This window comes from Mesocricetus auratus, unplaced genomic scaffold (genome assembly GCF_017639785.1).
Source record: "Mesocricetus auratus isolate SY011 unplaced genomic scaffold, BCM_Maur_2.0 contig_2175_pilon_obj, whole genome shotgun sequence".
Classification (NCBI taxonomy): domain Eukaryota; kingdom Metazoa; phylum Chordata; class Mammalia; order Rodentia; family Cricetidae; genus Mesocricetus; species Mesocricetus auratus.
In genome coordinates this window covers 6,148-78,236 of record NW_024429650.1, presented here as the reverse complement: position 1 = coordinate 78,236, position 72,089 = coordinate 6,148, and the positions used below count along the sequence as shown (strand labels likewise).

The 72,089-nt window shown below is 36.6% G+C and overlaps 1 pseudogene; it reads right to left on the bottom strand.

Moving 5' to 3' along the window:
• Window positions 1-45,438: 45,438 nt before the first annotated feature.
• On the bottom strand, window positions 45,439-46,135 carry LOC121137995 (annotated as a pseudogene).
• Window positions 46,136-72,089: the final 25,954 nt, after the last annotated feature.

Here is a 72,089-nt window from a genome sequence, read left to right as displayed (position 1 = left end):
AAGATCCGGAATCTGGGGTGCTTGGCTCCCGCCGGGATTGGGAGCTCTGTGCAGGTCCCAGGGGATCTGCAGGCACTGGAGCACAGGCCGGGAAGCCGGACTGTTTACCTGATGCTGCGAGAAACTCTTCACTCCTTCAAGCAATTTCTCATCTTCTCACCCGTTAAAACCTTTTTATCTTTCTTCTACTTCAGAGTCTGAGGAAACCAGAGTTAACCACAAATTATTTTTATTCAATTAAATACTCGTCTACTATTAATTTGGAAGATATTATCCTATAATATAGTGTAAGGTACAAGAGCAAAGCTATTGAAATTATTTCATATACTTGAAAATCAGAAATATGGAAAGTATAATAGAATGTGAGAACTGTGATGGTGGTGATGGACGTGAGAAAAGAGAGGTAAATATTAGAGCACCATATTTGTGCAGGGGTAAAGAGCATGGGCAAGCGACTGACTTAAAGACAAGACAATAAAAGAAATGATAAAGGTTACTGCAGGAAAGTTTTTCCAAATTGAAACATTCCATCATGAAGTGGATGCTCCTTGAGTAGGCGTTAATGAACTGAAGATAGCTTCAGGAAGTCTTAATCAAGATTCTCCCTGTCAGAATAAAAATACACTCCCGCATAACCATATGTACACATTGCTGTCAATGTTCTTGTGAGTCCCCATGTTAGACTTAATGGCAACATGAAGGATTCTCACTGAATGAAGCACACCCAGACTAGAAAAGGATATTGCCCCACCCATTGAAACCTTCTTGTTTCACCTTCAATTGGTACTTGTCTTTGCACAACTTTGATGGCGCAGCTTCTTCCAATTCAAGGTCATACAATGTGACATCTCGAGGGTAGATCTGCGCCATACCACAAAATCCGAAACCTAGCAATAAAAATTTTGATAAATATTAAATTATAAAGTAAAATATACAGAAAAGTAAATTACTAAAGTCATTACTATGATGGTACTTCGACACCCAACTTGCTCTTTGCCCTTCAATAGCCATTTCACATTTACCATTCGTAAACCGACTGTGTGTGTGTGCTTCTGTGATGTATAAGTTATGTAAATAAAAACAAGAAAGAAAGGAGAAAATTCATAAAATGGCATATTATTTAAATAAGATAAATGATATTACAATAGCTATCAAAAGACAGAAAAATTCCTACATGAAGAAAAAACAACCAGTATTTTTAGGTATCAGGAATTTATTTTGGATATTTTTACTGATAGCCCCTTTTTTGTCCCAGCAAGGTAAAGAGCAAACAACAAATTTTTAATGATCTCAGAGTTTGATACCAAAATGATAGAAAGAGAAAAATCTAGAATTGAGAGTGACACACCTGGATCACAGCACTGAGGAAGAGGGCAGATCAGGTAGAATTTCAGACTCAGAATACAGAGTACAAGGACAGTGAGGGCTACAAAGAGAAAAAGATTACTGGATAGATAGATAGACAGACAGATAGAATATAGATAAATGGATAGATAGATAGGTAGAGCAAAACAGACAGAACAAAATGACCGAGTGTAATGACTGACATTAAACTTAAACTGATAATTATTAAGGTTGTATGATGATAACCTTGGAGTTGCTGCTCCATCTCAATTTTATACATGTATAAATTATCCATAATAAAAGATATTTCTAAATTAAGACAAGGTACTAACAATTGCATATATTAAGCACTATACTTAATCCATAGTACCAAATGGAGAAAGAGCGGCAGGGAGCTAAACAGTGTTTCTGTTCTAGAATGGAAGTAATTTCACTTCAAAAGTAATAGGTCTATGCTGGGCAGTGGGAGACTATGGACACCCCCATGGAGGGCCTCACCCTTCCTGGTGAAAATGAGGGGATAATGGGGGGAGTTGGGAGGGCATGGGAGGAGGGAGGAAGGGAGAGGGGCCTGGGAAATGACTTGTGAAGTAACCTTGTTTCTAATCTAAATTTAAACTTAAAAATAAAAAGAATAATAAATAAAAAAGAACAACAAAGCACAAAAGGGATACCAAATACCTCACACAAGAGCAGCTGCTAACCACAGCAACCCTTCTAGTAATCCCAGCAATCCAGAGGAAAACATGCGGGGAAACCAGGCCAAGCCGAGCAAGCTACGCCCAATTCAGAAATCCCACAATCTCCAGTTCAGAAACAGACTCTAAAGTAGCGTACAAGTTATACCTAAGAAGCAAACCAACCATGCCTAGACACACAAACAAAAAAGACCAGCTAAGCTATAGAGCAGTTGGAGTGCATGAAGCTAATGCTCATCACTTAGGAGGCAGAGACGGCTAACGACGCGGCGCCTTATTTCATATGATGCAAATAAATCATGTAAGGCAGGGTATGAAATATATAAAAATAGTTCAAAGTTCTTACCCAGAGCAAAGCAGAGTTATATGCCATTCATGGTACTTTACACTTTGCAGAAAGTTCTTATCACGATTCTCAGTATGCGGAGTTATTGGTCCTGTGCATATTGAGACTGCAGAATTTGTTCCTGATATACAGAATTAACCCCACATTCCTTTACAAATTACAGGAAACCATCAAAAGAGACTCATCCTATATATAAACATAATTACATGTGTCTAGTTAATAAGGCAATGATGTTCATCGTTTGTTAGTAGGTCATGTATTGGAAGTTTCAGAATTTCATCACATGTCGTCAAGCAAAGTTTGAAGAAGCGATTTTTCGAGTCAATTCGGCAAATAAAGCCAAAGAAATAGTAAATCTTCTGTTGCTCTTCACCGCCATTATAAAGCTGGAGGAGTTTCTTAGAATTTGGCAGTTCAAAGTATGTACACTATACATAGCATTATAAAATTAGATTTAAATACACTAAAAAAGTGTTGACTTTTTCGTTATTACTAATACTCCTCCCTTAGAGATGGTTATAAGGTTATTTAAAATTTATTAAAAACCGTATATGTCTCAAATTGAATAATTCTTCAAATATTATAATATAAAACAGGACTGGTATACCTTATATCCACAAGCAGTGATTTGAAAGATCAACCGGACCTTGCAAGAGATGCTGCAACAATAAAGACTTCTTAAACATATTACATAATGCTTACTAATACTGAATTCTTTCTTAATGCCGATGATGACGAGTTATTTCACTGACTACAGAGAGACTTCGAACTGAACTTGCTTTTAAGGATGCTTTATCTTCGTCTGGAAAATCAGATATGCTGTGAAGGGGTTGCGCTTTTTGTTTCACGTAGAATGTGCTTTGGTCCCACTAAGATTCGATCAGAACAGAAAAATGTCCAGGAGGAGTACGACAGCTCACATCCATTAGCCCGCTATATGAGACTCATAAAGTGATAGAGAAGCATTCTGTCAGGATTATGAAAAGGAAATCCTAAAGTACGCGGATACCTGTTGTTAAGGATAGTTACTCATACCACCAGCCAATACGTGATGTTATCAATGTCTGTGCCCCCTGTTGCAAGTTATTATACTTTCTATTTCGACTTCTTATATGTTGTATTCCGAATATACTAATTGTTGCTGGTTTTTGGAGTTGGATTGCTCTCCTGCTTTGTAAACCTAGCATATTGTTAAAATGTTCAGACTTCTGCAATATATCAAAGAGCCATTGATATAAGATAGAAATAAATAATCCAAAAATGATGTTAATTGAAATAAAGAATAAAATTGCAAATTACTATTAGTTAGAAAGCTTAAGCTTGGATTAGTCTGATTTTTCTCTCAAGTGAATAGAAATGCCATGATAAAATGTTTTCAGTACTGATAAAATGTTACTAATATTGGTGATTTAGTAACAATATATTTGTATCAGGAAGGCTACCATTAAATTTTATATGATTAAAACTGAAGTGCAAGAAATGTGAAAACCAAATGATTGTGTTTATGAAATTTTGAGTATATACTTGGATAAAAGATCAAGGTGTTACTGTAGAAATGTGTCAATAGCTTCATGGAGGAATTAATGAATAGATAATGCCAGAGAGATGAACCATATTCTCAGTTTGACTAGTTTGCAAACTCAAATTGTGAAACCATGATTATAATGTAGTTTCTAAATCCTATTACTTTTTCTATCTAGACAGCTTTTTTGGTTATTCAATATTACATAAAAACATGATTTCTATGAAAAACCAATTCCTATCATGTTTCTCATAAATGACTCAAAGTGTGTGTGTGTGTATGTGTGTGTGTGCATGCATGCGAACCTACATTTATACTGATTTTATCATGCAAAATGAGAGAGGATTAAAGCTGTAGCAATGAGGTAGTAGCAACTAATTGTGTCTCAGGTGTTAAGGCTCATCCTGAATCATCATGACAATGTCTTCTAGAAAATTCAAATCATAATTAAACAAACAAATAACTATCTCTATGTCTATTTTATGACTATTATTTTATCTTAATAGTATTATATTATATTTAAAGCATGATATCATCAGATGCCATCTGGACTGACTTAAAAAATTATTTTATACCTAACTACATGTCCTTGAAATGATACTATATGCTCCTGGCTCAGACATCTGATAGGCAGCTTCAACCCTCCTTCACAACAATTTGTAATAACTGCAAATACTCAATTCTCAGTACTTAACCCAAAAACATACAGATAATTCAGAGTGATCTATCAGCATTGTGACATATCGTCCTGTCACTAATACCTTTCCCAAGGCCAAAAATTGGACTTATCTAGAACTCCAAATACAAGTACTATAAAGTCATTGAGTTAATCTTTAATATACTTTAAAAAGAAACAGAAAAACTCTTCTGAAAAGATCCTTGCTTCTTTAGACCATCGTCCCACCTTGATCACATAACTCTGTAATGTGTGTGTATGGAGTGACTCGTTACATAGGAAGCTGCCCTATGCCCACTCTGTAAATGCTTCTTTTCACCCAAATGACTCTCCTCCAAAACCAAGCTCAGAAGACTCTAGTCTACAGTAACTGTCTCCTCTTCTCGAGATAACTGTTGATACATCAAATCTTTTCTTCTCTGTAACTTGGAGACATCCTGGTTCCACCATACCTTCCATCAGGAATCCAGGCTGACTTTCTTCTGTCAAGCACACCTCTAGTCTCATACATACATAGAGTAAAACGAAAGGATCAGTAGGGTATAATTGGTGACGACTGACAGTGCAGGACAGTCAGGAGAGGCAAGAAAAATTGACCTTAACAGCATAGGCCGGCTACACATCACGGATTACCAATCCATTAACTGCCATGTTACTCTCTGATTGGCATGGCACTGTCTTCTTCAGCATCTTTCTCGCTCCCCTGCTCCCCAGCTTCTTTCCTGATTTGCTAGTAAAACCCCTTGCTTTCGTCACGCCTATACTCAATTAATCAGTGAAAGAGATTTTTCTGACAGCAAAAAGAAAAAGAGCAGGACATATACGAATAATATCTACTACCATCTCCTCTGACTATATTCTTTCAGTCTCTAAAATATATTTTATTTGAATTAGAAACAATCTTGTTCTACATAGAGCAATCACATCTCATTTCCTAGCTTACAATTAGCTACCTCACCAAAAACTCATTGATAGGCCCCCATCCACTCCTTCAGTGCAGTGCTGGAGGCCTTCCATGGGGATGACGATCATGACTGCAGCCTCGTCACATACTTGATTCGTTTGAAATTTATATCTGTAATGTGAGAATTCTCCACAGGGAATGGATCTCTAAAAATTATCATAACAGACAAATAGTGGTTCCATCGCCAGATTCTCCACAGATCGCTCAGATCTCAAAGTGAGACTGCACCAGAGGGGTTGCTCAGTCTTGTAAGCGATCCAGTATTAGTTAACACGGTCTGCGAATCTCTTGTCTGTGTCGCTGTGTTTCAGTGGGAAATTTCTATCTATTTTGACTCGTTTGTGTATCACCTCTCCTCTCCTAAACCATGATTCCAGAGTTTGGCCAGTGTTTACTCAAATGTTTCTTCGTCAAAGATTTATTTAAAGCTTGATAATATAAGGTGACTTAATCACAATCAAGTATTTATCCTAATAACTCATACATAAGTAGATTTCTAGTTAATCATTTTGTGATCCTGCATGATTTCCATTGCCAGATTTTCAACCTTAATGGCTCTCTCATGATGTGTCTCTTTTCTTCCTCTCTTCATTCCTCTTCCCACTAGTCTTCCTGATTCCTACATGTTTTACCTCCCACTACTTTCTCACTGATTTTCTGTCTACCTCCTTCCTACTCCTCCCCATACTCACCTGTTCAGTGGTTCTGTACATTTTGCCTTCTTGGGGGTCCAGCTTTCCCATGGTTCTATTGTCTCCCAGACTCTCTGGAGCTGTGGATTGTAGGCTGTTAATCCTTTATTCTCTGCCCTTTAATATACATATAACTGATAATCATATATATTCTCTTCTATTACTGAGTTGTGTCACTGGGATGGTTTCTTTACTCTCATCCATTTGCCTATCAAGATTCCCTTGAGTGTATCACTTGGAAAATGCAAATAGGATTTTCCTATTTGAATTCCTTTGGTTGAAGGACTCAGTAGTTTTCATTTCCAGTTTCTGGCTATGAAACAAATAATGCTACTATGAACATAGATGAGCATATGTTCTTGTTGTATGAATGTGCATTCTCTTTGGTATATCTTTAAGAGTGTAATTCCTGAATCATGGTAGACTGATCTCATTATCTGAAGAAATCATTGTCAATTTGAAATATTGTACTAGCTTGTACTCCCACTAAAGTATGGAAGAAGTTTCCCTCCACACCTTTCAAGAATAAACTGTCATTTCTGTTTTTAATTTTACTTCATTCTGACAGCAAGATGTAGGCCTCAGTGGTGTATTTATCAAAATTTCTTGATGGCTATATAAAAATAACTTGGGTATTGCAAACCAAATAAGTGAAGGACCTGAATAAGAACTTTTAATTTCTTTAAAGGAAGCAGAAATACAGAAACGGAGATCTTCCACGCCTGGACTGGGTATTATCATCCTAGTAAAAATGGCAAGTAATCTTAACAAAAGGCATAGATCTCAATAACTCCTATCAACATCTCAGATAAGACAGAGATTTAATGAATGATACCACACGATATGAAACTCATGACCCAGTATAATAAACATATCAAAAATTAAAGTAATTTTCAAAAGAATCAAATACCATGCTTAGACTTTACGCACTATTATAGAAAATGCTCGCCCTTTCCTCCTGTCCTCCTAAATAGTGTCCAGAGTGTGCTATTACAATTCTTAGTACTTTTTCATTTAACTGTACCTCCAAGTCTTCCACACCCACTCTGAACTGCCTCACCATCTCCCACGCAAGGTTCAAGGCCTTTCCATGAAGGGCGCCTTCAGTCTGGCCGAATCATCCTGTGGCAGGTTCTCTGTCCTCCCTCCACAGTGTCCAGGCGGAGAGAGTCCATCCATATGGAATGCACTTAGAGACCATTGGGATGCCAGTAATGAAAACTGATCTGTCTGCAAGTGTCCTACAGGTCCATAGCACGTGGAGTCATCTCACTCTGACAACTCCAGCAACTCTTAATGTCTTTCTTATTTCTCTGACCAATGTGTGATGCACTGAACATTTCAACTTACATCCTGTAGTTTGGATTTCAAAATAGACTCCCTGTTTTTACAATGGATGTCTCAGTCTAGTTACAAAGGTGCGAGCTTCAGAGTTAACATGTTCAGAAGCAGATATTACTATGTAGAGGTGTAATACTTTTAAAAACTGCGAGTCATGTGTCTATGTATCAATGATTTTTGTGGCTTATTTATGAAATTTAAATTTTGAAAATGGAATTATTTTTAATTTTGTAGTTAACCCTTGTTTGTAAATACCTGAAATATTTTGTTAGCAAGTTGGCCATCTCGAATTTCACATCTAGAAATACTTAAATTCTGAAAACTTTTTGACCATTACGTGATACACACAGTATATTTTAGGAAGAGGAAGTATTTCACTACAAATTCATAAAATGTCAAGGCATAAATCATACTGCATTTCCAGAGAGAGCCAGTTTAAGATTATGTATATCATAAAAGTGTGATTCTAGTATGTAGCATATAAAGGATGACATGAATAATATTAGACCTGTCTAAAAATCAAGAAGGAACATCGAAAGATGGAGAAGACAAAGCTATTGAAGTTAGCATAGGCAATCAGAAAGATTTTGTATACATATTCCATATAATTATTTTGTATATTTATTTCATAATTATCTATTTCAACATTTTTTCATTTAATTTACATATTATTAACAGTTTGTTTGTCCTCCTCCTCTTCATTCCATCTACTAAACATAACATTCCTCTCTTATCCACTTCTTCTTTCGAAAAGTTTAGACCTTCTTTTGGAGCCAACAATGCTGACAATCTGTCGGGTTGAATTTAGGGAACCAAGTTAGCAGATTTGGGTGAATTACACAAATAGGTCCCAAAATATTCCTTATGTCAGTGACAGGTCCTGACAGAAAGCCCTCGAGCATAGAGCCACACACCTTAACCAGCCCAGGGCATACGTTGATCGGGGTTATAAGACCTACTGTTAAGTCATAACTGCTGCCTGGGAACTCACAAGAAGGGCGGGCCAAAGAGTGAGGCAGCTGAGTATAATATTAACTTTGTATATTTGTATCCTGAGGCATGTGTCTATCAATGACAAAGCAAGATGCACTATCACTCAATCATAGGCCAAAACTTGGATACTACGCCAAGAAACTGAACAATATCCAAGATATGAGTACTTAATATCACTGAACATAAGTGTATGCAGAACGTTATATATTAGTTTCTTGGCTGATGCCCTCCTCCCATAAGAAGCAAATCTCTTGACTCAAGAAACTTACACAACACGTCTGTTCTGGTGTAAGATTCCTTCTTACATGGGTTCAGAAATATTTTATGACAGTTATTAGTTTAGAGTGAGTTGATAAAATATATACTCTCTTAATTTGATAGCTGCTGATGTTAGTCTATCTGAAGGCATTTTAAGAAGCAGTGTCAGCACACATTGAAATTTGAGTTTTACTTTAGTGTCATACATTGAGCCTCTTTTAATCTTGGTCTCTATCTCAGAGTTGAGAACACATTGTTACACTTCAGAAAAATTGCATTTTGCATGTCTTTGTGTTTATTATGTAATTCTGCAAAATGCTAATAATTTTCCTTTTATATATAAAATGATAAAATGAAATATTTTCCCCACATCCTTCTTTAGTAATATTCTTTAATAATGTGCTAAATTTTTATGACAAATACCTTGGGAGAGTTTATAAATTCCTCTTTAGCTGCATTGTATCCCACCCTTTAAACAAATGTTGCATCTATTTCGTTAGTCAATCAGCTTTCAGAAAGACGACCCACAGCAATTTATTCACAAGTGTATTTGCTATCCAGTTAAGGAAAATATTTGAAATTAGTAAGTAATGCGCAAAAAAATAGAGTTGTAAAAAAAGAAGACTCTCCCCATACATGTCAAAATTCCAATACTTTCTTTTTACTAATATACTGTTTAGTTCTTACAATATCCTTAAGGAAAGAATGTCTGAGAATAACATTATTGCAATTATTAAATCTAGTTGAAGAGTTGAACTCAGACTGGTTTGTGTCCTGTAGAAATAATAAGTTTCGAAACTACAGTCATGTATCGCTTTCCTAGAGGCTTTTTATTCAATTTTGCTGCTTGCACACATCCCTCTGTTTTCTAAACCATGCCATGAATATCGGATATGAGCTTAAACCTTTCTACACTGTTACTATTTATCCAAATTAATGTGTCTAGACAATTGAGGAAACCTTGCTAGCACACTGTACTTCTCAATACAAATTATAGTAGATTTTAAAAGATAAGGAAAAACAAACCAGGCCCATGAGTGGTCCAGCCAAATCCCTCGTGGAATAGAGGGAATAATTTCCGGCATGGTTAGGAATGTCTCTTATTGATCCAGCTAAGCGATTTGGGAGGAGGATTCAGACTAGCCAGCTTGGTAGGAGACTGCACATAAGCAACTTGCCTCTGAAGCAGAGCATATCTGTGCAAGCCTAGGAAGTGAGAGAAGTGGTTTATGCTGCTGTTTTACCACAGCAGATCGCAGAATGTACTGGTGAATGGTTTATTCCAGACAACAAGATGGTGCTAGGGGAATGGATCCTGCTGCAGCACTGCCTGAGAGAACTGACAGTGATCTGCCAGGAAGAAGAAGAAATAATCAGAGACCTCCAGACACAGGACCAGAAGATTGGGGAAAGTAATTGGATCAGGTTTTGGTCAAGCACCATTCCCTCATGTAACATTATACTTTGCACCATCAAACCCAAACGTTCTTTCACATATCTCATTCCTAGCCCTCCCACTGATATTTTTCCACTTCACTCTCATGAAATCGAACTGTTCATTCCTGTATCCATGCATCATTATTTCTGGGAAGTGATTCTCTTGTAAGAAACAATTGAAAAACAGACCTTGCTGCTCTTCTCGAAGCAGTAACTCAAGCAGGAAATGGGTCAATGTCATATCACACACTTACATGTCATTTTGATGGGAGGAGGTTTATGTTCTGACCGAAGGGAAGGAGTTACACATCTCATGGTTCTTTTTCTTTTCATGAATCATAAGACATCCCAGTGGGAGTAGGGGAAGCAGCTTACAAGGAGGAAATCCTACTAAAAATTCTCTGTCTCTGTGTTTGATGGCATTTGGCTTTTCTTCCTCCTATTCTCTACAACCCAATTTGATATCTTCACCAAGATAAAGTTTTGATTCACATTGAAAGAAACCTCAGTGGGATTTTGGCATAAGTGCATTCTTTGGTTTCCTAGCAAGTTATCCTATTATGACAACATGGTGATGATTGGTCGTCCAGACATGTAGAATAGGCTTATGACAGGCTCAATGTTTTTGTGGGGAGATCATAGACTTCTGGACAAAAAGTTCTCCACCAAGCTTATCAGAGTTTTGCAAAGCAGATCATGTTCTCCTATGCAATTTTAGCCCCAATGAATTGAGAGCAGCATCATCGCATTCTTCTGAAAGAGTCGCTGTGCTTAGTCCAAACGTGTGATCATCTAGTATGTTTTCTCCTCATCTAGTCTTGTGTTTTAATTCCATCTGAGTGTCTGTATGTCTGTTTTGCTCTGTTTCTCTCCTCTCTCTCTCTCTCTCTTCTCTCTCTCTCTCTCTCCTCACTCTGTTTGTCTTTGGGGGGATTGGAGCTCTGTGAGGGGTGTAGTACACCATGCATGTGCATCAATGCTTGAAAAGACCAGTAGGTTTAATGGACTCTACACTGAAACAGGCATGTTTCCTTCCCAAAAACATTTTGTTTTGGTTAGACTGAAAGACCATCAAGCTCATGGAATTCTCCCTGTGTGCTTGCATTCATGTGTGAGCTCAAACCTCTCCTAAGAATGCAGCCTTCTAATGAAAAGGAGCAGAAGTGACTGGAGAAAAATCTGCAGGCCCAGTAGAAGTATAGGGAGTTGGTCATCCTGAAAAAGATATTAGCAGGAAAGCTATAGTATTACTGGACTGTTTCCCATATGAACATTGAGCAAGACTGGGAGTTGGCAGTTGGAGCCAACTGAATGTCTTCTAACTTGCATATCTGCCTTTTGTGGAATCTGCATATGGACAAGTCTCCCAGCCAATATCAAGAAAATAATCTTTCAGATTTCTGATGATCCAGTTAATTAAACTACTCTCCAGGAAAAATATGCTTGATACTCAGGGAGATTTAGAAGTGTGTCTGCCTTGCTTCCTCCAGAGTTCTCTGGTATGTTCTGAGAGGGCATTCCTTCAAATCACAGAGCTTTTACTTCTTATGCCTTCTATGTGAGGGGCTTAATTAAAGGTGTGTCTTAACTTGCCTGAAGAAAACTATATTTTTATTGATGGATATAAGTTGTAGGGATGAGAATCCCACCCTTGGTCACTCTTTGATATAACATTGATTCATCTATTTGTTTGACCACTTCCCATGTATTGTGTTCTTCAGATATAGTAAGTTTAGCCACTGACAGGTGAACATAGAAAGATATTTCTGCTGCAAGATTGTTCAGAACTTTTACAGGATGTTGTGTAATAGACTTTTGTAAAAAACATTATTTTAATATCAAACTTCCATCCTAAGGATAACAATGCTGGTTTTCTTTAATGAAACATCTCCCTGAAGAACCTATGATATCTGGCACACATCTGAGGAAATGTTGCTACACCATGACAGTCTCCATCTTGCTTATTGCCAGGTGGCAAGTTTCCTTTCCATCAAGAGACATTAGCATGCTCCCTGACCTTGTCCAGTTGTTTAAGCTGCAATATTGTATTATGTCTACCTATAAAATGAGATGGTCCAAGTGTAATTCACCATGAACTTTCTGTTTAACTATCCTATCCTGTTAACCATAGATTTAATAATTGTAATAATGTTGTTCTCAGACTGTTGGAGAATGTTATGTTCTTTCCCATAGAATGTGTAAGAACTAAGCAATTAATATGGTAGTAAAAGAATGTATTGGGTTTTTTTGACATATGTGGGGAGAATATTTCTTTTTTTTTACAACTTCCTATTTTTTTGCACATTGCTTACTAACTGTTCCAAATGTTTTTCCTTAACTGGATAGCAAATACCTTGTGGATAGGGTGCTGGATGTATTTTAGGTCTTTCTGAAAGCTGATTGATTAACAAGTAAAGATGCAACATTTGTTAAAAGGAGTGGAATGCAATGCAGCTAAAGAGGAATTTATAGCTCTCCCAAAAGGTACATTGTTGTCATAAAAATTTACAGCACATTATTAAAGAATATTGCACTAAGAAGGATGTGGGGAGAATATTTCATTTTATCATTTTATATAAAAAGGAAGAAGTATTAGCATTTTTGCAGAATTACACATAATAAACACAAAAACATACAAATGCAATTTTCTGAATATAACAATGTGTTCTCAACTCTGAGGATAGAGACCAAAATAAAGAAGGCTCAATGTGACACTAAGTAAACTCAAATTTCCCATGTGGTGCTGACACCCTTTAACAATGCTCTTAAATGCCTTCAGATAGACTAACATCAGCAGCTATCAAATTAGAGAAAATTGCCTGTTCTACATCAACTTCACTCTAAACTAATAACTGTCATAAAATATTTCTGAACCCATGTAAGAAGGAATCTTACCTGGGGCTGGACATGTTGTAGTCCTTAAGTTTCTTAGTCAAGAGATTTGCTTCTTATGGGAGAGGGCATCAGCCAAGAAAACCAATATATAACGTTCTGCATACACTATGTTCAGTGATATTAAGTACTCATATCTTGGATAATTGTTCCAGTTTCTTGGCATGTATCCAAGTTTTTGGCCATAGATGATTGGGTGACATACCTCTAGTGCATGCTGGCATTCATTGATGTACCAAGGCACATGCCTCAGGATACAAAAATATACAAAGTTAATATTGCCTCTCAGCTGCTACCTCCTTCTTTGGCCCATGATAAAGTGCCAGCTTCTTGAGTCTCCCCTGCGCCTGTGGTTCCCAGGCAGCAATTATGACTTAACAGTGGGTCTTACTTAACTGATCAACGTATGCCCTCTGAAGGCTGGTTAAAGTTGTGTGGCTTCCTATGCTTCGAGGCTTCTGGCAGTGTGATCAGGACCTGTCACTGACATAGGGAATATTTTGGAACCTATTCCCCATGCTTCAATTCACCCAAGTCTTAACGCTTAACCCAAGTTCCTAAATTCAACTTGACAGATTGTCAGCATTGTTGACTCCAAAGAAAGGTCTAAACTTTTCCGAAAAGAAGAAAGTGGATAAGAAGAGGAATGTTATGTTTAGTAGATGGAATGAGAAGAAAGGAGGGAGGACAAACAAACTGTTAATGATATGTAAATTAAATGAAAAAATGTTAAAGAATAGATAATTGTAAAGAATAAATATACAAAATAATTATATAGAATATGTATACAAAATCTTTTCTGATTGCCTATGCTAGCTTCAATAGCTTTTGTCTTCATTTGGGGAGATGCTTCCATCATAAATCTGTATTTGTTCCTTCTTGATTTTTAGACAGGTCTAATATTATTCATGTCATCCTTTATGTACTACATACTAGAATCACACTTTTATGTTCTCATAATCTTAAACTTTGGCTTCCTCTCTAGAGTACAGAGTATGATTTATGCCTTGACATTTTATGAGGTTTGTGAATGAAAATACTTCCTCTTCCTCACATTATAAGTAGTAAATATACTATTGTGTATCCACGCTGTGGTCAAAAAAGTTTTTCAAATTTAAGTATTTCTAGATGTGGAAATTCAGAGATGGTAGCCTTGTAAATATTTCAGGTGATTTTAAGCAAGTAGGGTTGAAAGCTACAAAATTAAAAATAATTCCATTTTTTTTCAAAATTTAAATTTCATAAATAAACCACAAAATCATTGATACATAGACACATGACTCTCTCCCTAATCCACCGGTTTTAAAAAGTATTACACCTCTACATAGTAATATCTGCTTCTAGTTATGTTAACTCTGAAAGCTCGCACAGCTTTTTGTAACTAGATGCTAGACATCCACTAACAAAAACAGAAGTCTATTTTGAAATCCAAACTACAGGATGTAAGTTGAAAAATGTTCAATTGCATCACACATTGGTCAAGGAAGAAATAAGAAAGACATTAAGAGTTCCTGGGTGTCAGAGTGGATAACTCTGCAATCTATGGGACCTTGCAGAATAGATCAGTTTTTATTACTGGCATACAAATGGTCTCTAAGAGCCCATTCCATATGGATGGACTCTCTCTCAGCCTGGATACATGGGGGAGGACAGAGAACCTGCCCAGGATGTTAGGACAGACTGAAAATCCCTTATGGAAGGCCTTAACCTTCCTTGGGAATGGAGGGGGCATTAAGTGGGTTGGAGTGTTGGGGGGACTTAGAGGCCAGTTAAATAAAAAATTACTACAAAAATTATAATAACACACTATGGACACTAAAACACAGGAGGAAAGGGTGAGTATGCTAAAGCAACTTATGTAAGACCGTGACTGCACTACATGCTTCAGGCCCCCGATGTGGGAGCATTTCCATTCCAAAGCCCCCACCTGCAATCATTGACAGTAAGAACACAGAAACTGTCCACAGTAACTGATTCTGTGAATAATGATCATCATGGAACTTTAACTACTAGACTTTACATTTTTTATCATCTCAATGGTGTATGACTTATACTTTTGCACGCATGTGTGTCCAGTATCCATTGATATACATCATTCATATATTTTAAATATATATATATTTATTTAGCTATAATTTCAGAAGATGTTTGCCACCTGTACTTTTGCTTAAACTTAATAAACATTTATTACAGGCCATGAAGTTGCAGCAGGTAAAACATTGTTGCAGTTCATTTTCGATTAAAGGTCACCTCAATTTTCAGTTTAGAATACCCCTGAGCCTTTCATGCCAGAAGGAAAGGCCTTTCGAAGCTTGTGGTGGTTTATTTTGGCTTTGTTTTCCAAAATAATCTTTAGTAAAAACTTTCTTAGAAAAAAACCCAAATTCTTATAATTCATTGAAAATGAATGGACAACATACCAAAACTTATGGGACACTTTGAAAGCAGTTCTAAGAGGCAATCACTTAGCATCATGTGCCTACATAATGAAAATAGAGAACACCCACAATAGTGATATGACAGCATACCTGAAATATCTACAATAAAAAACAAAATTACCCTGGAATATTAGATGACAGCAATAATAAAATTTGAGGTTGGACATTAAAATAGAAACAAAGGAAGAAATATATAGAATCAATGAAATAAAGAGTGGTGTTCTTGCCGGGTGGTGGCGGTGCATGCTTTAATTCCAGCACTCAGGAGGCAGAGGCAGGTGGATCCCTGTGAGTTCGAGGCTGTGCTGGACCGACAGCCTCCCAAACAATACAGAGAAACCCTGTCTCATAAAAACAAAAAAAGAGTTGTGTTCTTGAAACAACAAGATAGAAAAACCTTCATCCTATATACCCAAAAGCAGACAGAGACTATGAAAAGTAACATAATCAGAAATAAAAGGTGAGACATAACAATGAACACTGAAGTAATCCAGAAAATAATCAGTTCATGATTTGAAAAACCTGAACTCCACAAAATTGGAAAACTTAAAGGAAGTGAGCAATTTTCTGGATAGGTATCACACACCAAAGTTAAATTAAGTACAAATGAAAAATTTACATAGATCTATAACCCATAATAAAATATAAGTAGTCATCAAAAGACTTCCATGCAAAAAGAACATAGGGCCAGCTGATTTCAGTGTAGAATTCTATCAGAAATTCAAAGGTAAATTAATATCAATGCTACTCAATTTGTTCTATGCAATAGCAACTGAAGTTTCAGTGCCAAGTTCTTTTGACATGGATATAATCACCTTGGCTCCAATCTCCTGCACAAATTCTTTCAAGGGTACCTCCTACTTTTCTAAAAGGTGCAGCATAACTGCATTTATGGTAAGGTCTTTGATATATTTGGACTTAAGTTTTGTTCATGGCCATTGATATGCGTCTATCTGCTGTCTTCTACATGTCCATTTACAGTTATGCCAGCATCATTTACTTTCTTTTTTATATTGTATAGTTTTAGCTTCTTTGTGAAAAATCAGTTGTTCTTATGTGTGTGAGTTAATATCAGTGTTTCCAATTCGATATCTTTGGTCTACCTCTCTATTTTTGTGCAAATACCAAGCTGTTTTCAGGACCATATTTCTATAATAGCGCTTAAAGTCAAGGAGGGTGATTCCTTTCGAAGGTATTTAATTTACAGTGTTGTTTTGGCTATACTGAGTCATTTGATTTTCCATATAACATTGAGTATCATTCTTTAAATGTCTGTGAAGAGTTACTCTGAGATTTTGATAGGGATTTTATTGAATCTGTATATTGCTTTTGTTAAGATTTCCATTTTTACTAGGTTGAGCATACCGATCCAAGAGCATGGAAGATCTTTCCGTTTTCTGGTACTTTTTTCAACTTCATCCTTTAAAGAGTCAAAGTTCTTGTTATTCAGGTCTTTCACTTGTTTGGTTAGCAATACCCCAAGTTATTTTCTTAGCCATCAGGGAATTGCAAATCAAAACACCTCTGAGATACCATCTTGCTGCTGTCAGAATGGATAAAATCAAAAACACAAATGACAGTTTATTCTCGAAAAGATGTGGAGAGAGGGGAAAACTCTTCCACTGCTGATGGGAGTACAAACTAGTACAGCCACTTTCAAATTCATTACTGTGGTTCTTCAAGATAATGGGAATCAATCTACCACAAGATTCAGGAATTACACTCTTTGGAATATACCCAAAGAATGCACATTCATACAAGAAGAACATATGCTCATCTATGTTCATAGTAGCATTATTTGTGATACCCAGAAACTGGAAGTAAACTACTTGTCCTTCAACCAAAGAATTCATGGAGAAAATGTGTTACATTTTCCCAGTGGAGTACTACTAAAAGGAATCTTGATATTTGTAGGCAAATGGATAGAAGTAAAAGAAACCATCCTAAGTGACACAACCCAGTAATAGAAAGGCAAACATGGTATGTTCCACCTCATATATGTATATTAGACAGAGAATAAAGGATTAACAGCCTACAGTCCATACCTCCAGGGAGTCTAGGAAACAATGAAGACCATAGGAGAGACATACATGGACACCCCAAGGAAGGCAAAATGTACAAGAACCACTGAACAAATTGTGAGTATGGGGGGAGGTAGGACAAAGAAAAGGTGAGAAGAGTAAGTGGGAGTAAAACATGCAGAATCAGGAAGATTGAGTGGGAAGAGGAATAGAGGAGAGGAAGAAAATAGACACATCAATAGAGGGAGCCATTATAGGGTTAAAGAGAAATCTGGCAATAGGGAAATGTACAGGGATCCACAAAGATGACCCCAACTAAGAATCTAAGCAATAATGTAGAGGTTAATTAAAATGTCCTTCCCCTATAAAGTGATTGAAGACTACCTTATGTAATGTTATAGAAGCTTCATCAAGTAGCTGATGGAAGAAGAAGCAGACACCCACAGCTAAACACTGACCCAAACCCCTGGAATCCAGTTTAGGAGATGGAGGAGTGATACACAAATGGGTCAAAATGAGACTCGGAATTCCCACTGAAACAACTGACCTGAACAAGAGGGAGTTCATGGACCACATTCTGACAGCTGTGCAACAAGCACAGGACTGAACCAGCCCCTCTGAATGTGGGTCTCCCATTGATATCTGGGCAGTCTATGGGAAATCTCGCAGTGGTACCACTATTTATCCCTAGTGCATGAATAGAGTTTTGGCATCCCATTCCCTGTGGAGGGTTACACTCTCATCCTAGATACTCAGGAAAGTGCTTAGGCCTTGAACCAAATGATGTGACAGACTTTGATGATCTCCCATGGAAGGCCTCAACATTACTGGGGAGTGGATGGGGGCTATAATGGGTTTTTGGGGGGAATGTAATTGTGGAAGCTAGAATGAATGTGATAGCTATGTAAAATAAGATTGTTTCTAATTCAAATAAAATATATTTTAAAATTGAAAAAATATAGTCAGAGGAGATGGTGGTGGATGTCCTTCTGTATATATGTATATTTTTGATGAAAAATATCACTGATGATTGAGTATACAGGCAGAAATAAAGTGGGTTTTACTAAATCAGGAAAAGGCTGGGGAGAAGGGAGAGAGAGATGCTGAGAAGAGATGCCATGCTGCCAACGGAGTCACATGCCAGGTAATGGATTGGTAATCCATAGATGTGTGGCCATATGTGTTTAAGATTCATTTTTTTCTACCTATCTGTCTTCTTGCCCACTTATCATTTGTCACCTATTATTCCCTAATGATCACTTTCTTTTTGACTCTATATACATGGAAGTAAATTGTCAGCAACAGAAAGTTAGCCTCGATTCTGTTGGAAGGATGGTAGAATAGGATGTCTTCAAGTTACAGAGAATATTTTGATATATCAACAGTTATCTCAAGAGAGAGGAGACAGTTACTGTAGACTAGGTCTTCTGAGTTGTTTTTGGAGGGGGAATCATTTGAGTTAAAAAAGCGTTTCCAGAGTGAATAGGGCAGCTTCCTATGTAACAAGTCACTCCTAACACACACATTACAAAGTTATATGTGTCAAGTTAAGGACAATTATCTAAAAATGCAAGGATCTTTTTCAAGAGTTTTTCAGTTTCTTTTTAAATTATTTAAAGAAATTCAATAGGCTTTATAGTGTGTATTAGGAGTTCTAAATAAATCTAAATTTGGCCTTGGGAAAGGCAAGTGTAGGACAAATGTCACAATGCTGATAGTCACTCTGAATTATAAATGTTTTTGGGTTAATTATGAAATTGGTATTACAGTATTACATTTGTGTGAAGGGGGTTGAGGCCTGTATCCAAAATGTCTGAATAGGGAGCATAAATATGTCAAGGACATGGTGAGGTATAAAATAATTTCTAGGTCAGCCAGCTGTATCTGATATCATGCTTTAAAATATAAAACCATAATATCTTAAAGTTAAAAATAATAGTCATAAAAATAGACATAAGTTATTTGTTTGTTTAATAATGATTTGAATTTTCCTGAGAGACATTGTCATGTGATTCAGGATGGCCTTTAACACCTGAACACAATTAATTGCTCCACTACCTCATTGCTACCAGCACAATCCTCTCTCATTTTGCATGATAAAATCAGTATAAATGTAGGTTCACATACATGCACACACACACACATACACACACACACACACATACTTTAGTCATTTTATGAGAGCCAAACACGAAAGGAATTAGTTTTTTCCTTAGAAATCATGTTTTTATGTAATATTGAATAACAAAAAAGCTGTCTAATGAGATAAAAAGTAATAGGATTTAGAGGCCACATTATAATCACATGGATTTCACTAGTTGAAGTTTATGAAACTAGTCAAGCTGAGAATGTGGTTCATCTCTCTGGCATTATCTATTCATTAATTCCTCTATGGACTATTGACACATTTCACAAAGTAAACCTTGATCTTTCTATCCTGAAGTATATACTCAAAATTTCATAAACACAATCATTTGGTTTTTCACATTTTCTTGCACTTCAGTTTTAATCATATAAAATTTAATGGTAGCCTTCCTGATATAAAATATATTGTTTACTAAATCACCAATATTAGTAACATTTTATCATGTACTGAAAACATTTTATCATGGCATTTCTATTCACCTTGAGGAAGAAAAAAAATCAAGACTAATCCAAGCTTAAGCTTTCTAACTAATGGTAATTTGCAGGAATTTTATTCTTTTTATTTCAATTAACTGCTTCCCCAAGTATATTTTTTCACATCCTCTGACATGTAATCATCACTAAATTGGTATTAATTATTCTTACTAATATTAAAATCCTGACTAAAAATAAGCATATTTATCAGCATTCTGAAAACCATCTGCAGATGGCTTTTATCCTGCCACTGTGCCCAACCTGGGGATTTTCCCCTTACAAATGAGACTCCTTCATGGACTGCATGGGTGGACTCTTGAGAACAGGCCACAACCTGTAGGGAGAGTGATGCACTGAAGCCCCATGACTACTGAGGGCCTTTAGGATTCTACAAAAAAGCAAAGAACTCTTCTGTTTGTAACAACCTAGCTCATGTCACCCGATTTGTTTAGGAGCAGTACTACAAGAAGCCACCAGAAAGACTAAGAATATACTTATGCTAATTCACAAATCAAAGATAACAGACTGAGGTGCCTATTTAGTATTCCAAAGGGGATAGTGGCCAACTTTTTTTGAAACATTTCTAATAACTGTTCCCTTGTTACAGACTACCCGCTCCTCAGCACTTCCCAACCTGTGCCCACACTGTTAACCACTCCAACCCCTGAGTTCCAATTCCCTTCCTCAATCCTGTGATTATCACATAGCCTTAGCCACTTTGGATTTTGGGGTCTCTCAGGTTCCTGGCCTCTTGATTCTTCGTCCTTGTCTTTTCAAGTATCTACCTCCACCTCCTCTCATTTGTTGCTTCATTCTGGACATTTTAGAGGCTTCTGGCAATTTCACCCTCATATCTAACAGTTCCCCTTATCCTCTCCACTATATAAACACATCCCAGTATCATTTCATTATTTTGTTTCCATTCAGCAGGATTTATTTCACAAATATGTGGAGGAAACTGATCAGAGCATTTCAAGAACAATTAAGGGAACTCCCTTTCATAATCGTATGGGTTGCTATATAAAATTATGAAATATTTATTTGGGTACTCTAAATTTGTCAGAAAAAATTTTTTAACATATTTTACAATTTAGTGTTTAATGTTTCCCCAAATGACTGTCTGTATAGCACACAATTTCCTGGTGTTAGTGTAGACCAGAGGCAGAAATAGAATCGTCTGCAAATGGACTCACAATCTAAGTGCAAGAAAGTCATCCCAATTCTACAGGAGGAGAAGCCAATGCTCAAAATTTGAGTCATCATTACAGACACTCAACTTCAAATAGACTGGCTTATCCTGGAGTAAATATTGGGTGAAGCAAATGTAAATTTAAAGAAAGTCATATTTAAAAGAAATAAAAAAGCTTACAAGGTTGAACATTTCACGAAATATTATTGGTAATTGGTTGGTTTTTGTGAAAAGCATGGGTCTTTTTAGTCATCTTTCTACCCCTGCAAGTTACTTTGTATCATTTCATTTCAGCTTTTGTTTTCTGTTTGGCAAATGATTTAAATTGTTTAAACTACAAACAACCACGATTTACTGTGAATCCTCTTCTAAGGTTGGTTAATTCAAGTTACACATATTCTCTAGAATGATACAAACATCACTCACCCAAAAGTGAAGGTTGTGTCCTGCTTCAGTTACTAATTATCCAAAACTGCTTTCTGAAGGACACATAGCCACACACCATCAGAATCTGTGAGGTGAACTTCAAAAGGTAATCAGATATTAAGGTTATATTGTTCCCAAGTAAAGCCAGCATCTGAGCTGGATTGTGATCCCCTGCTGTGTTTGGATACAGATATTGTGCATTTAATTAATGTCATAGTTGGATTGACACAATAAAGCTTGTTTCTATAACTGTACTTACTTGACATGGACAAATTAAGAGTAACTGCACACAAATGTCCTGTGTGCATCATGTGACAACTATTTATATCAGGCATGGGTATAACGATACTCGATACTATATAGGGAAAACAATATATTTATTTACCAGAGAGAGAGAGAGAGAGTGTCGCACTGACCAGGAGTCAGAAGCGTGGCTAGTTTCCAGGAGAAAAAAAGGGAAGCCCCTTTTCCTTTCACTTCCTTTTATCTCTACCTTGACCCCGCCCTATCGGGCAGATAGCTTTGTGGGGTTCACTCCTACAATTCCCTTTTAGTCTAAATAGAAGATTTAAATTTGATACAAACTCAAACATATACAACATATATATGTAGAGGGTGATAATTAAGTTATAATCTACTTATCCTAAACTAAACATATCCATTCCACCTAAATTCTAAACTTATCTGAAAGGGATGCCTAAGTCTGAACACCTCCTTCCAATCCCAACCCTAAAATAATTCTAAATTAACACTAACAGGTGTAAACTATCCTCTTATGTCAATAGTAGGGAGAGGGGACGTGGAATTCTCAAAGTTACTTCCTGCTGAAGTGGGACAATGACAATCATGGGGACCTGTGGGAAAAATTGCTAGTATAACAAGAGTCTTAAATAGGTCAGTTAGTCTCTGTTTTGCAGGAGAGGCTTGACTGAAGTTCCGGATTAGATTTCTGATTTTGATTGAAGCTCTTGTCTGAAGCTCTGATCAGATTGTAGAAGATGCACTGTATCAGTTCCTTGGCCTGACGATGTGTCGAGTGATGTAGTTCCAAGCTGGTTTCAGGATGGTGCCTGTCAGGTGGGGTCGATGATGTGGGGCAGATTAGATGTATCCAGTGGAATCAGGCGGAGTCGGGGAAGTGAATCCACATTCTCTTTCTGAAGCAGTTAAAGATGGCTGTCAAGAAATCCCTTTGTCTCTAGAAAACTGAAATATTAATGTTAGCACAGAAATTCTTAACTTCTATGTGTATGAATACTGGGAAAGGCAACCCTAAAGAAGATAATACGCATGAAGGAGATTAGAGTTTTAGAAAAATCAAATATACACAGATGACAGTCCCCATATATGTATATCTTTTTTGATGTTGTTTCTGTCTTATATCAATGGCTCTTTGATATAATACAGAAAGTCTGAAATGCAATTTAACAACATGCTTGGGTTTAAAGCAGGAGAGCCAATCCAACTCCAAAGCCAGCGATAATTAAATGAATTGGGACTCAGGCATATTAAGAAGTGGAAGAAAAAGAAATTATAATAACACAATACAGAGATGTAGACATTGATAACACATCGCATTATTGCATGTTTGGTGGTCCTCTGAGTAGCTATCCTTTCTTCTTTAGGTATCTATATACCTAGGATTTTTTCACTGTTCATAACTAATTGTCCTGTAAAGACACAAACAGAATACTTCTCTTCCCTTTTATGAGGTCTCCTTATACTTAGCAGACCTTATAGATGAGGTGTCATCCTTCCTTCTCCTGAGACGTTTTCTGTTCTGATCGAATCTTAATTAATTTAGATGGGATCCAAAGCTTTTCTTCTCCTGTGGAAACAAAAGCATAACCCCTTCCCCAATGTAACACATATCCTGGTTTCCAGACTGAGGTCATAACATCCTTAAAATACACCGGTTGGTTCAGTTCAGAAGTCTTCTCTGTAGTCCAGTGTCTTTCCGCTGCAGTTTGTCCTTTTTCATCAGCATTAAGAAAATTCAATGTTAGTAAAGCATTATGTAACCTGTGTTTAGGGGTCTTTGTTCTCCCCCGCTATTTATGAAACATCTCTTTTAAGGTTCGGTTAGATCTTTCAATCACTGCTTGTCCTGTGGGATTGTAAGGTATACCTGTTACATGTTTTATATTATAATATTTGAAGAATTGTTCCAATTTACTGGAGACATATGCTGGAGCATTGTCAGTTTTTATCGTTTTAGGTATACCCATAACAGCCATCACCTCTAAGAGGTGTGTAATAACAGAGTCAGCCTTCTCAGATCTGAGGGAAGTAGCCCATTGGAATCCTGAGAACGTGTCTATGGTATGGTGTACATATTTTAAACTGCCAAATTCTGGGAAGTGAAATACATCCATTTGCCAAAGTTCATTTCTATGAATACCTTTAGGATTACAACCTGCTGGTAATGGAGTTTGATTGTAGAAGGAGCAACTGGGGTAATTTTTTACTATTTCTTTGGCTTGTTGCCAGGTGATAGAAAAATCCTTCTTTAAGCCTTTGCTGTTGACATGGTGTTTCTTATGAAATTCTGAAGCTTCCAACACATTACCTACTAACAAACGATCAATTTCATCATTGCCTTGTGCCAGAGGACCTGGAAAACCTATATGGGACCTGATGTGTGTTATATATATAGGATGAGTCCTGTTTCTGATGGTTTCCTGTAATTGTAAAAATAATGAGGATAATTCTGTACTATTAGGAACAAATTCTGCAGTCTCAATATGTAAGACAACTCTTTCCGCATACTGAGAATCCGTGACTATATTGAGAGGCTCTGTAAAGTCTTTAAGTACCATGAGAATGGCATATAACTCTGCCTTTTGTACGGAGTTGTAAGGGCTTTGAACTTCTTTACTTATATTTCCTGATTATACCCTGCCTTACCTGACTTGTTTGCATCCGTGTAGAAGGTAAGAACTCCAGAAATAGGTGTTTGTCTCACGATACGTGGAAGAATCCAAATTGTTTTCTTTATGAATTTGATTCTCTCTGTTTTGGGATAGTTATTACTAATAGTTCCCAAAAAGTCACTGCAAGCTATTTGCCAATACTCATTATCTTTCCATAAGGAGGAAATTTCATCATTTGTTAAAGGTACAATAATTTCAGCTGGATCTTTGCCAGTCAGTTGACGAAGCCTTAACTTACCTTTTAATATTAAATCAGAGATCTTTTCTATATATGTTTTCAATTTTTTATTTGTTTATGTGGCAGAAATACCCATTCTAGTATGATGTCTTCCCTCTGCATTAATATTCCTGAGGGGTATTCTCTAGATGGTAAAATAACTAGAATACAATCCAGATTTGCATCCACACGGTCCACATGTGCTTCTAATATTCTCTTTTTTACCCATTCTAATTTTTTTTCAGCCTTAGCTGATAGTACTCGTGGGCTGTTTAGATCTTTATCTCCTTTTAAAGCCATTTTTACGTGTTTCAAATCATGCCCTTCTACATCGATAATTGTCTGTAATTGAGAGATTTCTCCTAATAGTTTTGGAAGATCATTAAGAGTCCGGTAACGATCTCTTCTAATCTGTACTTTCTGTGGTCTGATTTTCTGAGCATCTATTTTATAACCTAAATAGTTAATAGAATCTCCTCTTTGTATTTTTTCTGGGGAAATTTGTAATCCCCAGCGAGGCAAAGTTTATTTTACTGCTTCAAACATCTTTTCCAATGTATCCTTATTTGAATCAGACAATAATATGTCTTCCATATAATGATATATTAACGAATGTGGAAATTTTTACGAATTATTTCTAGAGGTTTATTCACAAAATATTGACACAAAGTTGGACTGTTTAACATACCTTGAGGTAGTACCTTCCACTGGAATCTCTGTACCGGACGGGATGCCTCTCGTCTATGCTGACGAACTTCCCATACCAGCAGAGAATACTGATGGTGAGAGCAACTCTAGAATGTTAGCAGAGAACAATGATTGTGAGCACACCTCTGTAATTCCAGCAAAGAACGCTGGATGATGAGCAAACCTCTGGAATGCCAGCAGAGAATACTGATCGCAAGCATAACTCTGGAACCCTGACCACTTCCTGAAGTCAACTGCCATTCCAGATATGCGCATGGAATGCCAGACGTGTGCACAGGTCTTGGGAAGAAAAGCCTCTTACAGACATTATCGGTAAACCTCTTCCTCAAGACAGTTTCCATTGGAGATCAGGCTCTACAGGAGAAATTCCCTTGCCAACAGAGAACACTGATTGGGAACCCATCTCTGGAACTGTGATCACTTCTTGAAGTCAACTGTCACTCCGGTTCTTTGCGTGGCCTGCTTGAATTGTGCACATATATTTGGAAGTAAAGATTCCTACAATTATAATCGCTTATACTATTCCTGTTGCCAGTTGTCATGGGGAACATCCTTCAAGGCTCTTTTTTCTGAGGTAAATAACATAAGACAATTTTCTCTGCTCAACTTTCTTAGAAATTACCTGCCTAGACCAGTGGAGAGAGGCCTACAGGCCTCATCTTGGCTTTGGCCTTCTGATCGTGGTTTCTCAGAAAATGGACCACTATCAGCAACCAAGACCCAAAAGAGGAGGTTTACACCCCAGAGAAAAGCCTTGAACATTTGACAACCAATATAGCTCAGAGGGATTTAACACATCAACAACAACTGCCACAGTCTATGCCCAGACTGAGGTTCAGAGACTCAGTCAAATGTGGACCAGGAGGCAGGCAATAAATGCAGGTGGGTCAAATTCCATGACTCTGCATATGTGTAAAGCCCATACTATTATGCAGGTCATGAAGTATCTACAGACTGTATAGTGTGCAACTTGATTTTCATTGTTTCTTATTTCATACTTACTTCTTTCTTTCTCTCTTTGTTTCTTCCTTAATTTCTGTCTTCATTTGTTATTTTCTTTCATTAGTATGACTGAAGTTTGAGTTCATGGATGAGGTACATGTCAGACATTGATTCTGCAAACAAAAAACATGGCTATCCATTATCAACACAATATGTTGGGAAACTTTCAAACTAGTTTCTCGTTTGAACTTCTGGCTTTGTTAGTGAATGTGTAGCATCTAGTTGCAAAATGCTGTGCCAGGTCTCAGTGTGAAAACAAGTAGAAGCAGATGATTCCATGCTGAGTTGCAATGCCTTTTAAAACCTGCGGATTAGGAAGAGTTTTAATTGTCCATGTATCAATGACTTTTGTTTTATATAACAAAGTTAAATTAAAAAGCTTGATTTATTTTTATTTTTGAACCTTTATACCCTACTTGCTCAATAATCCTCTGAATTATTTTATAATAATTTTGTTTAACTTTTTACATATTTCTTCCATTTCCATCTCCCTCCCCTCCTTCCTGGGCCCCCACCTTCCCAAAACCCCCACTCCACTTGATTCCCCTCTGCTCCTCAGGGAGGGTAAGGCTTTCCATGAGGGAATTTTGGAGTCTGTCATATTATCCCAAGATTGCTGAGAATTTAAGCTTGGGAAATAGGTCCAAAAATGTTAGCTCATAAATCAATTGAATGTCTTGATCACACTTTCAGGTGCCTCAAAGCACAAGAAGTCTCAGAATTTTCACCAACCAGCAGAGGGCATAGGCTCATAAGTTATGTATACTTTTGAGAGAACAAGTAAAACCCACTGTTAAGTCATGATTTTCTGACATGCAAATTCCTATATTTGGGCTAGACCCTCTTGGCAGATACACTAATATCATAAGACTGCTTCTGCACACTGTTCAAAAGAACAATAAGTCTCCAGTGAGATGAGTCCTGGGGAACTCCCTCAAGGAAGTATTCAAATTGTTTATGAATGATTGCATTCAACATAGAAGATCATCTCTGACTTAAACCTAAGGCTTTTATATTCTGAGGCCAATAATTGTCTCCAGGGCCCTGGCATACTAGGTGGTAAGAGAGGATAATTCCCATTCCAGGAAATAAAGTTTTGTCTCTCAAACAACAAGACTTCCAGATTGCTAGCTGCCAACTCTGGGAGACCAGATATGAAAAATCACATGGTCACGTCATCCAATATTTCAACAGATTTCTTCATCAACCATCCCTTCTTCATTTCTATTTATATTATGTTTTCAGAAAGCCTTTTTTGGGTGGTACTCAACATTTTTGAGAATGGAACCAATGACATATTTATAAACTACCCGAGGGGATACATTCATGTCACTAAGTTGTGCACATTAGCAGAACAGTAATGCTCAAAGTGGGGAACCCAATGCTCATAACAAGAAACACCTGAAACTCTCAGACCGGAAACTCCTCATGCCCAACCAAACATCACTGATTGCAATGTCTAGCAGGGAACAGTTACTCAAATGCAAAAACTTATAGAAAAATACTTAGCATATCTTTGTGCTTCTGTATGTGTGTGTACTTGTGTGTGTGAGAGAGATAAAGATATAATTCGAGGATGCTACCAAGGATGTTAAATATTGCATGTGGGCTTGTCATCTCATAGAGGATCAAAATATGCAGCAATAAGATCCAGGTCTTGTATCTTTACACATACCGGTGTGGCCACATGATACATACGTAACATACATAAATCTTTTAGTCATCTTTTTTCCCAAGTCATGATTCGGTTTTGAAATAAAACTTCCTTAATTAAAATTTCTTGTGACAGTACAGCTCTAGCCAATCTTGGAATAAAACAAAAGGTTGAAAAAACCCTCATGGTTTTCCCCATCTTTCCATTTCTAATCATCAGTACTCTGTTTTAACTAGGCAATTTGAGAGGAGTTGAAAGCGGCAAAATTAACAGCAGGTCCTTTTACAAAGATTCCTACTGGAGTGGGCATTCTTGGTTTAGCAGCATCCATGACCATCAGAGTTTCATTTACCTCTCGCAAATGCTGTAACAGGTATCATTTTCTATATTTATTCTTTATAACAAAAATAGGTTCATTCAAATTGGAGGTGGAAAGTTCAATATGTTCAGGCTCCAATTGCTCTTGAACCAGCTGATGAGCAGCATCCAATTTTATTTTACATAAGGCCATTGTTCTACCCACATGAGTAACTCTGACTTCCAAGTGTTTGGATTAGGTCATATGGGTGGAGGATTAGTCAAAATAGCCCCAGCTAAAAATGACACAGTCCTGTACAGTTTTCTGACATGTGGGTAACAGAATTTTTTGAGTGGTAATAGCTTTTTGAGTGGTAAATAGTTCTGTGCGTCCCTCATTATCTCTGCTTTTGAGAGAGATAAACTGAACAAATATGTTAGTTTCTTCTTACAACAAGATTTTATAACTGCCTGAAAGTTTGTGTATAAAATTCTGCATGTGAGTGCAGGGCCCACCAATGCTGGAAAAGATCCCTTGGAGAAGGTGTTATAGCTGCTTTCCAGGTGCCTGACAAGGGTCCTGGGAATCTGTCTTCTGTTACAAGTGTGTTGTGTTCTTAAATGCTGTGCTGTCTCTAATTCTGCCCCTAGTTCTTGCAAGATTAAGGTCCTTTTAGTACGAAAGGAAGGCTGTCTCGTCCAGTTTGATTATTTAGAGCTCAGGAACAGAAGAAAATAGCATATGACTTATCATTTATTTATTGAGATTTATGTATTTATTAGGTTGTTTTTGTTTTTGAGGCAGGGTTTCACTGTATACTTTTGGAGCCTGTCCTGGAATTCACTCTATAGACCAGGATGGCCTTGAACTCAGAAGAGATCCACTTGTCTCTGCCTCCTGAGTGATGGGATCAAAGGTGTAGGTCAACACTGTCCATCAAGATCATTTATTTTTGCTTTGTGTATGTGAATATGTGCCTATATGTATGCACCTCCTGTTTTCAGTTTTGCAGACACCAGGAGAGAGTGTCAGATTCACTGAACCTGCTGTTCTAGATGATTAGGAGCTGCTAATGGGTGTGGTGGGAATTGAACTGGGTCCCCTACAATGACAAGCATCTCTTTTGATACAGGGTTTATCTGTGTGTAGTCCTAGCTATACTGGATTTCATTTTGTAGATCAGGCTGGCCTAGAATTCATAGAGATATGCCTGCCTCTGCCTCCCAAGTGATGACATTAAAGCCATGCACTCCCACTGCCTAGTTTAGCTGCTCTTTTTTGTTGTGTATATCTAGGCATGGTTGATTTGTTTCTTAGGTATTAACTTTGTTCTACTTTAGAGTCTGTTTCTGAACTTGGAATTTGTAGATTCTAGTTAGTATAGCTAGCCAGCTTGGCCTGGGTTTCCCCATATTTTCCTCTGGGGTTGCTGGGATTACTAGAGGTTGCTGTGTTACATCTGCTCTTGTGTGAGTACTTGGTATCCATTTTATGCTTTTTGTTTTCTTTTTTATTTTATTATTCTTTTTATTTTTAAGTTTAAATTTAGATTAGAAACAAGGTTACTTCACAAGTCATTTCCAGGTCCCTCTCCCTTTCCCTCCCCTCCTCCCATGCCCTCCCGCCAACTCCCCCCATTACCCCCTCATTTCCCCAGGAAGGGTGAGGCCCTCCATGGGGGTGTCCATAGTCTCCCACTGCCCAGCATAGACCTATTACTTTTGAAGTAAATTAACTTCCATTCTAGACAGAAACACTGTTTAGCTCCCTGCCGCTCTTTCTCCATTTGGTACTATGGATTAAGTATAGTGCTTAATATATGCAATTGTTAGTACCTTGTCTTAATTTAGAAATATCTTTATTATGGATAATTTATACATGTATAAAATTGAGATGGAGCAGCAACTCCAAGGTTATCAGCATACAACCTTAATAATTGTCAGTTTAAGTTTAATGTCAGTCATTACACTGGTCATTTTTTTCTGTCTGTTTGTCTACCTATCTATCTATCCATTTATCTATATATCTATCTGTTTATCTATCTATGTAATCTTTTTCTCTTTGTAGCCCTCACTGACCTTGTACTCTGTATTCTAGTCTGAAATTCTACCTGATCTGCCTCTTCCTCCAAATGCTGTGATCCAAGGTGTGCACCACAATTCCTAGATTTTTCTCTTTCTATATTTTGGTATAAACTCTGAATCATAAAAATTTTGTTTTTCTCTTTACCTTGTTGGGACAAAAAGGGGCTATAGTAAAAATATCCAAAATAAATTCATAATACCTAAAATACTGGTTGTTTTTTTCTATTATTGGGAATTTTTCTGTCTTTTGATAGCTATTGTAGTCCTCATTTGCTCTTATTTAAATAATGTACTTAATTTCAATTTTTCTCCTTTCTTCTTGTTTTTTATTTACATAACACACACACACTCACACAAACACACACACACAGTCGGTTTACAGATGGTAAATGTGAAATGGCTATTAGAGGGCAAAAGAGCAGGATTGGAGTAATGACATCAGTACCATCATAAGTAATGACTTTAGTAATTTTACTTTTCTGTATATTTTACTTTTTATAATTTAATATTTATCAAAATTTTTTATTGCTAGGTTTTGGATTTTGTGAGTATAAAGCGCCTGAATCTACCCTCCGAGATCTCACATTATTGCATGACCTTCAGATTGGAGAGAAGAAGCTACTTGTCAAAGTTAATGCAAAGACAAAGTACCAATTGAAAGAGTGGAAAACAAAGAAGAAGGTTTCCAATGGGGTGGGCAATATCCTTTCTAGTCTGGGTGTGCTTGTTCAGTGAGAATCCTTCATATTGCCATAAGTCTAACATGGGGACTCACAAGAACATTATTGTAATATGTGCTTATGGATTATGCAGGAGTGTATTTTTTATTCTGACAGGAGAATCTTGAGATTCAGGAACTTCCTGAAGCTATCTTCAGTTGTTAACTTTCCTACTCAAGGAGCATCCCTTCATGATGGAATGTTTCAATTTGGAAAAAAACTTTCACACAGTAACCTTTATCATTTCTTTATTGTCTTGTCTTTAAATCCAGTCTTTCCATACTCTTTACCCCTGCACAAATATATATGGTCTCTAATATTTACCCTCTCTTTTCTCACATCCCATCACACCCTGTCTGATTCTCACATTCTGTACTCTTTCCATATTTCTGATTTTCAGTATAAGGGGAAATAATTTCAATAGCTTTGCTCTTGTACCCACACTATAACCTAGGATAATATCTTCCAAATTAATAATGGAACGAGTATTTAATTGAATAAAAGTAATTTTGTGGTTAACTCTTGGTTTCCTCAGACTCTGAGGTAGAAGAAAGATAAAAAGGTTTTAACGAGTCAAAGAGGAAGATGAAATTGTATGAAAGGAGTGAAGAGTTTCTCCTAACTAACTTGGGTGAAAATATTAAGGCCAGTTGTTTAGACTTTTTCCTGATTCATTCATTCATTCATCCATCTATCTACCTATTTATTTTCAAGATATGCTTTCATCGTGTAACAGTTCTGGCTGTCCTGGGATTCTTTTTGTATGCCAGACTGGCCTCAAACTGACAGAGCTCCACTTGCCTCTGCCTTCTGAGTTCTGTGACTAAATTTAAGCACCATCACCACCTGGCTCTTTCTTTCAATTTTTTTAAAGCTTGTGTTTATTAAAATTGTATTTAATGACAGGCAATGGTGGCACATCAACCGTGTGTGAGATTTATTTGTAATAGCCAGTACTTGGAAGCAACCTAGATGTCCCTCACCCGAAGAATGGATAGAGAAAATGTGGTACATCTACACAATAGAGTACTATTCAGCAGAAAAAAATAATGGAATCATGAGATTCGCAGGCAAATGGATGACACTAGAAGAAACCATCCTGAGTGAGGTAACCCAGTCACAAAAAGAGAAACATGGCATGTACTCTCTCATATATGGATTTTAGACATAGATCTGGGGAGTGCCAGCCTACAATCCTATTGCCAGAGAGTCTGGGAAACAGAAACTTCATTTACTGGCTGGTTAAGTACTGAGCTGAACTCAAGAAAGCCAGTATCAGAGAGGGAGGACTGATGATCAAAGGGATTAAGACTGGGCTGGTTGAACCCCCAGAAACAGCTGACCAGACAAAGGTTAACTCTTGAATCACAGGCATCAGCCTGGGAATCCAGCATGGGACTGATCAAGACCCCCTGAATCTGGGTGTCAGTGAGGAGGCCTAAGGAATCTATTGAGCCTTGGACAGCAGATCAGTACCCATCCCAAGTATACACATGGTCTCTGGACTCCCATAGAACAATGTGAGGTGCACTCTCACCCTGAACTCTTGGGGAAGGGTCTAGGCCCTGCCCTATATGAAATGACAGACTATGGACACCCCCATGGAGGGCCTCACCCTCCCTGGGGTAATGAGGGAATAACGGGGGGGATGTGGGGAGGGCACGGGAGGAGGGGAGGGAAAGGGAGAGGGACCTCGTACTGACTTGTGAAGCAACCTTGTTTCTTATCTAAATTTAAAATGGAAAATAAGGGTTCTTCCAGCAGCATCAGGTAAACAGGCCGGCTTCCCGGCCTGTGCTCCAGTGCCTGCAGATCCCCTGGGACCTGCACAGAGCTCCCAATCCCGGCAGGAGCCAAGCACCCCAGATTCCGGATCTTCGCGCACACCAACGAGACCAGGAAAGGAGAGGAGGCTGGGAGTCCAGCGAAGCGGCGGTTCTTCCAGCAGCATCAGGACCAGCATTCGGACAAGGAATAGAAGAACCACCAGATTATTGGACTTGCTAGCACCCACCAAAGGGAACGCTGGTCCCCAGACCAGTAAGGGGCTCTTTCTGTACCCACTAGAAGAAGAGATGGGAAAGAGACAATACAAAAACACAGTCAGCAACAGAAAAACAAATATGACACCGCCAGATTCTAGAGACTCCACACCAGCAAGACCCCAACACTCCAATGCGGACGAAACAGAAGAGAACGACCTTAAAAGCACTCTCATGAAAATGATAGAGGCCCTAAAAGAGGATATTGGAAAATCCCTCAAAGAAATGGAAGAAAAAACAAACCAAAAAATGCAAGAATTGGAAGAAAAAACAAACCAAAAAAGGCAGAAAATGGAAGAAGAAATGAAGCAAAAAATGCAAGAAATGGAAGAAAAAACAAAGCAAAAAATGCAAGAATTGGAAGAAGAATCATACCAAAAAAGGCAGGAAATGGAAGAAGAATCAAAGCAAAAAATGCAAGAAATGGTAGAAAAAACAAAGCAAAAAATGAAAAAAATGGAAGAAGAAACAAACCAAAAAAGGCAGGAAATGGAAGAAGAAACAAAGCACAAAATGCGAGAAATGGAACAAAAAACAAACCAAAAAATGCAAGAAATGGAAGAAAGAACAAACCAAAAAATTCATAAAAGGCAACAAACGGACGAACAGATAAACAGAAAATTGCAAGAAGCAATGCAAACACTGCAAGGGTTGAAAACTGAAATAGAGTCATTAAAAAAACACAATCTGAAGAAAGGCAGAAAATAGAAAAGCTGGACAAACAGACAGGCACTAACAATACAAGCATTACCAACAGAATAGAAGAGATGGAAGAGAGAATCTCAAGTGTTGAAGATACGCTAGGAGAAATGGATTTATCAACCAAAGAAAACCTTAAATCCAACAAATCCTTAACACAAAACATCCAGGAAATATGGGACACCATGAAAAGACCAAACCTAAGAATAATAGGTATAGAAGAAGGAGAAGAAATCCAGCTCAAAGGGGCAGAAGGCATATTCAACAAAATCATAGAAGAAAACTTTCCCAACCTTAAGAAAGACATGCCAATGAAGGTACAAGAAGCCTACAGAACACCAAATAGAGTGGACCACAAAAAAAAATCCCCTCGCCACATAATAATCAAGACCCCAAACATACAGAATAAAGAAAGAATATTAAGAGCAGCTAAGGAAAAAGGTCAAGTAACATATAAAGGCAGACCTATCAGAATTACACCTGATTTCTCCATGGAAACGCTGAAAGCCAGAAGGTCCTGGATAGATATTCTACCTACACTAAGAGACCACGGATGCCAGCCCAGACTACTATACCCGGCAAAGCTCTCAATCACTATAGACGGAGAAAACAAGATATTCCATGACAAAACTAGATTCAAGCAATATGTGTCCACTAACCCAGCCCTACAGAAAATTTTGGAAGGAAAACTCCAGCCCAAGGAAGCTAACTACAACCAGAAAAACATAAGCATTAGAGAATCTCTCTCTACCAACAGCCAAAAGAACAAAGGGGTGAAATTCCACACATAATTCCACCAACAACAACCATCGCAAATCGAAGAAGGATGAGCAATCATTGGTCATTAATATCCCTCAATATTAATGGCCTTAACTCACCCATAAAAAGACACAGACTAGCAGATTGGATTCGAAGACAGAACCCTTCCTTCTGCTGCATACAGGAAACACACCTCACCCTTAAAGACAGACATTACCTGAGAATTAAAGGTTGGGAAAAAATTTTTCAATCGAATGGACCCAAGAAACAAGCCGGGGTAGCAATCCTAATATCTAACAAACTAGACTTTAAAATAAAATCAATCAAAAGAGATGAAGGAGGTCATTACATACTCATCACAGGTGAAACCCACCAAGAGGAAGTGTCTATTCTGAACATCTATGCCCCAAATACAAAGGCATCCACATTTGTTAAAAAAACATTATTAGAACTTAAATCTCATCTAAAGCCCCACACAGTTATAGTGGGAGATTTCAACACACCACTCTCACCACTAGACAGGAATACCAAACAGAAACTCAACAAAGAAGCAAAAGGGCTAATAGAAGTAATGACCCAACTGGGATTAACAGATATCTATAGAACATTTCATCCACATAAAAAAGAATATACCTTCTTCTCACCACCACATGGAACCTTCTCAAAAATCGACCACATACTTGGCAACATATCAAACCTCAGCAGCTACAAAAAAATTGGAATAACTCCATGCATCTTATCAGACCACCATGCTTTAAAATTAGAATTCAACAACAACACAAATTGCAGAAAACCTACAAACTCATGGAAATTCAATAATGCTCAACTGCACCATCCCTGGGTCAAAGAGGAAATAAAAAAGAAATTAAAGACTTCCTCGAATTCAATGAGAATGAAGACACAACATACCCAAACCTATGGGACACTTTGAAAGCAGTGCTACGGGGAAGTTCATAGCGCTAAATGCTCACATGAAGAAACAGGAGAACAGTTATACCAGAGAATTAACATCACAGCTGAAAGCTCTAGAACACAAAGAAGCACACTCCCCCAGGAGGAGTATACGCCAGGAAATAATCAAATTGAGGGCTGAAATCAATAAAGTAGAAACCAGGAAAACAATACAAAGAATCAACGCAACGAAGAGTTGGTTCTTTGAGAAAATCAACAAGATAGACAAACCTTTGTCCAAACTTACCAAACAGCAGAGAGTGAACACGCAAATTAACAAAATTAGAACTGAAAAGGGGGACATAACAACAGACTCTGAGGAAATCCATAGAATCATTAGGTCATACTTTGAAAACCTGTACTCCAGAAAAATTCGAAAATTTAAAGGAAATGGATGACTTCCTGGACAGCTATCAATTGCCAAAACTAAATCAAGAACAGATAAGCAATTTAAATAGACCTATAACCCCTATGGAAATAGAAGCTGTCATCAAAAGTCTCCCAACCAAAAAAAGCCCAGGTCCAGATGGCCTCAGTGCAGAATTCTACCAGAAATTCAAAGAACAGCTTATACCAATTCTTCTCAAAGTGTTCCACACAATAGAAGCAGAAGGGTCTTTGCCAAACTCTTTCTATGAGGCTTCAATAACCTTGATCCCCAAGCCACACAAAGATACAACTAAGAAAGAGAACTTCAGACCAATATCCCTCATGAACATTGATGCAAAAATACTCAATAAAATACTGGCAAATCGGATCCAAGAACACATCAAAACAATCATTCACCACGATCAAGTAGGTTTCATCCCAGGAATGCAGGGATGGTTCAACATACGAAAATCCATCAACGTAATCCACCATATAAACAAGCTGAAAAACAAAAATCACATGATCATCTCACTAGATGCTGAAAAAGCCTTTGACAAAATCCAACACCCCTTCATGATAAAGGTCTTGGAGAGATCTGGGATAACAGGGACATACTTAAACATAATAAAAGCTATATACAGTAAACCAACAGCCAACATCAAACTAAATGGACAGAAACTCAATGCAATTCCTCTAAAATCAGGAACAAAACAAGGCTGTCCACTCTCTCCATACCTTTTCAACATGGTACTTGAAGTTCTAGCTATAGCCATATGACAACAAAGGGGGATCAAGGGGATACAAATTGGGAAGGAAGAAGTCAAACTTTCACTGTTTGCAGACGATATGATAGTTTACATCAATGACCCAAAGAACTCTACCAGGGAACTCTTACAGCTGATTAACAACTTCAGCAAAGTGGCAGGTTACAAGATCAACTCAAGAAAGTCAGTAGCCCTACTATATACAGATGATTAAAGGGCTGAAAGAGAAACCAGAGAAACATCACCCTTTACAATTGCCACAAACAACATAAAATACCTTGGGGTAACGCTAACCAAACAAGTGAAAGACCTGTATCGTAAGAACTTTGAATCTTTAAAGAAAGAAATTAAAGAAGCCCTCAGAAAATGGAAAGATCTCCCATGCTCTTGGATAGGTAGGATCAATGTAGTAAAAATGGCAATCCTGCCAAAAGCAATCTACAGATTCAATGCTATCCCCATTAAAATCCCAGCACAATTCTTCACAGACCTTGAAAGAACAATAATCAATTTTGTATGGAAAAACAAAAGACCCAGGATAGCCAAAACAACCCTGTTCAACAAGGCAACGTCCGGAGGCATCACCATCCCTGACCTCAAGCTCTATTATAGAGCTATAGTCCTGAAAACAGCTTGGTATTGGCACAAAAATAGACAGGTAGACCAATGGAATCGAATTGAAAACCCGGGTATTAACCCACACACGTATGAACATCTGATCTTTGACAAAGAAGCTAAAAATATACAATGGAATAAAGAAAGCATCTTCAACAAATGGTGCTGGCATAATTGGAGACTGGCATGTAGAAGAATGCAGATCGATCCATGTCTATCGCCATGCACAAAACTTAAATCCAAATGGATCCAAGACCTCAACATAAATCCAGCCACACTGAACCTCTTAGAAGAGAAAGTGGGTGGTACCCTTGAACGAATTGGTACAGGAGACAGCTTCCTGAACATAACACCAGTAGCACAGGCAGTAAGATCAACAATTAATAAATGGGACCTACTGAAACTGAGAAGCTTCTGTAAGGCAAAGGACACAGTCAGCAAGACAAAAAGGCAGCCCACAGAATGGGAAAAAATATTCACTAATCCCACATCTGACAGAGGGTTGATCTCCAAAATTTACAAAGAACTCAAGAAGCAAGTCTCCAAAACACCAAAGGACCCTATTAAAAAGTGGGCTGCAGAACTAAATAGAGAGTTTTCAATAGAGGAGTCTAAAATGGCTGAGAGGCACTTGAGAAAGTGCTCAACATCCTTAGCCATCCGGGAAATGCAAATCAAAACAACTCTCAGATACCATCTCACCCCTGTCAGAATGGCTAAAATCAAAAACACCAATGACAATTTATGCTGGAGAGGATGTGGTGAAAGGGGGACACTCCTCCATTGCTGGTGGGAGTGCCAACTGGTTCAGCCACTTTGGAAATCAGTGTGGAGATTCCTCAGAAAAATGGGAATAAACCTACCACAAGACCCAGCAACTCCACTCTTAGGCATATATCCAAAAGATGCCCATTCATACAACAAAGAGGTCTGTTCCACTATGTTCATAGCAGGTTTATTTGTAATTGCCAGAACGTGGAAGCAACCTAGATGTCCCTCACCCGAAGAGTGGATAGAGAAAATGTGGTACATCTACACAATGGAGTACTATTCAGCAGAAAAAAATAATGGAATCATGAGATTCGCAGGCAAATGGATGACACTAGAAGAAACCATCCTGAGTGAGGTAACCCAGTCACTAAAAGAGAAACATGGCATGTACTCTCTCATATATGGATTTTAGACATAGATCTGGGGAGTGCCAGCCTACAATCCTATGGCCAGAGAGTCTGGGAAACAGAAACTTTATTTAGTGGCTGATCGAAGAAGAGGCAGACTCCCTTGGTTAAGTACTGAGCTGAACTCAAGAAAGCCAGTAACAGAGAGGGAGGACTGATGATCAAAGGAATTAAGACTGGGCTGGTTTAACCCCCAGAAACAGCTGACCAGACAAAGGTTAACTCTTGAATCCCAGGCATTAGCCTGGGAAGCCAGCATGGGACTGATCAAGACCCCCTGAATCTGGGTGTCAGTGAAGAGGCCTAGGGAATCTATTGAGCCTTGGGCAGCAGATCAGTACCCATCCCAAGTTTACACACGGACTTTGGACTCCAATAGAACAATGTGAGGAGCACTCTCACCCAGAACTCTTGGGAAAGGGTCTAGGCCCTGCCCTATATGAAATGACACACTATGGACACCCCCATGGAGGGCCTCACCCTCCCTGGAGAAATGAGAGGATAACGGGGGGGGGAGGGGAGGGCACGGGAGGAAGGGAGGGAATGGGAGAGGGACCTGGAACTGACTTGTGAAGCAACCTTGATTCTTATCTAAATTTAAACTGGAAAATAAAATTAAAAAAAAATAAAATGGAAAATAAAAAAATATTAATAAAAAAAACGAAAGCTAAAGATACAATGCTGTGTGAGAATCTACACTTGTACCTTATTGAAAACTAAAAATGCAATAATTTGTGAGAATCTACAGGTGTAATTTATTGAAAACTAACGATCCAAAACTGTGGGAGAATCTTCACGTGTAAATTATTGAAAATTAATGACACAACACAGTGTGAGATTCTACATTTGTAACTAATTGAAAAGTAACGCTACAAATCTGTGTGAGAATCTACAAGTGTAACTTATTGAAAACTAAAGATATAACACAGTTTAAGTATCTACCCATGTAACTTCTTGGAAACTATCGACACAACACTCTGTGAGATACTACATTCGTAATTTCTTGAAAACTAACGATACAACACAGTGTGAGAATGTACACGTTTACCTCATTGAAAACTAACAATACAACACTGTGTGAGATTTTACAAGTGTAACTTTTTGAAAACTATGACACAACGCTGTGTGAGGATCTACAGGTGTAACTTATTGAAAACTTGCTGGGGGAAGTCCTGTGCATTTGTCAATAAAGCACTGCTGTCCAATAGGAATCTAGATAGGTGGGACTAGGAGTCCAGGATGACTCTGGGTGAGAAACACAAGAGTCGAGATGTAACGCCATGGGGTAGGAAGCCCAGAAACTTCTCCTGTATGAGATATACTTAGATTAACAATTATAGGGTAATTACTTAAGTCAGAGATAGCCAGTCAGAAACAAGCAAGGCCAAAAGCTTCATAATTAGTATAGCCTTCTGTGTGTTCATTTGGGACTGATGTGGCTCTGGAACCAGGCAGGAAGGAAAGCTTCTCTCAAGGAATATATTTCCCTTTACAAAATGGTGATCAGGAGTGGGATGATGAATTTCCACGCAGAATGACAAAAGCTTTAAAGGAATTTTAGAAACAGAAGAACAGAGAGAAGCACAGATTTTTGGTAGCAGCATTTTTCTCAGGTGGGCTCTGTTTTCCTAGCGACTAGCCAAGATTCACACGGCTCTCTTACAGGAGTCTTCCTGACTCTGCATAAAAAGAAAAAACACCACCAAGGTTCTTTTAAGAGAACACTTGAAAAGTCATATGCACAGCTGGAAGTCACAGTGACCACATCTCTGAGCCAGCAGGTTTTGCTGGATGTCAGACTGAGACAGTAAGCTGGAATCACGCTTACACCCACCATCTTGGAAAAACTGCAGTTTAAACTGCCGCGGTTTTAACAGATAAGACACGTGTCCAGAAAAACATAAAGATTCACAGTAAAGTCAGACGTGGATGAAGAAAAACCTCGAAAGTTTTACAGTGTGTTTAAAAAAATATGTAAGATTGAGAGAGAAAAAAACAACAAAGTGGTAAATAAGTAGAGAAGCCGGCTGTGTTGGCACACGCCGGTAGAAATTGCTCCAGAGGCAGAGGCAGGCAGATTTCCAAAGAGAAACCCTGTCTCAGAGAAAAATAAATAAAAGCAAAGAAATAAAATAATACTAATAAATAAATAAATAAGCCACGTGTAACTTATTAAAATTAACAACACCTCACTGTTTGAGAAAATATATCATTAACATCTTGAAATCTAGCGATACAACACTGTGAGGGAGTCTGCATCTGTAACATCTTAAAAACAAATGATACAACACTGTGTGTGTATCTATTTGTGTAACTTCTTTCAATCTTATGAAACAACTCTGAGGTCTAAACTGAATGCATAACTTCTTGAAAACTAACGAAATAACTCTGGGTGAGAAGCTACATTAGTAACTTTTGGAAAACTAGTGATACAAAACTGTCTGAGAATCTACACGTGTAACTTATTGAATATTAAAGATACGACACTGTGAGAGAATCTACACGTGTAACGTATTTTTAACAAATGATACAAAACTGTGTGAGAATCCGTAAGCATAATTCCTTGAAGACTAATGATACATCACTGTCTTGAGAATCTACACATGTAACCTATTAAAAACTAACGATACAAAGCATTCTGAGAATCTACACTTGTAAACTATTGAAAATTAATGATACAACACTGTGTGAGAAAATATACGTGTATATTATTGAAGAGTAACAATACAAGCCTATGTTTGAATCTAAATGCAAAAATTCTTGAAAATAAAGGTCACAAAACTGTCTGAGAATCTATAAGTGCAACTTATTGAAAATTGAAGATACAACACTTTGTGAGAATCTACACGAGTATCTTACTAAAAACTAACGATACAACACTGTCTGAGAATATACACATGTAAATTATTGAAAATTAATGAGACAGCACAGTCTGAGAATCTCCAAGTGTAACTTTTTGAAAAATAACGATACAACACTTTGTGAGAAACTACACGTGTATCTTATTGAAAAGTAACGATACAAGCCTGTGTTTGAATCTATATGCATAACTTCTTGAAAATAAAGCATAAAATACTCTCTGAGAACCTACACGTGTAACTTCTTGATATCTAATGATACAACACAGGGTGAGAAACTGCATGTTTAACTTCTTGAAAACTAATGATACAACACAGTGTGAGAAACTTCATGAGTAACGTCTTGAAATCAAATGGTACAAATCTGCCTGTACATCTATATGCTTATCTTATTGATAACAAAGCAAAAATCACTTTGTAGGAAACTATGCGAGTAACACCTTGAAAACAAACCATACAACATGCTGTGAGAATCGTTCTTCGTAACTTATTGAAAAATTACAATACAACATAGTGAGAGAATCTATATGTGCAACTCCTTAAAAGCAAACGATACAACACTGTCTGAGAATCTACACATGTATCTTATTGAAAATAAACGATACAACATTGTGTGAGAATCAATACATATAACTTATTGAATATTAAGGAACCAACACTGTTTGAGAATCCACACAAATAACTTATTGAAAACTAACTATACAACACTGAGTGAGAATCTATATATGTAAGTACTTGAAAACTAATGATACAACACGCTTTGAGACTCTCCACGTGTAACTTATAAAAACTAATATCACAAAACTCCATGAGAAACTACATGTGTAACTTCTTGAAAACTAACAATACAACACTGTGAGAGAATCTACATGTGCAACTTCTTACAAACAAACGATACAACACTGTGTGAGTGTCTATGTGCTTATCTTCTTGAAAACTAACGATACAGCACTGTGTGAGAATCTATCTATGTAACGTTTTGAAATCTAACGATACAGCTCTGAGTTCTAAACTGAATGCATAACTTCTTAAAACAAACGGATAATTTTGTGTGAGAAACCACATTAGTAACTTCTGGAAAACTAACGATACAACATTGTCTGAGAATCTACACGATTAAATTTTGAAAATTAAAGATACAAAAATGCCTGAGAATCTACACGTGTAACATATTGAAAACTAATGACATAACTCTGTGTGAGAATCTATAAGCGTAACTTCTTGAAAACTAACGATACAACACTGAGTGAGAATCGAAATACGTAAGTTCTTTAAAACTAACGATACAACACAGTGTGAGAATCTCCACATGTAACCTATAAAAATTAACGACACAAAATTCTGTGAGAAACTACATGTGTAACTTCTTGAAAACTAACAATACAACACTGTGAGAGAATCCACATGTGTAACTTCTTACAAACAAATGATAAAACACTGTGTGAGTATATGTGCGTAACTTCTTGAAAACTAATGATACAGTACTGTATGAGAATCTATCTATGTAACGTTTTGAAATCTAACGATACAGCTCTGAGTTTAAAACTGAATGCATAACTTCTATAAAACTCACGAATAACTCTGTGTGAGAAAAAACATTAATAACTTCTGGAAAACTAATGATACAACACTGTCTGAGAATCTACACGTGTAACTTTTTGAATATTAAAGATACAACACTGTCTGAGAAGCTACACGTGTAACGTATTGAAAACTAATGACACAACACTGTGTGAAAATCTATAAGCATAACTTCTTGCAAACTAACGATACAAAACTGAGTGAGAATCGAAATACATAAGTTCTTGAAAACTAACGATACAACTCAGTGTTATCATCTCCACGTGTAACTTATAAAAAGTAATGACACAACAGTTTGAGAAACTATATGTGTAACATCTTGAAAACTAAAGATACAAAACTGAGAAAATCTACATCTTCAACTTCTTAAAAACAATCTTTACAACAATGTGTGGGTATCTATGTGCATAACGTCTTTAAAAATAAAGATACAGCACTGTGTGAGAATCTATATACATAAATTCTTGAAATCTAATGATACAACTCTGAGCTCTAAACTGAATGCATTACATCTTGAAAATTAACGATATAACACTGTGTGAGAATATACAGATTATAACGTATTGAAAATTAACGATACACCGTCTGAGAATCTACACGTGTAACTTATTTAAAACTAATGATACATCACTGTGTGAGAAACTATATGTGTAACTACTTGAAAACTAACGATATAACACGGTGTGAGAAACTACATGTGTATCTACTTGAAATCTAATGATAAAACACTGTGTGAGAATCCACATGTGTAACTTATCGAAAACAATCTATACAACCCTTAGTGAGAGTCTATATAGGTAAGTTCTTGAAAACTAACGATACAACACACTGTGAAAATCACGTGTAAATGCTAGTATGATGTTAAATACAGTAGTTGTCATATTGGTGATTATGAGATATGTCATAATCTAATGAGTCGAAATCATTAATTTTAGTTAAACTAATGACCAGTTATTCAGTCCATTCGAGGCCTTTTTGTTTTCGTTCATAGGCCAAACCCAGTGCTAGAATAGATAGAAATATTATTGAGATAATTAAGGTTATTTTGAGGTTTATAGATTGTATAGCTCAAGGTAGGGGAAGGAGAAGAGCAATTTCTAGAACAAACAGAAGAAATGTAATAGCTACAAGAAAAAATTTTATAGAGAAGGGTAATCGAGCTGATCTTATAGGGTCAAAGCCGCATTCATAGGGGCTTGCTTTTTCTGTGTAAACATTAAGTTGGGGAAGTCAGAAGGTGACTAAAATTAAAACTAATGAGAGTGTAATGTTGATTGAGATTGCTAGAATTAAGTTGATTACTCTCTTCCAAATTATAATTGGACCTAGTTGATTGGAAGTCAACTGTACTGGATATACTAAGAAAGTATGATCCTCATCAATAAATAGAAACATAGAGGAATAGTCATACTACATCTACAAAGTGTCAATATCAAGCTGCTGCTTCAAAACCGAAGTGGTGTTTTGATGTAAAATGGTATTTTAGTTGGCGTAAGAGGCATACTATAAGGAATGTAGATCCAATAATTACATGGAGGCCATGAAAGCCTGTTGCTATAAAGAATGTTGACCCATAGATGCCGTCTGAGATAGAAAAAGAAGTCTCTAGATATTCTGACGCTTGAAGGGCTGTAAAGTACACCCCTAAGCTGATAGTAATTAGTAAAGCTTGATTTATATTATTTCGTTTACCTTCTATAAGACTATGATGGGCTCATGTAATTGAGACCCCGGATGCTAGAAGTACAGATGTGTTAAGTAAGGGTACTTCAAGTGGGTTAAGTGGAATAATTCCTGTAGGTGGTCAGCAGCCTCCTAGGTCGTGAGTAGGAACTAAGCTAGAGTGATAAAAGGCTCAAAAGTAACCCGCGAAGAAGAAGACTTCTGAGACAATGAAAAGAATTATGCCATATCGAAGGCCTTTTTGTACAATAGGTGTATAGTGGTCTTGATAGGTACCTTCGTGAACAATATCTCATCATCATTGGTATATAGTTAATGTATTAGTTAAGAGACCTAGATAAAGAAGTGTTAGAGACCTGTAATGAAATCATATCGCTAATCCTGAAGTAAGAAGAAGAGCGGAGAGTGCTCCTGTGAGAGGTCATGGGCTAGGGTTAACTATATGATAGGCATGGGTTTGGTGGGTCATTAAGTATTATCGTGTAAATATAAGCTTACTAATAGGGTAAACACATATGCTTGAATTAGGGCTACAGCAAATTCTAGAATAGTCAGGAGAATAAGAATAATAAATGTAATTATAGCTGTCGGGGGACTAATAGAGGTTAAAACTAAGGTTGCTCCTCCGATAAGATGCATAAGCAAATGTCCTGCAGTAATGTTGGCTGTTAGTCAGACTGCAAGAGCTATAGGTTGAATAAATAGACTGATTGTCTCAATAATAATGAGTATAGGAATTAAGGGAATAGGTGTTCCTTGCGGTAGAAAGTGGGCTAATGTGCTTTTTATTTTGTGGCGGAACCCTAGGAAAACTGTTCCTGCTCATAGTGGGATTGCTATTCCTAGGTTTATTGATAGTTGAGTTGTTGGGGTAAAGGTATAGGGTAGTAAGCCCAAGAGGTTTGTTGAGCCAATAAAGATAATTAGGGAGACTAATATTAGGCATCAAGTCTGACCTTTTGGTGAATGAATTGATATTATTTGTTTAATCATTGTTGAAATGTGTGGAAACGATTGCTTAAGAGGCGATTAGAGGATGTTAATATTATAGATGGGAGTATGATAATAACAATTACGATAGGCAGGCCTATTATTGTAGGGGTAATGAAAGAGGCGAAAAGATTTTCGTTCATTTTAGTTCTCAAGGGTTATTTAGTTTAGGGGTTTTAAGGTGCTTGTTTGATGGTTTATGGGGAAAATTCTGTAGAGAGATTTTTAATTGAATTAGAATAAATAATGTGATTGTGGAGGCTAGAACAGTGGTAAATCATGTAGATGTATCTAGTTGTGGCATTCCACCATGGAGACTAGAAGTCTCTAATTTTAACTTAAAAGGTTAACGCTCTGAGCTTCATAGTGATTTAGATTATTGATGTGGATCAATTTTCAAAGTGTTTGAGAGGGACTAATTCTAAAACTACAGGTATGAAGCTGTGATTAGACCCACAGATTTCTGAACACTGACCGTAGAATAACCCTGGGCGATTTGATGAGATAGTAGCTTGATTTAGTCGTCCAGGAATTGCATCTGTTTTTAACCCAAGAGATGGAACAGCTCATGAATGAAGAACGTCTTCAGATGAGATTAGTATGCGAATCGGTAGTTCTATGGGGAGAACAACTCGATTGTCAACTTCTAATAGTCGAAGTTCTCCTGGTTTCAGGTCCGTTGTGGGGATTATATATGAGTCGAAGCATAAGTCTTCATAGTCTGTGTACTCATAACTTCAGTACCATTGATGTCCTATAGTTTTCACTGTCAGCACTGGATTGTTAATTTCGTCTATTATATATAAAATTCGCAGAGATGGTAGAGCAATAAGGATGAGAATTACTGCAGGTAGAATAGTTCAGATTGTTTCTACTTCTTGTGCATCTATTGTACTTGTATGAGTTAATTTAGTAGTTAGTATAATTGTGATGATATATAGGACAACAGAGCTGATAATTATTAATGTGTGATCATGAAAGTTTATTAACTCTTCTATAATAGGTGATGTGGCATCTTGTAGGCCTAATTGAGAAGGGTAAGCCATATAAGATATATAGAGATTAGTCTATAATTTAACTTTGACAAAGTTATGTAATGATTTTACTAATATTTCATTGAGAGAGACATAGAGGTTATGGAGTTGGCTTGAATCCAATTTTAGGGGGTTCGAGTCCTTCCTTTCTCATTTATTTTACTTTAACGAAAGTAGGCTCTTCAAATGTGTGGTAAGGGGGAGGACAACCGTGAAGCCACTCTAAGTTAGTTGAAGAGTAGTCTACTGTGAGAACTTCTCGCTTAGAAGCAAAAGCTTCTCAGATCATAAAGATTATTACAAGCACGGCTGTTAATGAAATAAAAGATCCTATTGATGATACAGTGTTTCATGTAGTATAAGCATCTGGATAATCAGAATAGCGTCGTGGTATTCCTGCCAGTCCTAAGAAATGTTGAGGGAAGAATGTTATGTTTACCCCAACAAATATGATAATAAAATGGGCTTTTGCTCATGTGTCGTCAAGAGTGTAGCCTGAGAATAAAGGAAATCAGTGAACAAAACCCGCTATAATAGCAAAGACAGCTCCTATTGATAGAACATAATGGAAGTGGGCAACTACATAATAAGTATCATGTAATACAATATCTAAGGATGAGTTTGATAAGACAATGCCTGTTAGACCCCCCACTGTGAATAAGAAGATAAAACCTAAAGCTCATAATATAGCTGGTGATCATTTAATGTTACCTCTGTGGAGCGTTGCTAGTCAGCTAAATACTTTTACTCCAGTTGGGATTGCAATAATTATAGTAGCTGATGTAAAATAGGCTCGTGTGTCTAGATCAAGTCCTACTGTAAATATATGGTGAGCTCAAACAATAAAGCCTAAGAACCCAATTGATATTATTGCTCATACTATACCTATATAGCCGAAAGGTTCCTTTTTTCCAGAGTAGTAGGTGACAATGTGTGAGATAATCCCGAAACCCCGTAGGATTAGAATGTATACTTCAGGGTGACCAAAGAATCAAAATAGGTGTTGGTATAGAATTGGATCTCCTCCTCCGGCAGGATCGAAGAAAGTTGTATTTAAATTACGATCTGTAAGTAGCATTGTAATTCCAGCAGCTAGGACAGGTAGAGATAATAATAGTAAAACAGCTGTGATTAATACTGATCAGACAAATAGGGGGGTTTGATACTGTGTTATGGCTGGGGGTTTTATGTTAATAATTGTAGTAATAAAATTGATAGCCCCTAAAATTGAAGATACTCCAGCCAAATGGAGTGAAAAGATAGTAAGATCTACGGATGCTCCAGCATGTGCTAAGTTTCCTGCTAGTGGGGGGTAGACTGTTCAACCAGTTCCAGCTCCCGCTTCGACTATAGATGATGCTAATAAAAGAAGGAATGAGGGGGGTAGAAGTCAGAAACTTATGTTATTTATTCGAGGGAATGCCATATCAGGGGCTCCAATTATTAGTGGTACAAGTCAGTTTCCAAATCCCCCAATTATTATTGGTATAACCATAAAGAAGATTATGACAAATGCATGGGCTGTTACAACTACATTATAGATCTGATCATCACCTAGTAAAGCCCCAGGTTGACCAAGCTCTGCTCGGATAAAAATGCTAAGAGCAGTGCCTACTATACCTGCTAATATACCTGCTCAGGCCCCAAACATTAAGTACAGTGTTCCAATATCTTTATGGTTAGTTGAAAATAATCAGCGATTAATGAACATAGGTAAAATGGCTGAGTAGAGCATTAGACTGTAAATCTAAATACAGAGGTTATAACCCTCTTGTTACCAGGCCTTAAGGTGATAATCATATCGAATTGCAAATTCTGATAGGCGGGAGAAGTAGATTGAAGCCAGTAGTTGGGTATTTAGATGTTAACTAAAATTTTGTAGGTTTGAATCCTGCCAATCTAGGGGGATTTAGCTTAATAAAAGCAATTGATTTGCATTCATTAGATGTAAGGTATAGTCATACAATCTCTATGCAGAAGTTAAACTAAGAGTTTACTAAGGGCTTTGAAGGCCATTGGACTTGTTTATCCTAAACTTCTATAGTATTAGGGGTAAGAGGGGAGTGTAAGAGTGCTTGTGATTGCAGTTAGTGGTAAGGCTAGATATTTTTTTATACTTGTTTGGTGACTGAATATTTTGGAGTTATTAGTGGAAGGGAATGTAGTAAGTGAAGTTGAGTAAATTAAGCGAGTATAAAAGAATAGATTGACTAGGGCTAGAATTGCTATGATTGAAGCTAGTAGTTGATTATTATTTTTTAGGAGTTCTGTAATGATAAGTCATTTAGGCAGAAAGCCAGTAAGAGGGGGTAATCCTCCCATGGATAAGAGGATAGAGGATATTAGGGGAAGTATAATGGGTGATGTATTTCATAGGAGTGATACTGATTTAATAGAGAAGAATGAGTGGGGGTGAAGAATTGAGAATATAGCTAGTGTTAGTAGAATATAAATGATAAGGTTAATAATGGTAAGGGATGGATTATAGGGTAGAATCGAGATTATTCAGCCTATGTGGGCGATGGAGGAATAAGCTATGATTTTTCGAGTTTGAGTTTGATTGAGGCCTCCTCATGCTCCAATTATTACTGAGGCGCAAGCTGACATGATTAGTACATGTGGGTTAATTAGTTCATAGATTTGAAATAAGATGGATAGAGGGGCTAGTTTTTGTCAAGTTAGCAGTAGAAGTCCTGTGCTTAGAGGAATGCCTTGAGTTACTTCTGGTAGTCAAGCGTGGAAGGGTGATAGACCTAATTTGATTGCTAAGGAGATAAAGATTAGTGTAGATGTGAGGCTACTAGTTTGAGGTTGAATTGTTCATGTTCCTAATTGTTTATAGTTTATGATAATTGAGAGAAGAAAGATTATGGAAGCTGTAGCCTGGGTGATAAAATATTTTGTAGCTGCTTCTGTAGTTCGTGGGTTTGATTTGTCAGTTATAATTGGAATAATGGCTAGTAGGTTTATTTCTAGGCCAATTCATATAAGAAAGAAGTTGTTACTGAGTATTGTGACTATTGGACCTGAAAGAATAGTAAAATAAATAATTAAGAGGGTAATAGATTTAATTAGTACGGGAAGGGTTTAAACCAACATTTTCGGGGTATGGGCCCGATAGCTTAATTAGCTGACCTTACTTTTTAGGATGTAGTATATTGGTATTACATAGAATTTTGAATTCTAAGAGGTAGGTTCAATTCCTACTGTCCTAGAAATAAGAGGATTTGAACCTCTATGGTTTACTCTATCAAAGTAACTCTTTTGTCAGACATATTTCTAAGTATAAGGAGGGATACTTGCTATGAAAATAGGAATTGAAATGTGTCATGTGCATAGAGCTAGTGTTAGGGGTAAGAAGTTTTTTCAGAGAAGGTGTATAAGTTGATCATAGCGAAATCGTGGGTAAGATGCTCGAATTCACAAAAATAGGGAAGTTAGTATTAATGTTTTGATTATAAAATCAATTGTATATGTTTGTGGTTGATATAAGTTGTGGATTGGTCCTAAAAACACAATTGTTGATAGGGCATTTATTAGGATAATATTAGTGTATTCGGCTATAAAGAATAGAGCGAATGGTCCTGCGGCATATTCTACATTAAACCCTGAAACTAGTTCAGATTCCCCTTCAGTTAAATCAAAAGGTGCTCGATTAGTTTCTGCTAGGGTTGAGATAAATCATATTACGGCTAGGGGTCAGGATATGAGTAAGAGTCATGTATGTTCTTGTGTAGTAATAAGGAATTGTAAGGAAAATGAGCCATTTATTAGAAGGACTGATAGTAAGATGATTGCTATAGTTACTTCGTAGGAGATTGTTTGTGCAACTGCACGCAAGGCTCCGAATATAGAATATTTTGAGTTGTAAGCTCAGCCTGATCATAAGATAGAGTATATGGATAGGCTGGAGATAGCTAAAATAAATAGTATACCTATATTTATATTAATTAAAGGGTGAGGTATGGGTAGAGGAATTCATAGGCTAAATGCAAGTATAAGTGATAGTGTGGGGGCAATAATAAATAGGGATGTTGAGGTGGCTAAAGGACGTAAAGGTTCTTTAATAAATAGTTTTATAGCGTCGGCAAATGGTTGGAGGATGCCATATGGGCCAACGATGTTAGGGCCTTTTCGTAGTTGTATATATCCTAAGATTTTTCGTTCTACTAGGGTAAGAAAGGCTATTGCGATTAGAATTGGGATAAGTAGTATTAGAATGTTAATTAGATGCACTATTAGGGAGAGGATTTGAACCTCTGAAAACAAGGTTTTAAGTCTTACGCAATTTCCGGGCTCTGCCACCCTAATAAACCCTTGTCTAGGGTGGGTATAGTACGTGTTTACTATATTGAGATGGTTTCATTAATTAATCAGGGGCACTTGTATTAAGGAGGTCCCATTTCTCTTGTCCTTTCGTACTGGGAGAAATCGTAAATAGATAGAAACCGACCTGGATTACTCCGGTCTGAACTCAGATCACGTAGGACTTTAATCGTTGAACAAACGAACCTTTAATAGCTGCTACACCATTGGGATGTCCTGATCCAACATCGAGGTCGTAAACCCTAATTGTCGATATGGACTCTTGAATAGGATTGCGCTGTTATCCCTAGGGTAACTTGGTCCGTTGATCAAATTAGTTTGGGTCAATAAGATTATATTTTGTACTTTGGCTTGTAAGCCTAGGTTATAATCATTCGGAGGTTTTTTTATTCTCCGAGGTCACCCCAACCGAAATCTACAACTTATATTTAGTTTTTTAAAGTCAGTAGACTGTTTGTTATTAAAATTAAGTTGTGAGATTAAAGCTCCATAGGGTCTTCTCGTCTTATTATTATATCCCCGCCTCTTCACGGGAAGGTCAATTTCACTGATTGGAAATAAGAGACAGTTGAACCCTCGTTTAGCCTTTCATACTAGTCCCTAATTAAGGAACAAGTGATTATGCTACCTTTGCACGGTCAGGATACCGCGGCCGTTTAACTTAGTCACTGGGCAGGCATTGCCTCTAATACTTATAATGCTAGAGGTTATGTTTTTGGTAAACAGGCGGGATTCATGTTTGCCGAGTTCCTTTTATTTCTTTTAATCTTTCCTTTTAGCACACCTGTGTTGAACTAACATTGGATGATAAGTACTTTTTACAAATAGTTAATGTACTTATAGTTTGTTAACTAACAATGGTTATCCGGGTTGTTATAGGCTTGTGCGTGGAGAATAATATTCTTGTTACTCATGCTAACAGTATTGCTTCTATTAGCTAATAGATTAACCCAGTTATGAAGATAGGAAATAGATTTTATTTAGGGTATTATGTACTATTAAGTGTTGAGCTTGAACGCTTTCTTTATTGATGGCTGCTCTTAAGCCAACTATGGTTAGTTGATTGATTGTCTTATTCACTATTAGAGGTTGTTTCCGTTCCTAAAGAGCTGTCCCTCTTTAGGCTATATTTTAAGCTTACATTTGTATTAATAGGGTTTGTGGTAGGCTTAAAGTTGAACTAAAATTCTTTATTGGGTAACCAGCTATCACCAGGCTTGTTAGGCTTTTCACCGCTACCCAAAAGTCTTCCCACTATTTTGCTACATAGACGGGTTGGGTAGCTCGCTTGGTTTCAGGGTTTCTAGCTAAAGTTCTCTCAGTTAGAAGATTTCTAGTTAGTTCATTATGCAAAAGGTACAAGGTTTAATCTTTGCTTTTATTTACTTTTAACAAGTCTTTCATCTTTCCCTTACGGTACTATCTCTATGGCTCCTTAAAAAGTTTCTTTCTCCAATACTTCTTTTAGTGAATGTTTTAATTTGTAAGTTAAAATTTTATAGATTGAAAAAATGAGGGCTAGAGTTAGTTCATAATGTCCATTGGATGTGGAATCTTCTGGGTGTAGACCAGATGCTTTATGGGGTTTAAGCTACGTTATGGTTAGTCCAAGCACACTTTCCAGTATGCTTACCTTGTTACGACTTATCTCCTCTCATAAATGTATTAATTGGTATTAGGTATAGTTAATAATTAGCTTAATTTGAGGAGGGTGATGGGCGGTGTGTACGTACTTCATTGCTCTATTCAATTAAGCTCTCTATTCTTAATTTACTACTAAATCCTCCTTTGTCCTCTAAGTTTCATAGAGGATAGCGTAACTGTTCTTTAGAAGAAAATGTAGCCCATTACTTCCCAGCCCATAGGCTACACCTTGACCTAACGTTTTTATGGGTATTCTCTTGCTTACTCTTGTTCTTTTTTAAGGTTTGCTGAAGATGGCGGTATATAGGCTGAATTAGCAAGGGGTGGTAAGGTATAACGGGGTTTATCGATTATAGAACAGGCTCCTCTAGATGGATATAAAGTACCGCCAAGTCCTTTGAGTTTTAAGCTGTGGCCAGTAGTTCTCAGGCAAGTGATTTTGTTATTTAATCACTTAGGTTTAGGGCTAAGCATAGTGGGGTATCTAATCCCAGTTTGGATCTTAGCTATCGTGTATTAATATAATTAGAATTACTTTCGTTATTGATTTTAAGTCCAACAATGAATTTTCACATATTAGTTGGGTTTTAATTCTATTATGTTAGTAGTAAAACCACATTTTACGCCGGGGAATAGTTAGTTTGGGTTAATCGTATGACCGCGGTGGCTGGCACGAAATTTACCAACCCTGATGAGGTATGACTAAGTCAAACTTTCGTTTATGGCTTAATTTTTATCACTGCTGAGTCCCGTGGGGGTGTGGCTAGGCAAGGTGTCTTTAGCTATATATGTGTATGTGCTTGATACCCTCTCCTTAGGGTTTAAAGTAAAACCTAGGGATTTGACACTGGTTTATAGAGATTTGCATGTGTAACTCTACCTCTAACTAACTATAAGGCTAGGACCAAACCTTTTATGTTTATGGGATTGAAAAAAATCCATCTAAGCATTTTCAGTGCTTTGCTTTGTATTAAGCTACATCAACTAAATATGTACTTCGTACTACCTGGATAATTTTTGGCACACATAGGCAAATTCAAGCGACGGTTTGAAGGAATTTTTTTGTACGAATACTGGGTTTTAAGTTATGTTCGGAGGATTACTAGAATGTGGGAGGGGGCCTTGGTAGTTGGATCTCTGCTTTTGGGGTTTGTCAGAAGGAATGCTGCTAAGTTGGGGGAAGGGGGGGTTTGATATAGGAATTAAGTCAAATAATTGTATATGTCCGAGAAACCATTAATAATATGTCTTCAGAGGACTCCCATGAGGATTAATGGCATTCCCATTGAGTGAAAAAGTATGGCTACATGATGAGCTGATTTTACGACTAGTTGAGTAACGCGCACCGAAAATTAAAAAATATCAAAGGCCCGAGATTACAGTTATGTTGGGCATGGGCTGATTAGACCCATAACCATCGAGATGTCTTATTTAAGGGGAACGTATGGACGATAAAACATTCTATGGCTGTGTAAATTCTTGGAAACTACCGAAACAACACTGTGTGAGAAAATATACGCGTAATTTCTTGAAAACTATCGATACAACAATGTGTGAGAATCTATACGTGTACCTTATTGAAACTTAATGATACAATGCTGTGTGAGAATACACAGGTAGAAATTATTGAAAACTAATGATCCAACAATGTGAGAATCTACAAGTTTACCTTAATGAAAAATAAAGATACAATGCTGGGTGAGATCTACATGTGGAACTTACCGAAAACTAATGATCCAACACTGTGTGAGAATCTACACGTGCAAATTATTGAAAACTAAAGGTAAAGCACTGTGTTCGATATTACACATATAACATTGAAAAATAAAGCTGCAATGCTGTGTGACATTCTACACGTGTACCTTATTGAAAACTAGCAATACAAGCTGGGTGAAAATCTACACATGTAACTAATTTAAAACTAATGATACAATGCTGTGTGACAATTTACATGTGTACCTTCTTGAAAACTATCTACAAAACACTGTGTGAGAATCTACTCATGTTACTTCTTCAAAACTAACGCTACAACACTGTGTGAGAATCTATATGTGTAACTTCTTGGAAATTATCAATAAAACACTGTTTGAGAAACTGCATGCATATCTTATTGAAAACTAACAAAAGAACTCTGTGTGAGAATCTATAAGCAATACTTCTTGAAAACCATCAATACAACACTGTGTGAGGAACTACATGTGTAAATACTTGAAAAATAACGATACAATGCTGTGTGAGATTTTATACCTGTACCTTATTGAAAACTAACGATACAACAATGTGTGAGAATCTAGAGGTGTACCTTATTGGAACCTAACGATACAACGCTGTGGGAGATTCTAAAGGTGGGTCGTATTGAAAACTAACGATACAACTCTTTGTATCTTACTGAAAACTAATGATACAACAATGAAGAGAATGTACACGTGTAACTGATTGAAAACTGATGATACAACACTGTGTGAGAATCTGCACGTGTACCTTATTGAAAACTAACTATACGACGCTGTTGAAAATCTACACGTGTACCTTATTGAAATCACGATTCAACACTCTGTGAGAAACTACATGTGTAACATATGGAAAATTAACGACATAACACTGTGTGAGGATCTACACATGTAACTTCTTCAAAACTAGCCTTACAACCTTGTGTGAGAAACTACATGTGTAACTTGCTGAAACCTAACGAAACAACTCTGTGTGAGAATCTATAAGCGATACTTCATGAAAAAATCAATACAACACTGTGTGAGGAACTACGTGTGTAACTTCTTGAAAACTAATGATACAACTCATGTGAGATTCTAGACGTGTACCTTAATGAAAACTAATGAAACAACGCTGTGTGAGATTCAACGCGTGTACCTTTTTTATGAGAAACCCTATTAATGTAATCACTGTGGTAAAGCCTTTGCATATGACAGTGCTTTGAAAGCACATGAAAGAATGCATACAGGAGAGAGGCCCTATGAATGTCACCAATGTGGTAAAGCCTTTGCACAGAAAGCCACTCTTGTAACTCATAAAAGAATACATACTGGACAGAAACCATATGAATGTAATCAATGTGGTAAAGCCTTTGCACAACAAGGCAGTCTTGTAAGTCATAATAGAACACATACTGGAGTTAAACCATATGAATGCAGTCAATGTGGTAAAGCCTTTTCATATACCAATGGTCTTAAGTATCATAAAAGAACACACACTGGAGAGAAACGGTATGAATGTAATCAATGTGGTAAAGCCTTTTCACATGCCAATGGCCTTAAGTATCATAAAAGAACACACACTGGAGAGAAAACGTATGAATGTAATCACTGTGGTAAAGCCTTTGCACGTGCCCGTGGTCTTAAATATCATAAAAGAAAACACACTGGAGAGAAACCGTATGAATGCAATCAATGTGGTAAAGACTTTGCACAACAAGGCAGTCTTGTAAATCATAAAAGAACTCATACTGGAGAGAGACCATATGAATCTAATCAATGTGGTAAAGCCTATGCACGTGTACCTTATTAAAAATTAGCAATAAAAGCTGTGTGAGAATCTACAAGTGTAACTTATTGAAAACTAAAGATAAAACACTGTGTAAGTATCTACATGTGTACCTTATTGAAAACGAAAGATACAACGCTGTGTGAGACTCTACACGTGCAACTTGTTGAAAACTAATGATACAACAGTGTTTGAGATAATAATCGTGCAACTTATTGAAAACTAACGCTGCAATGCTGTCTGATAATCTACACTTGTACATTATTGAAAACTAAGGATACAACGCTGTGTGAATGTACACGTGTACCTTATTGAAAACTAAAGATACAACGCCATGTGAGATTCAACCTGTCTACCATATTGAAAACTAATGTTACAACACAGTTTGAGAATCTACCTTTGTTACTTCTTGTAAACTATCGACACAACACTGTGTGAGTAACTACATGCGTAATTTCTTGAAAACTAACTATCCAACACTGTGTGAGAAACTACATGTGTAAATAATTAAAAATCTAAGGACACAACACTGTGTGCCATTCTTCACGTGGAACGTATTGAAAACTAACGCTACAATGCTATGTGATAATCTCCACTTGTACCTTATTGAAAACTAACAATACAATGCTGTGAGATATTCTACACGTGTACCTTATTGAAAACTAACAATACAAAGCTGTGTGAGAATCTACAGCTGTACCTCCATGAAAACTAAATATACAAGACAATTTTTGAATGTACCCGTGTAACCTCCTGGAAAATATCGACACAACATTGTGAGAGAAATTATATTTTTAATTTTTTGAATACTAACCATACAAAACTGTGTGAGAATCTATAAGTATATCTACTTGAAAACTAGCGATACAAAACTGTTTGAGAAACTACAAGGGTAGCTTCTTGAAAACTAATGAAACAAGGCTATTTGAGATTCTACACCTGTACCTAATTGAAAACTAATGACACAAAGCTGTGTGAGAATCTACTGGAGTAACTTATTGTAAACTAAACATACAACACTGTGTAATTATCTACACCTGTAACTTATTGAAAACTAATAATCCAACTCTGTGTGAGAATCTACACGTGTAAATTATTGAAAACTAAAGGTACAACACTGTGTTCGATTTTACACGTTTCATCTTCAAAACTAACGCTACAACACTGTGTGAGAATCTACATGTGTAACTTCTTGGAAATTATCAATAAAACACTGTTTGAGAAACTACATGCATATCTTATTGAAAACTAACAAAACAACACTGTATGCGAATCTTAAGCGATACCTCTTTAAAACCAGCAACTCAACAATGAGTGAGGAACTAAGTATGTAACTTTTTGAAAACTAATGATACAACACTGTGTGAGAATCTACACGTGTACTCTATTGAAAACTAATGATACAATGCTGTGTGAGAATCTACACGTATACCTTATTGAAAACTAACGATGCAACGCTGTGTGAGAAACTACATGTGTAACATATAAAAAACTAACGATATAACACTGTGAAAGAATCTACATATGTAACTTCTTCAAAACTAGCCTTACAAACATGTGTGAGAAACTCCATGTCTACCTTGTTGAAACCTAACCAAACAACTCTGTGTGAGAAACTATAAGCGATTCTTCTTGAAAATCATCAATACAACACTGTGTGAGGAACTACATGGGTAACTTCTTGAAAACTAATGATACAACGCAGTGTGAGATTCAACAGTGTACCTTATTGAAAACTAGCAATATAAGATTTGTGAGAATCTACAGGTGTAACTTATTGAAAACTAAATATACAATACTGTGTAAGTATCTACACGTGTAACTTATTGAAATCTAACCATACAACACAGTTTAAGAATCTACCCGTGTAACTTCCTGAAAACCATCGACACAACACTTTGTGAGAAACTACATGTGTAATTACTTGAAAACTAATGATACAACTCTGTGTGAGAATCTACACATGTAACTTATTGAAAAATTACGATACAACACTGTGAAATACTACACGTGTACCTTCTTGAAATCTAATGATTCAACACTGTGTGAGAATCCACACTTGTTACTTCTTCAAAACAAACGATACAACACTGTGTGAGAATCTACATTTGTAACTTCTTGGAAACTATCGATACAACACTGTGTGAGTATCTACATGTGTACCTTATTGAAAACTTACGATATAATGTTGTTCGAGAATCTACACGTGTACCTTAATGAAAAACAACAAAACAACACTTTGTGAGAAACTACATGTGTAACATATGGAAAACTAACGATATAACACTGTGTGAGTATCTAAACATGTAACTTCTTCAAAACTAGCCTTAAAACCTTGTGTGAGAAACTACATCTGTAACTTCTTGGAAACTATCGATAAAACAGTATGTGAGAAGCTAAATGTGTAACTTGATGAAAACTAACAAACAATTCTGTGTGAGAATCTATAGGCGATACTTCTTGAAAACCATCAATACAACACTGTGTGAGGAAGTACATGTGAAAATTCATGAAAACTAACGATACAACCCTATGTGAGATTCTACACGTGTATCTTATTGAAAAATAATGATACAATAATGTGTGTGAAGCTACAAGTGTACCTTATTGAAAACTAATGAGACAATGCTGTGTGAGAATCTACAGGTGTAACTTATTGAAAACTAAGATACAATGCTGTGAGAATATACACGTGTACCTTATTGATAACTAATGATACAACACTATGTGAGAATGTATAAGCATAACTACATGAATAGCGCCTCTGGAGGCTCTGCTTCTGGGCCTGTGTTCAAGTGCCTTGGTATCTCCGGGAAACAGCACAGAACTTTCAATCTCATAAGGAGCCAAACACCTGAAACTCCAGGGCATCTTCCCCACCAATGAGTCAAGGAAACCAGAGGAGCCAGGGAGACCAGGGGAGCAGCTGTTCCAGCAGCAGGATCAGGTATAAGAGGACCTGCATTTGCACCTGGGTTCCAGTGCCTAGGTTTGCCTGGGAACTGCACAGAGCTTCCAATCCCAGAGGAAGCCAAACACACCAGACTGCAGGACTTCTCTCCCAACAATGAGACCAGGAACTATAGGAGTCAGGGAGACCAGGGGACAGCTGTTCAGGTTTTGGGGGTCAGGTACAACAGGCCCTGCTTCTGGGCCTGTGTTCCAGTGCCTGGGGATAACGTGGGAACTGCACAGGGTTTCCAATCCCAGTGGGAGTTAAGCACCCCAGATACCAGGTTTTCTCTCCCACCAACGAGACCTGGAAACTAGCTGATTCAGGGAGACCAGTGGACCAGCTGTTCTGGAGGTTCCAGGAATCAGAAGAGCATGGGAGACCATGAAGCAGTGTCCTGGTGGGATCAGGTAAAACAGGTACTGCTTTTGGGCCTGTGTTCCAGTGCCTATGAACTGCACGGAGCTTCCAATCCAGGAGGGAGCCAAAACCCCAGACTCCAGGACTTCTCTCCCACCAATGAGACCAGGAAACCAGAGGAGCCAGGGAGACCAGGGGAACAGCTGTTCCGGTGGGATCAGGTACAACAGGATCCAGCAAATTGTCCAGGGGACCAGGTGAGAGGCTAAGTGCCCCAGATTCCTGTTCTTCTTCTCCACCCATAGGACCAGAACGAGGACAAGGAATAGAAGAACTACCAGATTATTGGACTTGCTAGCACCCACCAAAAGGGAACTCTGGTCCCATAACCACCATATATGACACCACCAGATTCTAGAGACTCCACACCAGCAAGATCACAACATTCCAATGCAAACAAAGCAGAATAGAATGACCTTAATACCACTTTCATGAAAATGATAGAGGCCCTAAAAGAGGATACAGGAAAATCCCTCAAAGAAATGGAAGAACAAAACAAACCAAAAAATGCAAGAAATGGAAGAAAAAACAAACCAAATAGGCAAGAAATGGAGGAAGAAACATACCAAAAAAGGGCAGGAAGTGGAAGAAGAAACAAAGCAAAAAATGCAAGAAATGGAAGAAAAACAAGCAGAAAACGAAAGAAATGGAAGAAGAAACAAACCAAAAAATGCAGGAAATGGAAGAAGAAACAAAGCAAAAATTGCAAGAAATGAAAAAAAAGCAAAATGGCTGAGAGGCACTTGAGGAAGTGCTCAACATCCTTAGCCATCCAGGAAATGCCAATCAAAACAACTCTTAGATACCTTCTCACTCCTGTCAGAATGGCTAAATTCAAAAACACCAACAACAATTTATGCTGGAGAGGATGTGGTGAAAGCAGAAAACTCCTCCATTGCTGGTGGGAGTGCCAACTTGTTCAGCCACTTTGGAAAACAGTATGGAGACTCCTCAGAAAAATGGGAGTAAACCTACCACAAGACCCCGCAACTCCATTATTAGGCATATATCCAAAATATGCCCATTCATACAACAAGGATGCCTGTTCCACTACGTTCATAGCAGCATTATTTGTAATTGCCAGAACATGGAAGCAACCTAGATGTCCCTCAACCAAAGAGTGGATAGAGATGAAGTTTTATATTTACACAATGGAGTACTATTCAGCAGAAAAAAAACAATGGAATCCTGAGATTTGCAGGCAAATGGATGACACTTGAAGAAACCATCCTGAGTGAGGTAACACAGTCACAAAAAGAGGAACATGGCATGTACTCTCTCATATATGGATTTTAGACATAGATCTGAGTGCCAGCCTACATTCCCATGGCCAGAGTGTCTGTGAAACAGAAACTTCATTCAGTTTCTGATGGAAGAAGAGGCAGACTCCCATGGCTAAGCACTGAGCTAAACTCATGAAAGCCAGTAACAGAGAGGCAGTACTGATGACCACACGGATAAAGACTGGGCTTATTTAACGCCCAGAATCAGCTGACCTGACAAAGGTTAACTTTTGAATCCTAGGAATCAGCCTGGGAATCCAGCATGGGACTGATCAAGACCCCTGAATATGGGTGTCAGTGAGGAGGCCTAGGTAATTTATTGAGCCTTGGACAGTAGATCAGTACTCATCCCGAGTATACACAGTGACTTTGGTCTCCCATCAAACAATGTGAGGTGCACTCTCACGCTGAACTCTTGAAGAAGGGTCTAGGCCCTGCCCTGGATGAAATAACACCCTCCCTAAGGAAAGAGAGAGGGACCTGGAACTGACTTATGAAGCAACCTTGTTTCTAATCTAAATTTAAACTTTAAAATAAATAAAAAATTAGAAAAAAAGAACTAAAAAAGAAACCTAACGATACAACACTGTGTGAGAAACTACATGTGAAACTTATGGAAAACTAACGATATAACAGTGTGTGAGAATCTACACATTTAACTTCTTCAAAACTAGCCTTAACCTTGTGTGAGGAACTATCTCTGTAACTTCTTGGAAACTATCGATACAACACTTTGTGAGAAACTAAATGCGTAACTTGTTGAAAACTAACAAAACAACTCTGTGTGAGAATCTATAAGTGATACTTCTTGAAAACTATGAATACAACACTGTGTGAGGAACTACATGCATAACTTCTTGGAAACTAATGATACAACGCTGTGTGAAATTCTACATGTATACCTTATTGAAAACTAACGATACAATACTGTGTGATAAACTGCAAGTGTAACTTCTTGAAAACAAATGATAGAACACTTTTGAGAAAATACGTTTTTAATTTCTTTAAATCTAACGATACAACACTGTGTGAGAATCTATATTAGTAACTAACGAAATAATTCTGTGGGAGAAACTACATTAGTAACTTCTTGAAAACTAATGATACAACACTGTGTGGGATTCCTCACATGTACCTTATTGAAAACTAATGATACAACGCTGTGTGAGAATTTACATGTGTACCATTTTGAAAACTAATGATACAACACTGTGTGAGAAACTACATATGAAACTTATGGAAAACTAACGATATAAAACTGTGTGAGAATCTACACATGTAACTTCTTCAAAACTAGCCTGATAAACTTGTGTGAGATGCAACATCTGTAACATCTTGAAAACTAACGATACAATACTGTGTGAGAATCTATAAGCATATCTACTTGAAAACTAGCGATGCAACTCTGTGTGAGAAACTGCATGTGTAACTTCTTGAAAACAAATATACAAGGCTGTGTGAGAAACTACACGCATAACTTCTTGAAAACAAATTTAATAATTCTGTGTAAAAATCTATATTCGTAACTTCTTGAAAACTGTCGATACAACACTGTGTGTGAATCTACAAGTGTAACTTCTTGAAAACAAATGATACAACACTTATGAGAAAATACGTGTTTAATTTCTTGAAAACTAACGATACAACACTGTGTGACAATCTATATCAGTAACTTCTCGAAAAAAAACGATACAAAACTGAGTTTGAAACTACACGCATAACTGCTTGAAAACTAACGAAATGACTCTCTGAGGGAAAATGCATTAGTAACTTCTTGAAAACAAATGATACAACACTATGTGAAAATCTACAAGGGTAACTTATTGAAAACTAACGATGCAACCCTGTGTGAGAATCCACACGTTTAACTTCTTGAAAACAAACCATACAATACTGTGTTAGTAATTATGTGTTTAACTTTTTGAAAATAAACCATACAACACTGTGTGAGTATCTATATTTGAAAATTCTTGAAAACTAACGATACAACACTGTGTGAGAAACTATGTGTGTAACATCTTGAAAACTAATGATACAACACTGTGTGAGACTCTACATGTGTATATTATGGAAAATTAACAATACAACACTGTGTGAGAATCTACACGAGTAACATATTGAAACTAATGATACAACCCTGTGTGAGAATCTACAAGTGTAAGTTCTTGAAAACAAACCATACAACACTGTGTGAAAAACTACGTGTTTAACTTCTTGAAAACTAACTATACAACATTGTGTGAGAATATATATTGTAACTTCTAGAAAACTAATGATACAACACTAAGTTCGAATCTACACGCCTAAATTCTTGAAAACTAATGAAATAATTCTGTGGGAGAAACTACTTTATTAACCTCTTGAAAACAAATGATACAACACTGTGTGAGAATGTATGTTTGTAACTTCTTGAAAACTAACGATACAACACTGACTTTGACACTACACGCAGAAAATCTTGAAAACTAACGAAATAATAGTGTGTGAGAACCTACATTAGAAACTTCTTGAAAACTATCGATACAAAACTGTGTTAGAAACTACATGTGTAATTTCTTGAAAACTAAAAAAATAACCATTTGTGTGAGAAAGTACATTACTAGCTTTTTGAAAAGTAACAATACTACAATGATTTCAAACTAAGCAAACTAACAACACAGTGTGAGTATCTATATTCGAAAATTCTTGAAAACTAACGATACAACACTGTGTGAGAAACTATGTGTGTAATTTCTTGATAACTAATACAACACTGTGTAAGAACCTACATGAGTATCTCATTGAAAATTAAGGATACAACACTGTGTGAGAATCTAAACGCGTAACTTCTTGAAAACTAACGATACAACACTGTGTTCGAATCTACACGCATAACTTCTGGAAAACTACTGAAACAAATCTGTGTGAGAAACTACATTAGTAACTTCTTGAAAACTAACGATACAACAGTGTGTGAGAATCTACATGTGTATCTTATTAAAAACTAACAATACAGCACAGTGTTAGAAACAACATGTGTAAATTTTTGAAAACACATGATACAACACTGTGTTAGAATCTGCACATATATCTTATTCAAAAATAACGATACAGCACAGTTTTAGAAACTACATGTGTAAGTCCTGGAAAACAAATGATACAACACTGTGTGAGAATCTACTCGTGTAACTAATTGAAAACTAACGATACAACGTTGTGTGAGAATCTATAAGTCATATTTCTTGAAAACTAACGATACAACACTGCGTTAGAATCTATAAGCGTAACTCCTTTAAAAATAATGGTACAACACTGTGTGACAATCTGCATGTGTAACTTCTTGTAAACAAAGTATATAAAATTCTATGAGAAAGTTCATGCGTAATTCCATGAAAATTAATGATACAACACTGTGTGAGAAACTATAAGTGTAACTTATTGAAAACTAATTGTACAAAACTCTACATAAAACTCCAGGCATACCTACTTTTAACCTAACTGGTAGGGTTAGGTTTAGGGTTAGGGTTAGTGTTAGGTTTAGGTTTAGGGTTAGTGTTAGTGTTAGGATTAGGGTTACTGTAGGGCTAGGGTTAGGGTTAGGGTTAGGGTTGGATTAGTTTTAGGGTTTGGGTTGAGAACCAACATGTGTAACTTCTCGAAAATTAACAATAGTACACTGTTTGAGAATCTATACGTTTAAACTCATGAAAACCAACGACACTACCCTGTGTGAGAAACTACATTTGAAACTGCTTGAAAACTAACGATACAACACTGTGTGAAAATCTACATGTGTAACTATTTGAAAACAAACGATAAAACACTGTGTGAGAAACTTAATGCCTAACTGCTTGATAACTAACAATACAACACTGTCTGAGAATCTATAAGCATAACTTCTTCAAAATTCACGGAACAACACTGTGTGATAATCAACGTGCGTAACTACTTGAAAACAAACTATATGAAATTCTATGAGAAACTTCATGCGTAATTCCTTGAAAAGTAACGATACAACACTGTGTGAGAATCTACAAGTATAACTTCTTGAAAACTAACGATACAATATTGTTTGAGAATCTACACGTGTATCTTACTGAATTATTAACGATACAACACTGTGTGAGAATCTGCAAGTGTAACTTATTCAAAACTAACGATACAGTCCAGTATTAGAAATTATATACGTAAGTTTTTAAACACAAACGATACAACACATTGTGAAAATCTATTCCTGTAACTTATAGAAAACTAATGATACAAAACTGTGTGAGAATCTATATTCGTTACTTCTTGAAAACTAACCATACAACACTGAGTTCGAAACTATACACATAACTTCTTGAAAATTAACGAAATAATTCTGTGGGAGAAACTACATTAGTAACTTCTTGAAAACTAATGATACAACACTGTGTGAGAATCTACACGTGTATCTTATTGAAAATTAACGATACAACACTGTGTGAGAATCAACACCTGTAACTTATTGAAAACTATCAATAAGAGCCTGTGTGAGATTCTACAAGTTTAACTTCTTGAAAACAAAGCAAACAACACTGTGTGAGTATCTATATTCGAAACTCCTTGAAAATTAACGATACAACACTGTGTGAGAAACTATGTGTGTAACTTCTTGAAAACTAACGATACAACACTGTGTGAGAATCTACATGAATATCTTATTGAAAATTAAGGATAAAACACTGTGTGAGAATCTACAAGTGTACCTTCTTGAAAACAATCCATACAACACTGTGTGAGAAACTATGTGTGTAACTTCTGGAAAACTAATGATACAACACTGTTTGAGATTCTTCACGTGTATGTTATTGAAAACTAACATATACAGCACAGTGTTACAAACTTCATGGGTAAGTTCTTGAAAACAAACAATACAACCCTGTGTGATAAAGTACATGTGTAATTTCTTGAAAACTAACGACACAACACTGAGTTCCAAAATACACACATACCTTCTTGAAAACTAACAAAATAACTCTGTGTGAGAAACTACATTAGTATCTTCTTGAAGTCTAATGATACAACACTGTGTGAGAACATACACGTGTATCTTATTGAAAAATAACGATACAACACTGTGTGACAAACTTCGTGTTTAACTTCTTGAAATCAAACGATACAACACTGTGAGAAACTACGTGTTTAAATTATTGAAAAATATCTATACAACAGTGTTTGAAAATCTATATTTGTAACTTCTTGAAAACTAACAATACGACACTGAGTTGAAAACTTCAAGCATAACTTATTGAAAACTAACAAAATAGTTCTGTATGAGAAACTACTTTAGCAAGTTCTTTAAAACTAACGACACAACACTGTGTGAGAATCTACATGTGTATCTTCTTGAAAACAAACCATAGAACACTGTGTGAGAAACTACGTGTTTAACTATTTGCAAACAAACCCTACAACACTGTGTGAGAATCTATATTTGAAAATTCTTGAAAACAAACGATACAACACTGTGTGAGAAACTATGCATGTAAATCCTTGAAAACTAACGATACAACACTGTGTGTGAATCTACACCTGGGTCTTATTGAAAATTAACGATACAGCACTGTGTGAGAATCTGCACGAGTAACATTTTGAAAAGTAATGATACAACCCTGTGTGAGAATCTATAAGTGTAACTTCTTGAAAACAAATCATATAACACTGTGTGAAAAACTACGTGTTTAACTTCTTGAAAACTAATGATACAACACTGTGTGAGAATCTATGTGTGTAACTTCTTGAATACTAACGATACAACCCTGCGTGAGAATCTATATGTGTACCTTATTAAAAACGAACTCGACAAATCTCTTTACAAACCTCCATGTGTAACTACTTGAAACCAAAGAGTTAAGGTTAGGCTTAAAGTTAGGGTTATGTTTAGGTTTGGGTTAGGATTAGGGTTAGGGCCAGGGTTAGGGTTAAGTTTAGGGTTAGGATTAGGGTTGAGAACCTACATGTGTAAATTCTTGAAAATTAACGATAGAACACTGTATGAGAATGTATACGATTAACTACTTGAAAACTAACTTTACAAACCTGTTTGAGAAACTACGTGTTTAACTTCTTGAAAACTAACAATACAACACTGTGGTGAGAACCTACGTGTGTAACTTCTTGAAAACTATCGATACAACTATGTGTGAGAATCTATATTCGTAACTACTTGAAAACTAACGATATAACACTGATTTAAAAAATACACGCAGAACTTCTTGAAAACTAGCCAAATTACTCCGTGTGAGAAACTACACGTGTATCTTATTGAAAATTAACAATACAACACTTTGTGAGAATCTACACGTGTATCTTATTGAATATTAACGATGCAATACTGTGTGAGAATCTACACGTGTAACTTCTTGAAAACAAATGATACAACACTCTGCGAGAATCTACAAGTGTAACATATGGAAAATTAACAGTACAAACCTATGTGATAATCTACAAATGTAACTTCTTGATAATTAACAATACAACACTGTGTGAGAATCTATATTCATAATTTCTTGAAAACTAATGATACATCACTGTGTGAGAAACTATGTGTGTAACATCTTGTAAAATAACGATACAAAATTTTGAGTATCTACACGTGTATCTTTTGAAAATTAACGGTAAAACACTGTGTGAGAAGATACACATGAAACTCATTGAAAACTAATGTTACAACCCTGTGTGAGAATCTACAAGTGTAACTCCTTGAAAATAAACCATACAACACTGTGTGAGAAACTACGTGTTTAACTTCTTGAAAACTAATGATACAACACTGTGTGAGAATCTATATTCATAATTCCTTGAAAATAAATGATACAACACTGTATGAAAATCTATAATCAGAATTAGTTGAAAACTAACGATATAACACTGAATTCAAAGCTACACGCATAACTTCTTGAAAACTAACGAAATAATTCTGTTTGAGAAACTACATTAGTAACTTCTGAAAAATAACGATACAACACTCTGTGGGAATCTACACGTGTATCTTATTGAAAATTAATGAAACAACACTGTGTGAGAATCTACACGTGTAACATATTGAAAACTAACAATACAACCCTGTGTGAGAATCTACAAATGTAAATTCGTGAAAATAAGCCATAAAACACTGTGAGAGAAACTACGTGTTTAATTTCTTGAAAACTAACCATACAACAATGTGTGAGAATCTGTATTCGTAACTTCCTGAAAACTAACCATACAACACTGTGTGAGAATCTATATTTGTAATTTCTTGGAAACTAACGATACAACACTGTGTGAGAATATACACGTGTATCTTATTGAAAATAGAGGATACAACAATGTGTGAGAATCTACACATGTAACTTACTGAAAACTAATGATACAATCCTGTGTGAGAATCTAAAATTGTAACTTCTTGAAAACAAACAATATAACACTGTGTGAGAAACTACGTGTTTAACTTCTTGAAAACTAATGATACAACACTGTGTGAGGGTCAGTATTTGAAACTTCTTGAAAACTAACGATACAACACTGATTTTGAAACTACATGCATAACTTCTTGAAAACTCATGAAATATCTCTGTGTGAGAAACCACATTAGTAAATTCTTTAAAACTAATGATACAAAATTGTGTGAGAATCTACACGTGTATCTTAGTGTAAATTAACATACAACATTCTGTGAGAATCTACACGTGTAAATTGTGGACAAGTAAAAATACAGCACAGTGTTAGAAACTACATGCATAAATTCTTGAAAACAAATGATACAACACTGTGTGAGAAACTATGTGTGTAACTTCTTGAAAACTAATGATACAACTCTGAGAATCTATATTCGTAACTACTTGAAAACTAATGATACAACACTGAGTTTGAAACTGCACGCATAACTTCTGGAAAACTACTGAAATAACTTTGTGTGAGAAACTACATTAGTAACTTCTTGAAAACTAATTATACAACACTGTGTGAGAATCTATACCTGTATCTAAGTGACAATTAATGATACAACACTGTCTGAGAATCTACTCTTGTAACTTATTCAAAACTAAAGATACAACACAGTGTTAGAAACTACATGCAAAAGTTCTTGAAAACAAACGATAAACACTATGTGAGAATCTACAAGTGTAACTTCTTGTAAACGAATGATACAACACTGTGAGAGTATCAATAAGTATAACTTTTTGAAAACTAATGGTACAATACTGTGTGATAATCAACGTGCATAACTACTTGAAAACAAACTACATACAACTCTATGAGAAACTTCATGCTTAATTCCATGAAAAGTAACTATACAAAAATTTGTGAGAATCTATAAGCTTAACTTATTGAAAACTAACTGTACAAACCTCTATGCAAAACTCCAGGCATAACTACATGAAACCTAACTGGTAGGGTCAGGGTTAGGGTTAGGGTTAGTGTTACGGTAATGTTTAGGGCTAGTGCTAGGGTTAGTGTTAGGGTTAGGGCTAGGGTTAGGGTTGGGGTAGAGTTAGGGTTAGAGTTAGAGTTGTGTTAGGGTTAAGGTTAGGGTTGAAAACCTACATGTGTAACTTCTTGAAAATTAATGATAGAACGCTTTTTGAGAATCGAAACGCTTAACTTCTTGAAAACCAACGATATAACCCTGTGTGAGAAACTATATATGAAACTGCTTTAAAACTAATGAAACAACACTGTGTAAGAATTTTCATGCGTAACTTCTTGAAAACAAATGATACAAATCTGTGTTAGAAACTACATGTGTAAGTTCTTGAAAATTAACGATACAATGCTGTGTAAGAATCTGCACGTATATCTTATTGAAAAATAACAATACAGCACAGTGTTGGAAACTACATGCGTAAGTTCTTGAAAACTAACAATACAACGCTGTGTGAGAATCTACAAGTGATACTTCTTCAAAACTAACGATACAACACTGTTAGAATCTATAGGGTAACTTCTTTAAAATTAAGGGTACAACACTGTGTGATAAACTACATGTGTAACTTCTTTTAAACAATCTATATAAAACTCTATGAGAAAGTTCATGCATAATTCCATGAAAAGTAAAGATACAATACTGTGTGAGAATCTATACGTGTAAATTATTGAAAACTAATTGTACAAAACTCTATGTAAAACTACATGCGAACCTATTTGAATCCTAACTGGTAGGGTTAGGTTTAGGGCTATGGTTAGTGTTAGGGTTAGGTTTAGGTTTAGGGTTAGGGTTAGTTTTAGGGTTAGGGTTAGGTTTAGAGTTAGGGTTATTATTAGGGTTATGGTAGGGTTAAGGTTAGGGTTAGGATTAGGGTTGATTAGGGTTATGGTTTGGGTTGAGAACCTACATGTGTAACTTCTCGAAAATTAACAATAGAACACTGTTTGAGAATCTATACGCTTAACTTCTTGAAAACTAACGACACAACCTTGTGTGAAAATCTACAAGTGTAACTTCTTGAAAATAAACGATATAACACCTTGTGAGTATCTACAAGCATAACATCTTGAAAACAAACGATACCACCCACACTGTACGAGAATCTACAAGTGTATCTTATGAAAAGTAATGATAAAAGAGTGATTGAGAATCTACAGGTGTAACTTATTGAAAACTAACGACACAACACTGTTTGAGAAACTACATGTTTACCTTACTGAATACTAACAATACAACACTGTGTGAGAAACTATATTAGTAACTTCTTGAAAACTAATGAAAAACACTGTGTTAGAATCTCCAAATATAATTAATGAAAACTAATGAAATAATTCTGTGTGAGAAATTACAATTGTAACTTTTGAAAATACCTATACAACACTGTGTGAGAATCTACACACATAACTTCTTGAAAACTAATGAAATAACACTGTGCTAGAAACTACATTAGTATCTACTTGAAAACTAATGAAACAACACTGTGGGCGAATCTACACGTGTACCTTATTGAAAACTAACAATCCAAACCTTTGAGAATCTACAAGTGTAACTTCTTGAAAACAAACGATACAACACTGTGTGAGAAAATACGTGTTTAACTTCTTGAAAACTAATGATACAACACTGAGTTCGACACTACACACTAACTTATTGAAAACAAATGAAATTACTCTGTGTGAGAAACTACAATAGTAACTTCTTGAAACTAACGATACAACACTGTGTGAGAATCTACACGTGTAACGTATTGAAAACTAACGATCCAATCCTGTGTGAAAATCTACAAGTGTAACTTCTTGAAAACAAACGATACAACACTGTGTGATAAACTACGTGTTTAACTTCTTAAAACTAAGGATACAACACTGAGTTCGAAACTACACGTGTAACTTATTGAAAACTAATGAAATAAGTGTGTATGAGAAACTACAATAGTAACTTCCAGAAACTAACGACACAACACTGTGTTAGAAATGTCATTTACAACTTCTTGAAAACAAAAGCTACAACACTGTGTGAGAAATTATATGTGTAACTTCTTGGAAACTAACGATACAATACTGTGTGAGAAACTACAATAGTAACTTCTTGAAACTAATGATACAACACTGTGAAAATCTACCAGTATAACTGCTTGAAAACTAGTAAAATAACTCTCTGTGAGAAACTACATTAGTAACTTCTTGAAAACTAACGATACAACTCTATGGAAGAATCTACACGTGTAACGTATGGAAATATAATGAACAACCCTGTGTGAAAATCTGCAAGTGTAACTTCTTGAAAACAAACGATACAACACTGTGTGAGAAACTACATTTACAAATTCTTGAAAACAAATGTTGCAACACTGTGTGAGAAATTACATGTGTAACTTCTTGAAAACTAACTATACAATACTGTGTGAGAATCTACACGCATACGTTCTTGAAAACTAATGAAATAACTCTGTTTGAGAAACTACATTCATAACTTCTTGAAAACTAACGACACAACACTGTAGGAGAATCTTCACTTGTAACTTATTGAAAAGAAACGATCCAACACTTTGTGAGAAT